Source organism: Lithobates pipiens, unplaced genomic scaffold (assembly GCF_037356315.1).
Source record: "Lithobates pipiens isolate NorthernLeopardFrog02 unplaced genomic scaffold, aLitPip1_a1.2 Scaffold_8, whole genome shotgun sequence".
NCBI lineage: Eukaryota > Metazoa > Chordata > Amphibia > Anura > Ranidae > Lithobates > Lithobates pipiens.
The window spans coordinates 272,410,873-272,482,961 of record NW_027507903.1 but is presented as its reverse complement, the minus strand read 5'-3'; positions in this window follow the sequence as shown (position 1 = coordinate 272,482,961).

Below are 72,089 nucleotides of genomic sequence, written 5' to 3'. Positions count from 1 at the left end.
TGGTCAAAGTTCTTTTACACAGTAAGGCCGCGTACACACGGGCGGACTGTTCGCCCAACTTTGTTCGTCAAACAGTTTGACAAACAGTCCGCTCAAAATTAGCATGAGCGGACTTGACCACACACGACGAATGAACAGTCCGCTGAAAACTTGCGCGATGACGTGAACGGCACGTACGACGGGACGAGAAATTCGGCGTCCGATACACTGCAATGCAACCTTCGCCGTGTAAATTCTTTCTGAGCATGTGCGAGACTTAGTTCGCCGAACAAGCCTACACACGAGCGGACTGTTCGCTCAAACCAAGTTTCAGCGGACAGTCTTACGGAAATTCCGAAAAACTTTGTTCGTCAGACTGTCCGCTGAAACTGTCCGCTGAAGCCCACACACGAGCGGACTGTCCGCTGAAACACTGTTCAGTGGACAAAGTTGGACAAACAGTCCGCCCGTGTGTACGCGGCCTAAGAACAGCCGAAACCGAAGCATGAGTTTGGGCAGAACATTTGCCAGTTCGACATTTTACAGAACACCCAAATTTACAGGTGTTCAGCCCTGACAAACACCCTGCAATGGCTAAGTGAGCCTGGGAGACTGAGAGAGCTGGGACAGTGGGAATAAAGTGGGAAACGTGATTTTCTGCCTCTACAACTCTTCTATTCAGAGAATGCTTTGCATTCACTCAGAAAATGCAAAGCATTCTTTAAATGGCATCCATGGTGAGCAGCTTACCTCCTGTGATCAGTGAGCAGGCGCGCAACTGCTCTTCACCAAACTCAGGAGCAAAGGGGAGATCACTGGAGTAGCAGTGTTTATTCTTTAATTTATAATATATTTTAATTTATACTGTCTATGTCTGCCCATGCCCCCTACCTCCAATCCATAATTAGAGATAAATTGATTTTTTTGTTCTGGGGCCTTTACATTTTTTCATGATGGCTGACAGGAAGGTTGTGCCATGCCAGTATACAGATTGGTGCATCTGTGTGACTATCTATGTGCAGGTGTAAGCTGGCTCATAGTCTTGATTGCGTATATGGAAGCATGCTTGCACGGGCATAAGAATGTGTGTGCACAGCTGTTACTAATCCTGGTGCCAAACAAGCTCTTTAACCACTTAACCACTTCAATACAGGGCACTTTCACCCCCTTCCTTCCCAGCCCAATTTTCAGCTTTCATCGCTCTAGCGCTTTCAGTGACAATTGCGCGGTCATGCTACACTGTACCCAAATGAAATTGTTATCATTTTGTTTGCACAAATAGAGCTTTATTTTGGTGTTATTTATTCACGACTCCGTTTTTTTTTTTGCGATATAAGCGCAAAAAAAGCGGAAATTTGGGAAAAAAACAATATTTTCTTTTTTCTATTTGAAAAGAAATCCAATAAAATCAAATTTTATCATAAATTTAAGCCAAAATGTATTCTGCTACATGTTTTTGGTAAAAAAAATTCCGTTAAGTGTATAATAATTGGTTTGTGTGATCACGGACATATGTACGCAAATGATCATGTACATATGTGTGCAGGTGATCACGTACATATGTGTGCAGATAATCATTGGGACATGTGATTTTAGTGGGACATATGTGGGGGACATGTTTTTATTATTAGGGACATGTGTTTTTATTATTTGGGGACATGTATGTTTTGGGGACATGTGTGTTTTGGGGACATATGTGGGGACTGTGTTTGTACTGTGTGGTGTGTTGTGTGTTTACACTACACTGATGATCAGTGAGTAAAAAGCTGTAAAAAGCAGCCCATACTCACTGATCATCAGCCGGCTGCAGCGTTCTGCTCTCCTCTCCTCAGCGGTGACTTCCGTGTGAGGAGAGGAGAGCCGATTGCCTAGCAACCGGCTGTTTGTTTACATCACATGATGGCCGTGATTGGACACGGCCGTCATGTGATCAGGAGGGCCAATCGCAGAGCCCTCCTGCCGATCTGAGATGTGCCGTGTCCGGGTGACACGAGCACATCGGGACCGCGCCGCTGTGCTCCCGCTACTCCTGAAGGACGTTCCTGAACGTCCTATCAGGAGTAGACGGCTCCCACCCGGCCGTATATATGCATTGGCCGGGTGGGAAGTGGTTAAGGACCGCCGTATTGCCATTATATGTCATCAGAATGGCACAGGCAGCCACAAGCACGTAGATGTACGTGCCTGCCTTCCAGCGGGTGGGGGGTCCGATCGGACCCCCTCCCGCTGGATACGGCGGTCCGTTTCCCTCCAGCAGCGATCCGTGATGAGGGGATGGCCGTTGGTTTCTGGCCACCCCCTCTGGATCGCTCCTGGCCAATGACGAACTTCCTCCCACTGTGTATTGTTTACACAGGAAGGAGGAAGTGATGTCATTCTCCTCGGGGCGGTCTTTTTGACCGGACTACGAGGAGAAGACTAATAGTAAGTGTGCACCAACACTACACTGACATGTAGGTACACACAGGTACACAAACCCCCCCCCCCCCCGATCGCCCCCCGATCCCCCCCAGTCACAGTGTCACTGATTGCATTGATCATTTCTTTACTGATCAATGCATTCAGTGTCAGTTGTAAAAGTAAAAACTGTCAGGGCAGTTAGTGTTAGGTCCAGGGTAGCCCCCTATCACCCCCCAATAAAGATTTAACCCCCTGATTGCCCCTAGAGTTAACCCTTTCACCCCCTTTTGCCAGTGTCACTAAGCGATCATTTTTCTGATCGCTGCATCAGTGTCGCTAGTGTCGCTAGGTAGCTAGTTATTTTTTTAGGTTCACCGCCAGGTTTTTATATCGCTAGGTACCCCGATATACTACCCAATAATGGTTTTAACATCCTGATTGCCCCTAGTTAACCCTTTCACCCCCTTTTGCCACTGTCACTAAGCGATCATTTTTCTGATCGCTGCATGTGTCGCTAGTGTCGCTAGGTAGCTAGTTATTTTTTTAGGTTCACCGCCAGGTTTTTATAGCGCTAGGTACCCCGATATACTACCCAATAATGGTTTTAACATCCTGATTGCCCCTAGTTAACCCTTTCACCCCCTTTTGCCACTGTCACTAAGCGATCATTTTTCTGATCGCTGCATTAGTGTCGCTACTGTCGCTAGGTAGCTAGTTATTTTTTTAGGTTCACAGCCAGGTTTTTATATCACTAGGTACCCTGATATACTACCCAATAATGGTTTTAACATCCTGATTGCCCCTAGTTAACCCTTTCACCCCCTTTTGCCAGTGTCACTAAGCGATCATTTTTCTGATCGCTGCATCAGTGTCGCTACTGTCGCTAGGTAGCTAGTTATTTTTTTAGGTTCACCGCCAGGTTTTTATAGCGCTAGGTACCCCGATATACTACCCAATAAAGGTTTTAACCCCCTGATTGCCCCTAGTTAACCCTTTCACCAGCGATCACAGTATAAGTGTCACTGGCGACGCTGGTTAGCCAGTTAGTTATTTAGGTTCCCCGTCAGGTTTTTATATAGCGCCAGGGACCCCCATATACTACCTAATAAAAATTTGAACCCCCTGATTGCCCCTAGTTAACCCTTTCACCACTTATCACCGTATAAGTGTTACGGGTGACTCTGGTTAGTTTGCTTTTTATAGCATCAGGGCACCCACCATTTATTACCCAATAAAGGTTTAACCCCCTGATCACCCGGCAGGTGATATCAATTAGGTTTTAGGGTCTGCGTCGCCCCAGGCAGCGCTAGGTTAGTGCCAGTACCGCTAACACCCACGCGCAAAGCATACACCTCCCGTAGTGGTATAGAATCTGAACAGATCAATATCTGATCTGATCAGATCTATACTAGCGTCCCCAGCAGTTCAGGGTTCCAAAAAAACGCATTGTTAGCGGGATCAGCCCAGATACCTGCTAGCACCTGCGTTTTGCCCCTCCGCCCAGCCCACCCAAGTGCAGTATCGATCGATCACTGTCACTTACAAAACACTAAACACATAACTGCAGCGATCGCAGAGTCAGGCCTGATCCCTGCGATCGCTAACAGTTTTTTTGGTAGCATTTTATATTTAAATCCGGAAGGCAGTGCTTGGTTTTCGGGGTCCCGTACGTGGCTAGGCTCCCAAAAAGTCCCCCACATGTGGTATCCCCGTACTCGGGAGAAGCAGCAGAATTTTGGGGTGTAATTTGACTTCTGCCCATAGCATGTGTGAGCAATATATCATTTAGTGACAACTTTGTGCAAAAAAAAAAAAGTTTGTAATATTCCCGCAACTTTTGGCAAAATATTAAATATTCCATGGACTCAACATGCCTCTCAGTAAATAGCTTGGGGTGTCTACTTTCCAAAATGGGGCCATTTTGGGGGGTTTTGTGCTATTTTGGCATTTTATGGCCTTCGAAACTGTGATAGGTAGTGAGGAGTTAAATCAAAAATTTGCACCCTTAGAAATCCTGAAGGTGGTGATTGGTTTTCGGGGTGCCGTGCGCGACTAGACTCCCAAAAAGTCCCACACATGTGGTATCCCCGTACTCAGGAGAAGCAGCAGAATGTATTTTGGGGTTATTTTTTGTCATTATTCAATCCCTTGGGACAAAAAAAAAATATTCAATGGTCTCAACATGGCCCTCAGCAAATAGCTTGGGGTGTCTACTTTCCAAAATGGGGTCATTTGGGGGGGGTTTTGTGCCATCTTGGCATTTTATGGCCTTCAAAACTGTGATAGGTAGTGATAGGTAGTGAGGAGTAAAATAAAAAATGTATGCCCTTAGAAATCCTGAAGGCGGTGCTTGGATTTCGGGGTCCCGTACGCGGCTAGGCTCCCAAAAAGTCCCACACATGTGGTATCCCCGTACTCAGGAGAAGCAGCAGAATGTATTTTGGGGTGTCATTTTACATATGCCCATAGCATGTGTGCGCAATATATCATTTAGTGACAACTTTGTGCAAAAAAAAAAAAGTTTGCAATATTCCCGCAACTTGTGGCAAAATATAAAATATTCCATGGACTCAACATGCCTCTCAGTAAATAGCTTGGGGTGTCTTCTTTCCAAAATGGGGTCATTTTGGGGGGTTTTGTGCTATTTTGGCATTTTATGGCCTTCGAAACTGTGATAGATAGTGAGGAGTTAAATCAAAAATTTGCACCCTTAGAAATCCTGAAGGTGGTGATTGGTTTTCGGGGTGCCGTGCGCGACTAGACTCCCAAAAAGTCCCACACATGTGGTATCCCCATACTCGAGAGTAGTAGCGGAATATATTTTGGGGTGCAATTCCACATATAACCATGGCATGTGTGAGCAATATATCATTTAGTGACAACTTTTTGTAAAATTATTATTTATTTTTTTTGTCATTATTCAATCCCTTAGGACAAAAAAAATAAATATTCAATGGGCTCAACATACCCATCAGCAATTTCCTTGGGGTGTCTACTTTCCAAAATGGGGTCATTTGGGGGGGGGGTTGTACTGCCCTGCCATTTTAGCACCTCAAGAAATTAGATAGGCAGTCATAAATTAAAAGCTGTGTAAATTCCAGAAAATGTACTCTAGTTTGTAGACGCTATAACTTTTGTGCAAACCAAAAAATATACGCTTATTGACATTTTATTTACTAAAGACATGTGGCTGAATAAATTTTGCCCTCAATGTATGACTAAAATTTTGTTTATTCGATTTTTCTTATAACAAAAAGAAGAAAATATCTTTTTTTTTCAAAATTTTCGCTCTTTTCCCATTTATATCGCAAAAAATAAAAATCGCAGAGGCAATCAAATACCATCAAAAGAAAGCTATATTTGTGGGAAGAAAAGGACGCAAATTTCGTTTGGGTGCAATATTGCATGACCGCGCAATTACCAGTTAAAGCAGCGCAGTGCGAAATTGGAAAAAGACCTCTGGTCCTTAAGGTGTTTATTGGTCCGGAGCTGAAGTGGTTAAATTAGTCAAATACAAATACCCAGTGCTATCTTGTCTACAGCAGTACCTGTGATTTTGCGATCTATGACTTTGAGCCAGACTTCTTATTACTGACGCAGCTTGCCTTGCCTGCTCCTAATAACTACCTGTACCAACCCAAGCTTGCATTTGGGCTATGCTTCTGCCTGTTCCTTCCGTTCCAGGCCTGCTCATCCATTACTGAATTTGGCCTTAACCCTAACATAGCTTTTGCTTATGCTATTGCAACTGATCTGATTATCAGTTGGTGACCTGGCTTGCCTGACTTCAAAACAGTCCTGAGCTTCTGTGCCATGGTTACCACCAACCTGCAGTCTTTCAGACAACACTCCTTTCTACACACTCACCCATGGCTACAGCCAACACATCAGTTTGTCACCAATTTGCAGATTCTGTGGTTGTTAATTGATACTTTGGTGTTCCTGCTTGATATTCCTGTGTCCAGGCTCCAGTCTGTAATCTCCTGAAGGAATGCTATACAGGGATGACTCGTCCAGACAAGCCTGTCTACCTCTACTAGCATTTGCAAAAACTACAAGGCAACTGTGCCACTCTGTGCCCTTGCACCATCTGTTCACTTTATTAGGAGCCCTAAGCCATGGGAGTAAGTGAAGCTGTTTTCATTTCTTCAAGCTCCACAATCAAGTTTGTGACAGACAGTAACCATAACAATCTGGCCTAGGCCAAGATGATGTGTTCTGCACACAAAGTCTGAACCGTTCATATGTTCGGCCAAATCTCCACAATTAAAACATACATGATTTTAGCTCATTTCTAACCTTTAATATCTATGAGGCAGCAGGAACACATGACTTCAGGTCAGCCTTTCAACTTATCCCACTATAGCCAATCACAACCGAGCTACTTTAAGTTTAACTGCATTATTAGGATCACCTGCACTACTGCACCTTGCTTCCATCCCTTCTACTAGGGCAGGGGTGGCCAACCCGCGGCTCTCGAGCCGCATGCGGCTCTTTGATCGGTGTTCTGCGGCTCTTGCGTTCGGGCTGTTTCATTGCGGTGACAGGCAGCCCGAGTCTCTGCACTCCTCCGCTCCTCCCACACATCAACAGCCAATCAGCATGTAGTGTCCTTAGCCCGCCACATTTGAATACATAGGCGCTGGAGTGAGGCTGAAGGGGGGCAGAGGAAGGAGAAACACGCTGTATCTGAAGCCGATGAGATACAAAAAGGTATGACCACAAGTGTGCAGGTTACTGATCTGTCCTCCCTTCTCCCTCTGTCTTGCTCTGTACTTTTTTTTTTTTTTAATAACGGTTTCACCTGAACACTGATAAGATCTGCTCAGCACATTCTCTGTCTGTTGATAGTGTGACACACTGCTGGCTGTTAACCATTTCAGCTTCTTTTCACTTATTTATCCAGAGCTCTGTGTGTGCTGCATGCTTTCTGTGATGTTTTTTGGAAGAATTTACTGCTAGTTCAGGCTAGAAGACCCATTAACTGTTTATTGTTATCCTGACCAGTTCACTGTTTGTAAGACAATTTGTATTTTGGAAATTAGATGAGCTGCTGTCTTCTGTCACATGGATGTACTTTCAAAGGAAGATTACTGACCTGTGGTCTTTGTAGTGTTAAAACAGTGTGTGACATTTACAATAAATCCAGCTGAGCAAAAGTATGTGTGTATGAGGAAGGGATGGGGTGATGTTCATGTGTGCTCATGCGTATGATGTGGCTCTTTGCGGTAACTCGGTAAAAAATGTGGCTCTTGGTCTTCGTCTGGTTGGCCACCCCTGTACTAGGAGGTCAAGAGGTTTCCATACTTAAAAATATAATCGCTTGAGGTCAGTGTAGAGGAGTTCTATAAGCCACTTAGAATAATTTTTAAAATAATTTGATATTTTGTGTGATTCACGGCTGCAGAAGTACAAGTAGGGTCTCAGCAAACACTAACTTGCCGGAATATGTTTTTATTTAATAGTGGAATAAATAAGTCAAGAGTACGGCTCAAAGCCAGAACATTTTGAATACATTGTTTATATCCTTTATTGCACAAAAATGAGTTTTGCCAGATTGAAAGAGTATTCTTGTTTTTGTCTTCTGCATGTTTGGTTCCATTACTTCTAAGAATCCTCCTTATTTATTTGGTTGGTTTAATTAATATTATAAATTCATAAGATTGATTTGTTTGAATGTTTCTGCAGAATAGAATACAATTAGCAGACATCCTTGCTGTTAAACATTGTAGTCTATATAAAGACAGAAAGTACAGTTTACAGCAGTGTAAAGATTAACAACATACCTATTTATAAAAAGTACAGTAAGTGAATTGTGGCATATTTGGTAGGTGCCCTGGTATCCATGACTCTACAAAACACCTTTCAGTAATTTTTATCACTATTTCTGTGAGCTATAACAGTTAGCAGCCTCCATAAGCAATTGAAGGTTTCTGAGTTAAATCCTTGATTGCAATGTATTCAAGATGCAGTGGATTTGGAAAAAGATGACTGAGCAGGACTGAGCAGAATCGTTGAGCAGAATCAATCATAAGTCAATGGTAAAATCAATGGTTCACTTTGAAAACAGTGAATGTTTAAAAGTGATTAGCGCCAGCAACTGTAAAACTGAAAACCTATAAATGGTACTAAGATCTGGATTATTTGTTGAGAAATGAACAATTCAAATGTAGGGTAAATGGGGTAGGAATACTTGATCAATTTCACTAAATCTGGATAGCAGCTATGCTTTAAAAAAAGCAACAAACATTTTGACAGTGGAAAAGTTCTAAATGAACAGATGTATCTATCATTTGGTGCTCAAAAATGCCTCAAAAGGTTAAAAAAAGGGAATTACAAACCCCAAATATAATGTTAAATTATAGTGTAGCGCTATATAAAAGAAAAAAATATATTAAAACCACTTAGTGATGTGACAATAATGTATAAGTGTCAAGAATAAATAACATTCCGTAGTGCTTCCCAGACTGCACCACGCTTACATGAAATAATGAATAAATGATAAACCAAAGAAATCAAATATTGTGAAAAAAAGTCCAAAGAATTTATAATATGAGAAGATCCAAAAAATTTATAATATGAAAAAAGTCTATTATTTGATTCAAATTAAATCCAATCCACACGTGAGAGGGAAAGAGCCATCCACCTTCTTCCTATGAAAACCACATGCAGGCACCCTGTGGTATATCCATCACCAAATAGGATGTAGGCTTACCAGATAGAATGGATCCAAACGAATATACATTCGAAGGATCAATCAGACTTCAGAATACTTTTATATAGAGTTTATCCAACATAAAAGACTCTCCAAGGAATTTTCAACCAAGTACTCAAGCGATGGGAAAATCTTCCGCTTTAAACTTCAACGCACATTGTAGAACTCATATAGAAAGGAAATGAGGGCCACAATAGTGTAAATCCGTTTAAAAAAACTTTTAATAAAATAAGTAATGAACTTACATGTATCCAATGAATTAAGCGCTTATATCATATAAAAATAGAGCTGCAGTAGGAGTCCCGACGCGTTTCGTCCTAAAAGGACATCATCTGGGGTGATGATGTCCTTTTAGGACGAAACGCGTCGGGACTCCTACTGCAGCTCTATTTTTATATGATATAAGCGCTTAATTCATTGGATACATGTAAGTTCATTACTTATTTTATTAAAAGTTTTTTTAAACGGATTTACACTATTGTGGCCCTCATTTCCTTTCTATATGAGTTCTACAATGTGCGTTGAAGTTTAAAGCGGAAGATTTTCCCATCGCTTGAGTACTTGGTTGAAAATTCCTTGGAGAGTCTTTTATGTTGGATAAACTCTATATAAAAGTATTCTGAAGTCTGATTGATCCTTCGAATGTATATTCGTTTGGATCCATTCTATCTGGTAAGCCTACATCCTATTTGGTGATGGATATACCACAGGGTGCCTGCATGTGGTTTTCATAGGAAGAAGGTGGATGGCTCTTTCCCTCTCACGTGTGGATTGGATTTAATTTGAATCAAATAATAGACTTTTTTCATATTATAAATTTTTTGGATCTTCTCATATTATAAATTCTTTGGACTTTTTTTCACAATATTTGATTTCTTTGGTTTATCATTTATTCATTATTTCATGTAAGCGTGGTGCAGTCTGGGAAGCACTACGGAATGTTATTTAATCTTGACACTTATACATTATTGTCACATCACTAAGTGGTTTTAATATATTTTTTTCTTTTATATAGCGCTACACTATAATTTAACATTTAGAATTTATTCACTATTGTATATCCTTGTGATCGTGTTAGCAGCTCTTTTTTTGTATACAACTTCTGGGGACAGCGCAGTGTTGATTGTCATTGACAGTTTTTTTGGAAACCCCAAATATAATGCCTGAACCCTATTGAAGTTCATGGGAGCTAAATCTTGTAATTTTTTTTCTGGCTTTTTCAAAGCTAATTTAAAAGCTTTATTTAAAAACAAAGGCATAAATTTCTGGATATTGCCATGGGGGATGTGAACCAATGCAACAACATTTTTGAAAATTGTGTTCAGCAGGTCTTTTTATAGGGCTTAACCACTTCCCTACCCGCATATTATCATATGACGTCTGCAGCTGGGATCTCCCATCCTGGGTGGGTGTCAGAAACCATGAAATCAGGCCGAGACAGAAGTACTGTTAAATCACATCTCATCAAAGTTCAGTAACCGGAACGGAGAGTCAGCCAAGCCAGAAGTCAGGGATCAATGTAGTGGAACAGCAAGCAGGATCTGGAGCCAGAAGGAATGTCAGCAAAGCAAGTCTTGAACAGGATAGCAAGAGATAGTTTCTGTGATGTTGACCAAAGTGAAGGAAGAGATCCTCTGGACTGGGCAGCTTAAGTAGGCATTACTGATGAGCAGGATATCATCAACAGCTGAGTAACTGTGGAGAGATAGGAGCTGGCAATTATCTGACAGCTGAGCAGCCAGTTCAGAGAAAGGGCTGAGCCCAGCCCTGACAGCGGGAGTCATATGATGTCCTTGGGGGTTTACACACACTGATCCATGGTCCTGCTCTGTAACAAGTGATTGCTATTGCCTGGCGGACATTGAGGCCCTCAGACACGCACATCGCTCTTTACAGAGCAGGACCGTGGATCAGTGTGTGTAATCACACAGATCCATGTCCTGTCAGGGGAGAGTAGACAGATTGTGTGTTCCTAGTATATAGGAACACTGATCGGTCTCCTCACCAAGTCAGTCCCCTCCCCCTACAGTTAGAATCACTCCATGGGTAACACATTTAACCCCTTGATCGCCCCCTAGTGTTATACAGTAATCAGTGCATTTTTAAAGCACTGATCGCTGTAGAAATGTGAATGGTCCCAAAATAGTGTCAAAAGTGTCCGATATGTCTGCTGCAATGTCATAGTCCCAATAAAAATCATAGATCACTGCCATTACTAATAAAAAAAAATAATAATAAAAATGCCATTAATCTATCCCCTATTTTGTAGGCGCTATAACTTTTGCGCAAACCTATCAATATACGCTGATTGCGATTTTTTTTTACCAACAATATGTAGAAGAATACATATCAGCCTAAACTGAGGAAAAAATTTGTTTGTTTTTTCTAAAAAATTGGGATATTTATTATAGCAAAAAGTAAAAAATATTGTGTTTTTTCAAACTTGTCGCTATTCTTTTGTTTATAGCGCAAAAAATAAAAACTGCAGAGGTAATCAAATACAATCAAAAGAAAGCTCTATTTGTGGGGAAACAAATGATAACAATTTAATTTGGGTACAGTGTTGTGTGCCCGCGCAATTGCCATTAAAATTGTTACAGCGCTGAAAACTGAAAATTGGGCAGGAAGGGGGTGAAAATGCCCTGTATTGAAGTGGTTAAAGAGCAACACCAAAAATATAAAAAAAAATTTCCATAATATATTTTAATATATTCAGCAGGAACAATAAGCATACATTGAAAATTGTACAACAAGGTAAGACAGAAGAAGACAATACTTTAACCATGCATAGACCAACATAAGTGGGAATAAGTCCATCTCAACAAGGACAAGGGTGAACCTAAGAAGCGTGTCAATAAGCGGGTAAAGCTAAAAAGATCATTATAAACTTTGATATAGTGGCGGATGTTTGCGTGACTTATCAGATCATTAATGAAATGGTATAGGTAAAAATGTAGCAGTAGGGGAATATGGACCATCTATAGGTGTTCCCATGTTAGGTTCAGGGTTAGAGTTATCGGAGGTGGCTGTTGAGGGTGTATTAGAGTTAGGTAGGGTGGGTAAAGAGGCAGAGCAAATCCAGCAGTTGGGAGGTTTTCTTTTAAAGTCTAGGAAAGGGTAGGTATCTGGTCTATTTGGTAAATGCATAATTAACCTCTTCCTAAGTAGTAGGTGTGGGGGAGGGGAAGAGTGGGGGGGAAAGAGAGAGACACAAAAAAAGGGAGGAAGGGGGGATGGGTGAGATTAAGAGGGGAATGATTGCGTGTGTATGTGTGTGTGTGTGTGGGGGGGGTTGCCATCTCTTACTTCCCTCCAGTTTAGTGTTGTAAAGGTTTGTATTTCCTTAGGAGTATAGATAAATTGTGGAGGGGGGTGGCCTTTGTGGGGGAAAGGAGGAAAGGACAACAGGCCACATGCCATTATTTTGAGCGTATGCTTTCATATTTGAATCTTAGGCCATCGTGTTTCCAGAGTTAGTTGGGAGAGCTATTTAGTTTGGAGAATTCCAGGGTCGATTAGAAGTGTTAAAATTTTTATTAATAACATGCTGAGACAGAGCATCAAACCTGTACATGAAGTGGTAAACCAAAAACATGTACTACAGCAAAAGTGACATTTGGAAAAAAATTGTTGTATGGCTATTCCTTTCCTTGCCTGTTTCTGTTTGTAGACAAAGTGGCCAAGGGAATATGTGATATCCTTGACCACATATAGTAATGGTGATTTTTGGTCAATAACATCAGCAAGCCTCACTTGTCGGTTCATTGACATTCAGCATTTATGGTGAGAGGATATTGGGATAGGATTGTCAGCACATGTCATTTTTGTTTCTCTTAGAGAGTTTTCAGTGTGTCAATCATTGTGACTGGTGATGGATCTGCCTTCATGGATGCTGTATTTGATAAGGGATTTATACCTTGGGATACTTTGTCAATGGTGTCTTTGTGTTTGTTTACATTATACATATATATATATATATATATATATATATATATATATATATATATATACAAGTGCCTCATCCCCACATCCCTGAACCAGAGGATCTGAGGGGTCTGCAGGAGGAAGCTTATCATTGTCTGGAAGCCCCCTTTAGAATAAGGTTCCTCTACAGCAGCCCCTCTCCAACAGCATTTATGGAACCCTAGGATTCCTCTGGAGCCGTGGTCTCCAAACTGCAGACCATTGCATGCTTTTATCTATTCCACCCACTGACACCAACAAGGGGGCACCATTCCTTCCACTGATACCAACTGTGGAGCCATTCCTCTCATGGATACCAACTTTCTCAGCACAATAGCCAGTCCACCCAGGCAGCATCATTCCTTCTGCAGCCATTGTCCAGGCCAGCTTCAGTTCTCCCTCAGTGCAGCAGCTGCCTGCCACAGCAGGTTAGTTCAGGTTGCTGCTTGCTAGTGATGGACCAACTTCCGCGAACGCAATTCGCAAACGTGCCCAAATGTTCGCGAACCTTGCGGTTCGCGGCGGACCCCATTCACTTTAATGGCAGGCGAACCTTAAAAACCTCCAGGTCATATTTTCAGTCACAAAATACTTACTATCTGTGCACACATAATCCCACAACATGGACACTGACATACCAGAAGTATTAAAGAGGAAGTAAACCCTGATGGGTTTACTTCCTCTTTGATTCCCTGTAAAGGTAAAGCATAATGGACTACTATGCATCGCATAGTAGTCCATTATGTGTCACTTACCTGACACAGGAGCCAGCGAAGTCACTGCTGTCCCCTGTAGTCCGGAGCCTCCATCTTCTTGGTGGGTCTCGCTGCTCCAGCACTGTCATTCGTCGGAGCCACGATGACGTCACTCCCGCACATGCGCACGGGAGCCGCCACTCGTGGCATATCGCCGTTAACTGCGGCACACTCAGTGCGCCTGCGTGCCGCTGTCTATGGCGCATGCGCCGTAGACAGCGGTGCCTGTCTTTCGGCAAATATCTCCTAAACCGTGTAGGTTTAGGAGATATTTCTTGGACCTACAGGTAAGCCTTAATCTGGTTTAAAGGGTTTAAAACCACTTTAAGTGAATCTGGGATCAACAAGGACAAGCATTCTTTTTTTATCTTTGAAATTTTGTCAATTCAGGAGCACATGAAGGCCAAGGAGGAGAGGCAAGGTCAGGCCAGGCTATAAAGGGGGTGCAGGAGATTATCAGTGCCACAGTCAGGGAAGTGCAGTCCTGTGCCAGTGTGCCAACCTGTGCTTGAGCCCCTGACTTCTCCCTCTGCCCTTACCCCCACATATGAAGGGCTCCACTGTGGTGGTCTGGAGGTGCCAGTCCAGTGCTGATCCTCAGCCATGGTACTGGCACTGCCTGCTGATTGGCTTCTCTGCTGCTATCTCCCTCACTGACACCAGCACTGAGATAGAACACTGACACCAGCTCCGCGATAGAGACTGAGCACTGACACCAGCACCGAGATAGAGAGCACTGATGCCAGCACCGAGATAGAGAGCACTGACACCAGCACCGTGATAGAGCGCACTGACACCAGCATCGAGATAGAGAGCACTGACGCCAGCACCGTGATAGAGAGCACTGACAGCAGCACCATGATAGAGAGCACTGACACCAGCACCGAGATAGAGAGCACTGACAACAGCACCGAGATAGAGAGCACTGACACTACACCAGCACTGTGATAGAGAGCACTGACACCAGCACCAAGATAGAGAGCACTGACACCACAACAGCACTGAGACAGAGAGCACTGACACCAGCACCGTGATAGAGAGCACTGACACCAGCACCGAGACAGAGAGCACTGAAATCAGCACCGAGATAGAGAGCACTGACACTACACCAGCACCGTGATAGAGAGCACTGACACTAGCACCGTGATAGAGAGCACTGACACCACACCAGCACCGAGATAGAGAGCACTGACACCAGCACTGAGATAGAGAGCACTGATACCACATCAGCACCGTGATAGAGAGCACTGACACCAGCACTGATACCAGCACCTCGCCGCGGGACCCAAAAATATGACACCGCTCAACCTCTTCAAAAAGGAGGGTACGGGCATATAGTACGGTGTGCTTTTTTTGTACAAGTGAGCCAAAGGTAGAAAAAAGGTCTGTGTGCTAGATTATATATATATATATATATATATATATATATATATATATATATATATATATATATGGTCTACTGGTCACTTGTGTTGAATTCCTCCGAGATCCATGCCTCATAAATTTTTATAAATGTGAGGTAGTCAACACTGTCTACGCCAGGGGTGTCCAAACTACGGCCCTCCAGCTGTTGCAGAACTACACATCCCATGAGGCATTGTAAAACTCTGACATTCAAAGACATGACTAGGCATGATGGGGATTGTAGTTCCTGAACAACTGGAGGGCCGTAGTTTGGACACCCCTGGTCTACGCTGTCAACACTGTCGTGAGCTAGGCGAGTACGCTTATCGGTCACGATTCCCCCTGTTGCGCTGAACGTCCTTTCGGACAGGACACTGGACGAGGGGCAAGCCAACAGTTCCATTGCAAATTGTGCATGCTCTGGCCAGAGGTCAAGCCTGCCCACCCAGTAGTCCAGGGGTTCATCACTCCTCAGAGCGTCCACATTGGCTGTTAAAGAGGGATTCCACCAAAAAAAAAAATATATTAAAAGCCAGCAGCTATAAATACTACAGCTGCTGACTTTTAATAAATGGACACTCACCTGTCCCGGGTTCCAGCGATGCCGGCAGCCGAGGCCGATTGATCGCTCGGCTCTCGGCTGCTGTCGCCACCATTCTAGGTGAGGGAATCAGGAAGTGAAGCGAATCGGCTTCACTTCCCAGTTCCCTACTGCGCATGCGCGAGCCGCGCCGCGCAGTAGGAAATCTCTGCGCTGTCACTGGGACCCGTGTGCGTCCCAGCAGACAGCGCGGCAGGGCAGGAAATGGCGTAGACTCCCATGGGAGTCTATGCCCGGAAGTGGGTGAAAATACCTGTCTTTGACAGGTATCTCCACCCCCCTCCCCCCTGAAAGGTGTCAATTGTGACACCGGAGGGGGGGAGGGATCCGATCAGCGGAGGTTCCACTATAGGGTGGAATTCCACTTTAACCTGATGTAGTCGGACACCTGTCGGTCTAGGTGTTCCCTGATGCTGGATCCGGATGACACTTGTCGATGGGTCAGCTGAAAGAATGATCTCATATCAGAAGTGACCAACACATCTTCAAACCGCCCTCTTCTTGCAGGCGCTGTTGGATTGGTACCCGCAACTCTTTCTCTGGGAGTGGGAATTCCTCTGCCAGAAGCAAAAGCAGAATGCAGCATTTCTCTAAGCAAGGCCTGGAGGTGCTCCATTCTGACAGCCCTCTGTGATGGTGGTAACATTTCCGCCATTTTGTGTTTGTACCGGGGGTCTAAGTATATTGCCACCCAGTACTGGTCCTTGACCTTTATGCTTTTTATACGGGGTCCCTGTTAAAACACTGGAGCATGAAGACCCCCATTTGCACTAATCTGGAAGCGGTGTGGTGGCCTGGCTCCTGCTTATCATCCAGGATTAGGGATGAGCCGAACACCCCCCTGTTCGGTTCGCACCAGAACCTGCGAACAGACCTAAACTTCGTGTGAACTTTAGAACCCTATTAAAGTCTATGGGACTCGAACGTTCACAATCTAAAGTGCTCATTTTAAAGGGTAATATGCAAGTTACTGTCTTAAAAAGTGTTTGGGGACCTGGGTCCTGCCCCAGGGGACATGGATCAATGCAAAAAAAGTTTTAAAAACGGACGTTTCTTCAGGAGCAGTGATTTTAATAATGATTAAAGTGAAACAAAAAAAGTGTAATATTCCTTAAAATTTCGTAGCTGGGAGGTATTTATAGTATGCCTGTGAAGGGGTGCATGTTTCTGGTGCTTAGAACTGTCCCTGCACAAAGTGTCATTTGTGCAGGAAAAAAAAGTCTTTTAAAATCACTTGCGGCTAAATTGTCGGCTCCCGTAATACAGAGAACACTCAATGAGTGTTCTCTGTATTAGCCGGCAATTCATTCATTCATTGATAAAAAAAAAAAAGCGTGGGGGTTCCCCTAAATTCAATTACCAGGCCCCGCCCTCCTAATATAAGAAACGTCAGCGCTGGAATCTCCGCAGTCTCCGCAGGGGAGACAGAAGAAGGATGTATGGACAGTGCTGGACTGAGAGATCCCCCGTCGCTGGATATGATCATCCATCGCTGGACCCCGGAGATCCGTCGCTGGATAGCAAGAGTGGATTAACACCGCTGGAATCTTTTTTTTATTTTTTTTATTTTTAATAAAGGAATTTTTCAAAAGTGTGTTTGTCTTATTTAACCATTTTGACACTTTCTTTGTGAAATGGTAGGGGTACTTTTGTACCCCCTTACCATTTCAAACAGGGGGGGGGCCGGGATCTGGGGGTCCCCTTGTTAAAGGGGGCTTCCAGATTCTGATAAGCCCCCGCCCGCAGACCCTCACAACCACCAGCCAGGGTTGTGAGGATGAGGCCCTTGTCCTCATCAACATGGGGACAAGGTGCTTTGAGGGGTCACAGACCCCCAAAGCATCCTCCCAATGCTGAGGGTATGTGGCCTGGTACGGTTCAGGAGGGAGGGGGGGCCGCTCTCTCGTCCCCCCTCTTTTCCTGCGGCCTGCCAGGTTGCGTGCTCGGATAAAGGGTCTGGTATGGATTTTTAGGGGGACCCCACGTCAATTTTTTTTAAAATTTGATGCGGGGTTCCCCTTAATATCCATATCAGACCTGAAGGGTCTGGTATGGATATTTAGGGGGACCCCCACGTCAATTTTTTTTAAATTTGACACGGGGTTCCCCTTAATATCCATGTCAGACCTGAAGGGCCTGGTAATTGAATTTAGGGGAACCCCCGCGCTTTTTTTTTTTTTTTTTTTTAATCAATGAATGAATGAATTGTCGGCTAATACAGAGAACACTCATTGAGTCTTCTCTGTATTACGGGGAGCCGACAATTTAGCCGCAAGTGATTTTAAAAGACTTTTTTTCCTGCACAAATGACACTTTGTGCAGGGACAGTTCTAAGCACCAGAAACATGCGCCCCTTCACAGGCATACTATAGATACCCCCCAGCTACGAAATTTAAAGGAATATTACACTTTTATTGTTTCACTTTAATCATTATTAAAATCACTGCTCCTGAAAAAACGGCCGTTTTTAAAACTTTTTTTTGCATTGATCCATGTCCCCTGGGGCAGGACCCGGGTCCTCAAACACTTTTTAGGACAGTAACCTGCATATTACCCTTTAAAAGGAGCACTTTAGATTTCTCCCATAGACTTGTATAGGGTGTTCCGGCTTTTCGAATTTGCTGCGAACAGCCCAAATTGTTCACTGTTCGCTGAACAGGCGAACAGGCAATGTTCGAGTCGAACATGAGTTCGACTCGAACTCGAAGCTCATCCCTATCCAGGATAATGTCATCCTCCTCATTCTCCTCCCCCATCCATGGACAACAACAGGGATCCCAGAAAGGTTTAAAGTATGCTGTTCTTGCTCCTCCTCATCCGCCCCGGCACCATCCTCCTCTGACTCCTTTTCAGACTCCTGTTGTTGACTTGTCTCAGATAGAGTAGCCCCCCTGGGAATTCATCCAGCATTGCGACTTCCTCATCTTCCTGCTCCTGCTCCTCCATGGCTTGATCCATGGCTTGATCAATGACACAACGCAATGCACGCTCCATAAAGAAGGCATAAGGTACGATGTCACTGATGGCGCCATGGCTGCGACTGACCAGTTTGGGGATCTCATAAAATGGCCGCAGAAGTCTGCATGCGTCGCGCATGAGCAGCCACTGGTGCGGTGAAAAAAAACCAAGCTCCCCAGAACCTGTTCTGCCACAGAGTTCGTACAGGTAGTTGTTAACTGCACGTTTCTGCTGGAGCAGCTTATCAAGCATATAGAAGGTTGAGTTCCATCGCGTCGGGCAATCGCAAATAAGATGTCTGACCGGCAGATTGTGTTGCCGATGAATGTCAGCAAGGCGAGCCATGGCCGTGTAAGATCTTCTGAAATGGGTCGAGATTTTCCTTGCCTGCCACAAGATGTCCTGGACCCCAGGGTATTTGACAACGAATCGCTGCACGACCAAGTTTAAGACGTGTGCCATGCATGGCACATGTGTAATTTTGCCCTGTTTCACTGCACTAAGCAGATTGGCACCGTTGTCATACACCACTTTACCAACTGTCAAATTGAGCGGTGTTAGCCACTGATCTGCCTGTGAACGCAAAGTTGAAAGGAGTGCAGGGCCAGTGTGGCTCTTGGCTTCCAGGCACAACTGAGGCAGAACAGCATGGCAATCGTCTCACCTGGCATGTCAAATAGGTTCTGGGGATCTTGGGCGGCGCAGCGGAAGAGACGCTAGCAGCGGAAAAGGAGGAGTCAGCTGAGGAGGAGAGGGAGGATGGAGTAGGAGGAGGAGAAGAAGAGGCAGGCCTGCATGCAATCCTTGGCGGTAAAACCAAATCTACACGGGTGCCACGGGTTACATGCTTGACGGCCGTCAGAAGGTTCACCCAGTGGCCAGTAAACGTTATATACCTTCCCTGCCCGTGTTTGCTAGACCACGTGTCTGTGGTCAGATGTATCTTGGCACCGACACTGTGTGCCAGAGATACATTCACTTGCTGCTGAACATGGCCATATAGCTCTGGGATGCCCTTCTGTGAGAAATACTTCCTTCCTGGGACCTTCCATTGTGGTGTTCCAATGGCCACATATTTTCGAAAGCCCTCCGAGTCCACCAGTTTATATGGCAGTAGTTGGCGGGCTAACAGTTCTGACAAGCCAGTGGTCAACTGTTGGGCAAGATGGTTATCCGGCGTCATCATTTTTTTACGCTCAAACATTTGGCCCACGGAAGCCTGCCTTTTTCCAGAAAAAAGTGAGGATGGCATGATGGAAAGTGAAGTGGAGGACAATTCTGAGGAGAGAGGAGAAGGAGAAGTAGAAGAGGCTGGACAGTGAGAGCCAGGAGTGTAGCTTTGTGGGTTCCGTTACTCCCACTGGGCTCGGTGATGGCAGCTCATGTGCCTTCTTAAGGCGGTCGTCTCTAGGTGAGTGTTGGACTTATGCGTTGACTGCAAAGGCTGCAGATTGCAACACTATTGTCAGCAGCGGACACGTTAAAAAAGCCCACACTGCGGAGCCATGTGTCGGCGTCCTGGGAGCGCCAGATGTGACCGTACATGGTTGATGCCTCACTCCTGATACATTAGCAGTCTGGTTTGTCACTCCTGTGCAATGTAAGTTCCGCCTGATTCTCCTCCCTATCTGCTGGTCCATATCTCCTTCTGAACTCCCCTCCTCTTCCTCTCTTATGGGCACTCACGTGACATCACTAGACACGTCATCATCAGGTCACCTTCCCCACCGCTTTAATTAGAGATTTCGGAGTAGGCAACAACACCGATGACCAACCTCCCTGAGCTGATCTGGGTACTGCCAACAAGTGGCGGTTGTTGCTACCTCCTCTTCCTGATCCAATGCCAAGAATGGCTGCACATCGGCAATGTCTTGTGATGGATCGGAAAATAATTCCTGTGACTCAAGCGGAGGGTATATGGTGGTGGTGGTGTTGGTGGTAGTGTCTTTGGGGGTGCACACAGCAGAGAGTGAAGAAGAGGGTGCAGATCGAGAGGATGAGGAGGGTGCAGAAGAGTAAGGCTGAGTGAGCCACTCAACCAAGTCTGGTGCGTCCTTTGATGTAATCGAACGCACCTTCTGCAATTTCCCACTTTGTCTCAAGCCTATAGCTCCTGCCCTACCCCTACCACCCCCGTGGAAGGGCCTGCCTCTTCCTCTGCCTGTCATTTTTTAAATTACCCTGTGACAAAAGTCTCTAGAGAAGTGCAGTATATGTGGAAGAAGGTATATAACAGCCCGCTTCAATCTGTCATTTTGGGGGGCCACTGGTCTATCACACCAGATATAATACTTTTTTCTAATTGCGTTTATCACTCTTTGTAGTATCGCTGCAGAACCGCTCAGCAGTCACAATGCTGCACAGTGGAAATGCACTATGCTATGCTTTCTATATTTGAAAGTATTTTATACGTGTATTACACCCTATATACTGCACACCAAATAGTACACCTATACCAGTCCTTAAAAGGACCTTTGTGGACCTAATAGTAGCTAGCTAGTAGCTAGTGAATTGCAAACTGTCCCTGCTCCAAACACCAAACTGTCCCTACACTGAGAAACGGCAGCTGCAGAATCGGTCAGCAGCACTGCAGTGCACTATAATATGCTTTCTATATGTGAAAGAAAGTATATTATACGTGTATTACAACCCTATATACTGTACACCTATACCAGTCCTAAAAAGGACTGTTGTGGACCTAAAAGGAATAGCTAGTGAATTACAGACTAACTGTCCCTGCTCCACACAGCGTCCTTTCCCTACACTGACAAAAGACAGAATGAAAAATGGCCGCCAGATCAGGTCTATTTAAAAGGTAGGGGGTATGTCCATGTGCTGAAATGTCTCAATTGGCTGTCCTGTACCCCATGATGGAAGTGTCATGGGTCAAAGTTCTTCACAATGTAAACTAATATGTCCGCCGCGAACAGCGCTGAATCACAAATGAGCAAAGTTTGCCGCAAACCGACCGCCGGGCGAACCGCAAGGCCATCTCTACTGCTTGCTTGCTAAGTTGTGGGGAGCCGGCGCCAGGATATCTTGGTGGCAGGCAGTGGCACTGGTTGTGCAGCTCTTCTGCACTGCTCTCGTTTCACTATTCAGCTATGGCAGTAGGCATCAGCTGCCTGCCTCTGAGATATCCCAACTCCCTTCCTGTTATAAATAAAAATTTGACTCTCTGGGGGTCTCTCACTCCTACGCTCTCAGTATATCCCATAATAGTTCCTCCAACTCCCTATAACAAGATAAATACTGAAACCCCCTATTATGGATATACTGAGAGACCCCCTGTTTTATTATAGGGGTTTTCTAAGGATATCTCATAATAGGGGCCTCTCGGTATATATCCCATATAAAGGGTTTCTCTCACTCTCAGCCAGTATATCCCATAATAGGGGGTCTCTCAGTATATTTTATATTTTACAAGTTATCCCTTGTGCCCCACAATCTTAAAATGTCACCAGCCGCCACTGTAGTGTTGGTAATAAAATGTGCCACTAAATGAATCAGGTTCTGTAAGACAAAAGTGAAAATCTAGCCATTTAGTTTGCCCATTTGTTGAGCCTCAAACAGTTAAGGTTTTGGTTTATTTATTTTTTTACTACTAAAAGCATTTTAACTGCTAAAAAGCAATAAGACATAAGTAAAATATTAACATTCAAAGCTGTATTTAGGTTCCACAATGATACTTGATTGTGATTTTTACAGACTCATACTTCCTCCACTCACATAGTAAAGTTAAGTCTTGTATATACTGTACATGTAAGTTTATGCTTTGTATAATAGTGTTGCTTGTTATCCTAAGAGCAAACATTGCATTTGAGGAATATTCATCATCTCTTTACAGACCAAACACACACCAAACATTATTTGTGGTTACATATGAATTGAATTAAACATTGGACATACCGAGTATATTCAGCACAGTGATGATATCAAGGGAATTTAACGCACACAAATAAAATGTATATCTTTTGTTAAGGTCGAGAAATTCATAAAAAAAAAAAATTTGTGATCAGAATTTAGTGCTATTAGATCGCTATATTTTTTCTCCACCCCATGATTGTCACATGTTTGTGTGCCCTTAATTCATAAGTCCTTTTAATAAACCCAGTGTACCCTTCTTATATGAACGTACAACTTTTTTGTTTAACCTTTGTTCCAACATTTCAGGTTACAGAATTAAATTATTTTTGAGTAATTTGATAGTTGCTTCAACAATAAGGTCTCATGCACACTGGTTGTTAAAATAATGTTATAAAAAGTAGCTTTGCAGTGAGTTTTTCACCTATTTTCAATATTTTTGCAATAGTGGGTGTTTTTTTTAGCATTTATTAGTGTTTTTTTGTGTTTTTCCGCATTAGCGTTTTTGTTTTGTTTTTTGAAGAAATTTTTTTTTTTTCCAATGGATCAAAACGTTAAAAAACACTGGTGAGCGACAGTGTTTATCAATGTTTATCAGCATTAGAGCATTTTTAAAGCTGTAAAAACGTCACTCAGAACACACTAGTTTTGGGGGTTTTTTACTGCTCAAAAACACCACTGCCCAAAACTGCTGATAACAGCCTATGTGTGCATGGACACATAGGATAACATGATGGAGAGTTGAATGACTATAGAAAAAAATGTCTACTGCCAAAAACAGCTGCTGTAAAAATGTCCAAAAACATCCAGTGTGCATGAGGCCTAAAGCATTGCATACAAATATGTTTATGTATTGAAAATAAAAAGAAGGTGGTATTAGCTGAGTAGGGGCTATCTGTTCTACATTGCAGTGATGGCAGGAATATTGTAATGCTCAAGAAATATATATATATATATATATATATATATATATATATATATATATATATATACAGTATATATATATATATTGGTTATTTACTTCTGTTATACAGTATAGGCAGTATAGGACCCCAGATCTCACCCACCTTCATTCCTTTGTGACACACAGGTCTCTTCTGCCAGCTGACCTTCATGAGTCTTCTCTCTGAATTGTATTCTCTAAACACTATATTACATTGCAAAGGCTATTAGGAAACCGGTGTGACAAAATAAAGCTGTGTATAAGCCTGCATAAAAACTATGACCTCTGTAAGGACAGTAAAAATATGGAGTAACAGTTCTTTACAGACCACACAGTCGCATCAACCTGAATAGCTATAGTTGCATCCCACAGTAATCTGTTAGCCAATAGATAAAGAAATAATTTCATCCACTTAGGAAGTAAGATTGTCAACGAGCAAACATATTGGGCACAGGTTTACTTCACCTCAAGGTAAAGTCAATTTCTACACTAAATGTTTACATCTGCTGTCTAAGAATCTCTAGTGAACTGTGATTTAAAACAAAAAGCAATAAAAAAAGGCTACAATAGCCTCTACGCAAAGGTATTTTTTGGTGGGATAACAAAAGAAATAGCAAGGATTACTTCAAGTGCCGACATTAGGAGTCAGGTTAATAGATGGGTTTAGGTTAAGGCAACGAAACCCGAAGACAAAAATGTGATAAACTGCAGCTTACCAGCCCTTAGATCAGTTGGCTGCGTTAATATTATTTTTTAGAGGTTTTTCCTTTTATTATTATCTAATAATACTGCAAATAACAAATTTATAGAGGGAACCAGAGTTTTCACAGTGGCTGGATTTAAAACATATCTACCTTTATTCATATCCATTAACTTTTAGGCCCCTTTCACACTGTTGGACCGTTCAGGTCCGCCTGTCAGTTTTGTCGGCGGACCTGAACAGGCGCTCCATGTTAGTCTATGGAGCGACAGATGTCAGCGGTGACATGTCCATTTTCGTCCGATCTCTCCATTATAAGCAGCACCACTCGACAAGCCCCCCCCCCCGCTCAGTGAGTAAAGAGGGACCTGTTATCCGCCGGCTCAGTGGAGATCAATGGAGAGATCTCCTGCTGAGCTGGCAGACTCTGGCGGACTCCGTGGCAGCGGATCTACCTGGTGGGAATGAGGCCTAAAGTTTACATGAGAAGGTTAACCCCTCCCTGCCGACAGTAAGCATATATGTGGTCTCATAGAAGTGGGTCTTTATCCATGGGGCTGCATATATGCATATCTGTCTTTGTGCTGGGAGCATGCCCCACAGCACAGTCCCAGCACAGAAACCAAGCTCTCACCTGGAGCCTGAGGTCAAGTGGAAAAAATTTATCTGGATCTCACCTGGAGCCTGGGGTCCCATACTAATGTTTGAACCTCCCAGTTCTGGATCACCTGATCCCTATGATAGCCTCTGAATGCCTATCACAGTGATAAGTCACTGTGCAGCCTTCCCCTGTGTTTTCTTTCTCTCTGAATGGAGGGAATACACTGTATTTCTTTATCTCCTTGCAGAGAAAAATAAGTAAATAAACAAAAGTGTGTAGCTAGATCAATGTTTGATCTAGGCTAGTGCCAGGCTTAGTGTTTGGGTTACGTAGTAAGGGTCAAAGTCAAGGGCAGGGTCAAAGGTCAGGTTCAGTATAATTTGGGCAGGGTTATTTTTTTCATTTTTTTTAATACTGATGTCAGTTAGCGTCAGTGTATTTTAGAATTTTAAAAAATGTGCACCACTGCTGCTAGGCTGGACTACGGTACATGCAACAACTAACATACACATATGTGGTATGGCTGCAATCGCCAGGAGCAGGAGAATTTATTTTGGGTTGTTCTTTCCTAGTAGGTTATGGTACTAGCAAGATATCTGGTCCTCCAATGTATGCTTTGGTTTTACTCGCTGGCTATTAATCTCACTTCTGTGTCTTGTAATGATGTAACAGCCATTGGGTGGAACTTAAATACACAGAAGGGAACCAGACATCCAACACAACTAAAAGTTTGTTAGATGCTGAAGAACCGTCAAATGTCGACAAATATAACAAGTTACCATCCCCTTAAAAGGTGAGTAAAGGTAAACTATCTTCTTTAATCTTTTTTTGCCTTTAAAAAGATAAGTTAAAAGTTATAAGCTAAAAGTTGTGTGTTGAGTAGATTAAGAAATAAAAGTTTCATATTTTACTGGTTAGCACATCAAAGATTTTTTTCTGAAACTGAAAAATTCAGGTCATCAAATAACATTAGAGAGCTCACAGATCTCACAAACTTGGCAACCTCTTCTTCCAGAGCTTAGATCACTCATAGCTTAAATCATCTGCATCTCCTACTGCCAGCAGAAATGGTGAAAGGTGTCAATGTATTTCTTATAAAATGCAACTTTATTTTTTGGGAATTTGCTTCTATGACAGAAATCAGAAAGCATCCACTTTCTCTTTCAAGATAAGCTTTATGCCTATCCTTTCTATTTACGTACAGTAAATAGATATATACGCTGTCTTGCATATATGATCCACTCTCACATAAACAGACCCACCTTGCTCTGATCAGTGGACAGTTCAGTGGACTGAAACCTTAAAGCTCCAGAATCCTACTGTAAATTTCACCTTTGCCTTCCTGTTGATAGCTAGGACAGCCCTTGTGCTTTGCATAATTTGTACATCATATAACTTTCCATGAAAACCCACATGTTATGTCCTATTTTTTTACCTTCTAACCTCTAACCACAATGTTTACTAGATTGTTAAAAAATAATTTTCACTATATTCCATTTACCCTAATGGAATTATATATGTCTATTATGTATTCACATTTATATTTGCTTAACAGCACAGGTCTTTGTCAGTGATTTGAGGGCAGAGAGAGATACTGTAGAATATTCACTTTATGGAATGATGGAATGATGCTGAATCTTCCCAGTGAGCTATGGTGAAGCTGTAGGGTTTTCTATGAGCCATCTACGCATCACAGCCCCTCTGTTTCCAGTGTAAAATGCAACATTTTCTTAAATAGACAGAAATACCTTCCTTACAGATGATAATGCAAAGCATCAGGGGACAGGATGTGTACACATTCATGCTTGTGTTTAGGTGTAAGGACAGATTGTCAGATTATACTGTCCCACCAGTCTGTAGACTCTATAATCCAAAAATATATGTAGCATTGGCCAATTAATCACTTGCCTACTGGGCACTTATACCTCCTTCCAAACCAAGCCAACTTTCAGCTTTCAGTGCTCTCACACTTTGAATGACTTTTACTCAGTCAATCAACACTGTACCCATGTGAAATGTTGTGTATTTTCACACAAATAGAGCTTTCTGTTATAAATTTTTGCAATTTTCTTACATTTTATGCAATTTTTGCAATTTTGCAATTTTTCTTCATACATTTTGGCCATAAGTTATACAGCTACATATCTCTGGTAAAAATAACCCAAGCAGTGTATATTATTTGGCCTTTGTGAAGGTTAAGAAGTCTATAAGCTATGGTGCCAATCACTGAAAATAGAGAACACCTGATTTACTGATGAACTACCTCATTTCTTGAGACACTAACAAGTCAGGAAAGTACAAAAATAGAGAGGCCCAACATGCAGAGAGCACCATCAGGTGTTTTAGGAACATCAATTACACATCGACAGTTATTTCCTGACAACCTATCACACTTTTCAAGGCCCTGGAGCACCAGCACAATGGAAATGCCCAAATAATTACCCCATTTTGGAAAGCCCCAAGGTATAATCTATTTAGTATTTTGAACATGTCATTTTTTTCTACAAGTTTTTGGAAAATGTGTAAAGAAAATGAAAACATTTATTTTTTTATCCAAAGTTGTCCATTTATATGATATATCTAACACATAGCATGTACATACCAAAAATTGCACCCCAAAATATATCTTTTACTCCTCCTGAGTATAGCAATAACAAATGTGTGAGACCTTTACACAGCCTGGCCACACAGAGAGGCCCAACAAGTAGCACCTTCAGGCGTTCTAGGGACATAGATTACACATTTAATTTTCTGACTGCCTATTACATTTTTGAAGGTTCTTCATATTTCTAACACATAGTGTGCACGTATCAAAAAGAATTACACCTCAAAATACATTCTGCTGAGCAAAGGGTAAACAAAGGATTACCTTTGGTTTTAGTAGTGCAGTTGTCCACAGAGTAGAGCATTGGTCAAGGCAGCAGACAGGGATGTGGCCAGTGATAGCCAACAGAATTGTCCAGGCAGCAGGCAGGAATATTGCTCATAGTCAGTACAGGGAGCAGGCAGGGATACTGTTCATATAAAGTCCAGGGTCAGTGCAGGCAAAGATATTGTCAGCACAGCCAATATTTGCCCTGGTAGCAGGCAGGAACATGGTCCATAGTATAGGTAGCAGGCAAAGGTGTGGTCAGTTCATGTGGCAGGCAGAGTCATGATGGCAGTAAGTCAGCAGCAGGCAGAAATATCAGGCTTAAGGTCTCGGTCAGGAAAGAATGAGGACAGGTGTAGAGGTTTCTCCCACCCAAATCTCTTTGAAGCCTCCAGTCTTGAGACCCTAATCTGAGAATCAGAAAAATCAAAAATGTGTTTTCTTCATCCAGAAAAACAATTCTGTAGCTCCTCGCATATGTGACACCCCTTTGTTATTATGAATCCCACTACTGCAGTAGCAGAGTAAAAGATCAGTCAAAGAGGCAGGCAAATAACCTGGTCTAAAAATAGTCCAGGGTCAGTTCCAGAGCAGGCAGAGGTTTAAGTGGTAGGCAGAAGCATGGTAGAATAGCAGTCCAGGGTCAGTTCCGGACCAATTTTTCAGCCCCTGTTCAACAGTCCGTTCTAAACATGGGAAACACGTGCCACATCACAGGCATACTATAGACACCCCCCAGGCACGATATTTAAAGGAATATTTCACCTTTTTTCACTTTAAGCGTCATTAAAATCAGTGCTCCCGAAAAAATTGCAGTTTTTAAAACTTTTTTTGCATTGATACATGTCCCCTGGGGCAGGAGCTGGGTCCTCAAACCCTTTTTAAGACAATAAATTCCATATTAGCCTTTAAAATTAGCACTTTTGCTTTTGAACATTTGAGTCCCATAGACTTTAATGGGGTTCTAAAGTTCACGCAAATTTTCGGTCCGTTTGCAGGTTCTGGTGCGAACCAAACCAGGGGGTGTTTGGCTCATCCCTACTCTACACTCAGAGTCACAATGACACGCTAACTCACTAGTAGCAAACAGAGCCCTGCTCTATCTTTCTCCACTCCCACAACACATTGCAAAAGGTTCCAGTGGCAAGGAACCCTCTATAATATGAGGTGGGACTATGAACAGTGAGTCATGATTGGACAAAGTCATCATGACTTTGTCCAATTATGGCTCAAACTATGCTCTGTGCCCTGATTGAGTAAAGTAGTGGTCAGGTGCCTTGTTTCATCCAATGAGAGCCGCACACAGTGCTCGGCTCGAACTGTTTGCTAAACTCTATTGAACACGCTAACTGAAATTAATTAATCACTTCGTACAAAATCCTTTGTTGGTAATGACAGCTTCAAGATTCCTCCTGTATGGATAAACTAGTCGTATGCATTGCTTAGGTGTGATTTTTGGCCCATTCTTCCACACAAACACTCTTCAAATCTTGAAGGTTCCGTGGGCCTCTTCTATGAACCCTGATCTTTAGTTCTTTCCATTGATTTTCTATTGGATTCAAGTCAGGTGATTGGCTGGGCCCTTCTAGCAGCTATATTTGCTTTCTTTACAACCAACTGAAAGTTTCTTTGGCTTTGTGTTTGCGATCATTGTCTTGCTGAAATGTCCACCCATGATACATCTTAGGATCCTGGTAGATGGCAGAAGATTTTTATCAAGAATGTCTTTGTACATTTTTACATTCATCTTTTCTTCAATAATATAAAATTTGCCAGTATGGTATGCTGAAAAACAGCCCTACACCATGACGTACATTCCCACCTCCAAATTTCACTGCTGGTATAGTGTTTTTGGGGTGAAGTGCAGTGCTATTTGACCTCCAAACATGATGTGTTTTATGGCATCCAAAATGTTCAATTTTGGTCTCATCTGACCAGACTATATTATCCCAGCATTTCACAGGCTTGTCTAAATGTTGTGCAGCAAACTTTAAACAAGCTTCAACATGCTTTTTCTTTAGCAATGGAGTCTTGTATGGGGAGTGTGCATACAGTCCATGGTGGTTGAGTGCATTACTTATTGTTTTCTTTGAATTTCTGAAGCTCTCCGCGAGTTGTCCTTGGCTCTTGGACAACTCTTATGATAATTATTTTCACTCCTCTGTCAGATATCGTGTGAGGAGCATCTGGTCATGGCCGGTTTATGGTGAAATTATGTTCTTTCCACTTACAGATTATTTTTTATTACGTTTAGAAATCCTTCTGTAACCAATGCAATTGTTATGTTTTGCAACAATAAGTTTGCAAAGCTCTTGAGAGAGCTCTTTGCTTTTACCCATCATGAGATGTTTTGTGTGTGACACCTTGGTAATGAGACACCTTTTTATAGGCCATCAGTTGAGACTGAACCAGCTGATATTAATTTTCACTGAAAAGGGACAGAATTGTTTTCTAATTACTAATAGATTTCAGCTGGTGTCTTGGCTTTCTATGCCTTTTTGGCACCTCCCTTTCTATATGTGCTTAAAGCGGGAGTTCGCCGGGAGTTCCGCCGTTTTTTTTTTCAAAAGCCAGCAACTACAAATACTGCAGCTGCTGACTTTTAAAATAATGACACTTACCCGCCCAGCGCGCCCGCGATGTCAGAACCCGAAGCCGATCTCTCGATCGTCTCTCGGGTGCTGCCGCCGCCATCTTGGGTATGGGAATCAGGAAGTGGAGCCTTTCAGCTTCATTTCCCGGTTCCCTACTGCGCATGCGCGAGTCGCGCTGCGCAATAAGGATGGTCCCCGCTGTCTCTGGGATCCGTGTGTTTCCCAGCAGGCAGCGGGGGACTTGGAAAGTGGCGTAGATTCTGCGGAAAGGGGCGTACCTTCTGCAGAATCTACGCCGGAAGTGGGTGCAGATACCTGTACTGTACAGGTATCTGCACCCCCCTCCCCCCTGAAAGGTGCCAATTGTGGCGCCGGAGGGGGGGAGGATTCCAATGAGCGGAAGGTCCACTTTAGGGTGGACCTCCGCTTTAATACTTTTTCCCTGTGTCATGAACTTGTTTGTTTTGTTTTGGTTTCTTTGTATGTATGGATTGCATGGATTATTATGGACATGTGGTGAAAATCAATAGCACCTTTAGAATTATATTTACGTAGAAAAAAAATTATAACGTTTTCAATACTTATTGTACCTGCTGTATATACAGTGCCTTGCGAGGCACTGTAAAAGTATTATGCTTGAAATAAAACTACAGCTTATTCAGTAAATAAACTAAACTTGCTTTTAAAAAAAAAAAATGTTACAAACTGAATAACAATGACTGTACATGTTAAGAACATTTCAACTATACACACAGTAGAGTATAGGTGCTGGAACCAGTGTCATCTACATTCAACCCATGAGGCGGAGGGGTCATGATGCCTTGCATCTACTGCTACGGTGTGTGAATATTTAAAAAAATAAACATATACTTTTTTGATAACTACATATCTGGCCTCATCTTTTGATACTAATTATTCTATTACTAGACTGGGAATTTGTGCGCTCTATGGTGTGGTGTTCCAATATTCGCCAGGATAGACTTGTTCCTGTGGATCCACATACTCGGTTACATCACTGGTAGGACAGCATGCACCTCTGGTAAGCTTATAATTACACTGTTTTATATATGTGTAAATATTATAATTATCCTCTATTGTCTTCTGTTTATAGAAAACTGTTACTTGCTCTGTAAATATACAATAATCTCCTGAAGAAGCAAAAGTTCATCATGTCAACCGCTAGATATACAAATGACATGTGGGAACATGAAAGTACTAGCCCTTTAATGTCAATGCATCTGTGTGTTTTGACTTTATAGAGCATCTTAGTGTCCCACAGTGACACATATCCCTGTCTTTTATACAGTATCTCACAAAAGTAAGTACACTCTTCACATTTTTGTAAATATTTTATTATATCTTTTCAAGTGACAACACTGAAGAAATGACACTTTGCTACAATGGAAATTAGTGAGTGTACAGCTTGTATAACAGTGTAAATTTGCTGCCCCTCAAAATAACTCAACACACAGCCATTAATGTCTAAACCGCTGACAACAAAAGTGAGTACACCCCAAGTGAAAATGTCCAAATTGGGTCCAAAGTGTCAATATTTTGTGTGGCTACCAGTATTCTAAGATTTTATTATATCTTAACCCTCTTGGGCATGAAGTTCACCAGAGCTTCACAGGTTGCCACTGGAGTCCTCTTCTACTCTTCCATGATGAAATCACGGAGCTGGTGGATGTTGCATTTGAGGATGCCTCACAGATGCTCAATAGGGTTTAGGTCTGGAGACATGCTTGGCCAGTCCATCATCTTTACCCTCAGCTTCTTTAACAAGGCAGTGGTCATTTTGGAGTGTGTTTAGGGTCCTTATCATGTTTGAATACTTCCCTGCGACCCAGTCTCCAAAGGGAGGGCATCATGCTTTGCTTCAGTATGTCACAGTACATGTTGGTATTCATGGTTCCCTCAATGAACTGTAGCTACCCAGTGTCGGCAGCACTCATGCAGCCCCAGACCATGACACTCCCACCACCATGCTTGACTGTAGGCAAGACACACTTGTCTTTGTACTCCTTACCTGGTTGCTGCCACACACGCTTGATCAAATACATTTATCTTGGTCTCATCAGACCACAGGACATGGTTCCAGTAATCCATGTCTTTAGTCTGTTCATCTTCAGGAAACTGTTTGCAGGCTTACTTGTTCATCATCTTTAGAAGAGGCTTTCTTCTGGGACAACAGCAATGCAGACCAATTTGATGCAGTTTGCGGTGTATGGTCTGAGCACTGACAGGTTGATCCCCACCCCTTCAATCTCTGTAGTAATGCTGGCAGCACTCATACGTCTATTTCCCAAAGACAACCTCTGGCTATGACGCTAAGCACGTGCACTAACCTTCTTTGGTCGACCATGGCAAGGCCTAGTTTGAGTGGAACCTGTCCTGTTAAACCACTGTACGGTCTTGGCACCATTCTGTAGCTCAGTATTGCCTAATAAAGGAAATGGTCTCATCAGGAACTTGTTCACTGCAAATTCACAGAAGTTTTTGAATCAATTACTCCCTCAGCACCGGAGGTTCAGCAGCAGGAGGAGAACTGGGCATTGCTGCACATATTTCTGCAGGATCCAACTGACTGCATAACGTGACTAAACTTCAGTTTACTTCTTTACTTCAGTTCAATTTTTAATCTAGGCTGGGACCAATAACTTTTAACATAAAAAAAAACTGTCAAACTGGCCACACTAGTACCTACGTGTATTCCATTTACATATACCCCTGTTTTCGAGTTAAAAATTAATGTATCATTGGTTTGATTTGGTTTAGTTCTCTAATTTTTATTTTTTGTAGTTGAGGATGTATCATCTTTTTATCAGTGTCTTATAGTCATTAAAAAATTGCACCTTACACCTGTATTTTTGGCATGGGACATTTAAATATGTGGACATGTAATTACATCCTTCCTGTGAACTTGTGTTCTGCTCCTGCACAGCAACACAACAGGTACACTTACTTCCATCTTCCCAGCAGGAAAATGTTTACCTTCCATTGCTTCCCATGTCACTTTGTTCATTAGCTAGTACACAAATACTGAAAGTCCTGTGTAAAGATGGAAATACATTATGCAACTTTCTTTCCTTTTTGGATTAAAAGAAAGAAAATTGCTGACCATGTTGACGGTGGAATTTCTCTGGCTACACTACTATATTCTGACTGCAGGAGGTTTTCCCACCGTCAGAATAAAATGATCACTGCAGGCAGCTATATCCATAGATCAACCTCAGTACAACCAACATTCTGCTGAATTGGCTGAATTTAATCAGTCTATAGCCAGCGTTATTTTCAAATGGTAGGAATAGAGATGTGGTGAAGTACAGAGAGTTAAGTGCACCTGAGGAGGGGGAAGTTAAACGCTTGCTGACTGCATCACGTGGATGTACGGTGGCAAAGTGCCCTCCCTGTGCTGGTTCATGTACCAAGTATGTGATCCGTGCACGCCTGCCAGGTCCGACTCCCAACCATTGAATGACCACTGGCACCCAATGATCAACTCTGAGCTTCACCGAACACTTTCTGCTAAGCAGGGAATGAAAGAAATTCGATTCCCAGTAAAAGCAGCATACAGTACACACATAAATACTTGTCAGGCACACATTTAACCCCTTGATTGCCCTAGATGTTAACCCCCTCCCGCCCAATGTCATTAGTACAGTGACAGTGCATATTATTAGCACTGATCACTGTAATAATGGCACTGGTGATGCCAGTGGCAGTTAGTCAGTTCCCTCCCAGTGTCAGATTGTCTGTTAGAAGTCACTGACCGCCGCCATTACTAGTATAAAAAAAAATTCAGTATATATCCCATAGTTTGTAGACACTATACCTTTCACACAAAACAATCAAGATACACTTTTTTTTTTAACCAAAGACATGTAGCAGAATACATTTTGTCCAAAATTTTTTATTTTTTTTATTTTTTTCAAGATTCCAAAGTCACATGGCTAAGTGATCACTACGAATCACCGCTGCTGGAACCATCAAACCTCTGCGACAATGAGAGTACATCCCTCTCTTCCAGTTTTAAGAAAGGAAGCACAATAGACAGAGATGGAGAAAGAAAAAAAGAAAGGAAAAAAAAAAGGGGGCAGGAAATAAAGAACATAGAAAAGGGTGGGGAATTTAGGGGTGGGGAGGTGGGAAGGGGGGGGGGGGGTCAGCTCCGCCTCTGATACCAGCTCCAAAATTACAGTAAGAACCTTAAGTGCTAGGATTACAATCATAGTGGTTGAGACATTATATCTGCATAGCTGGAAGAATATTTAAAGGCAACCCAACAGGCCCACATTTTTTTTGCTAGCTCAGATTTGCCACGGAGAGAGAGGGTCAGGTCCTCCATGTAATAAGTGTTATCCACATTGAGTAACCAACGTCGGAGCGTAGGGATCTTCCTCAGTTTCCAAAATTGTGGAATGAGGGTTTTTGCGGCATTAAGAAGGTGGGGTGTAATTGATCTTTTATAAGGGCCTGTTGGCTTCCCTGTACAGTGGAACAAAACATACCAAGGATCATTAGGGACCTCCCATCCCTGAATCTCTTTGATCCAATATAAAACCGTTAGCCAGAATGGACAGATCCTCGGGCAATACAACCAAATATGAGCGTGGGTAGCTCTCTCAATGCATTCCCGCCAACACAGTGGTGATGTCAGGGGGAAAAACCTATGTAATACCACAGGTGTGTAATGCCATCTGGTTAAAAGCTTATACGCCATTTCCAATGTTTTAGAGGATCCGGAGGATGTATGTGCCAAGGCAAGAATATGCGATTTTTGGGTCAGCGAGAGTTCCATTTGTAGATCCTGTTCCCAGTTACGTAGGAAGGTAGGGGTGCTGGTAGAGGTGAGGGACAGCAGTGCGTGATAGAAGTACGAGATTGGCTTCTCAGTTGGGTGAGTATCAGAAAATGCGGTTTCCAAAGGTGTAAGCAAAATTTTTTATTTTTTGAAGGTTTTTATGGTATATTGACAGTAATTTAGGGGCGCTCTAAATAAATATTCTAAACGTGAAAAAGTAAATCAAACCATATCACTAACCAAAATTACATTGATACAAAGTATTAGAACCGTGATCTAATCACCATACAAATAAAGCATGTTATAAATTGTGGTATAGCAGCAGATCCAAAGGGTTTGCGACTCCCTCCACCAAGAAAACAGCAATACACCACTCGTGAAGATAAAGTCCAAACTGCTTACCAGATTTGTTTGACCACTTTAATTAAAAAGTAAGTCAAACAGCGCCTGTACAGGTAATGCCTGCTCATATGGATGCTGGTGGAAATAACAATGGGTAATAAGTCCCCATTCACAGACTCAGGCGGAATATATGAAAAAATACAAAAGGATCCATAGCGTAATACTGATTTTAATAAAAAATGTAAAAACAGACAGCCAAATGGCTCCTTACGTGGTCGTGTGCCTGACCCGGCACTGAGGCTGCTCGCCTTGAAAGAAAAACTCGCGTTCCAAATGATCAGCGTGTTCCTTCCGCAATCGCTGGTATAGCGTGCGTTCCAGGCAGTCAGACCGACAACCAGGGGGCCGGAAGTGGCATCAGAAACGTGACCAGGTACCGCTCCGACGTAAGTTTCGTTGTTAACGTCCTCTGTTAGAAGTCACAGACCGCCGCCATTACTAGTATAAAAAAAAAATCTGTATATATCCCATAGTTTGTAGACGCTATACCTTTCACACAAAACAATCAATATACACTTTTTTTTTTTACCAAAGTCATGTAGCAGAATACATTTTGTCCAAAATTTTTTATTTTTTTAAGGTTTTTATGGTATATGTTTTATAGCAGAAAGTAAAAAAAAAAAAAAAATATATATATATATATATATATATATATATATATATATATATATATATATATATATATATATATATATTTTTTTTTTTTTTTTTTTAATTGTTGGTCTTTTTTCATTTATATACTAAAAAGCAAAAAACTCAGAGGTAATCAAATATCACCAAAAAATTATATAAATTGTGTTTGGGTACAGCATTGCATGACTGCACAGTTGTCAGTTAACCACTTCAGCCCCGGACTATTTTGCTGGCCAAAGACCAGACCACTTTTTGCGATTCGGCACTGCGTCGCTTTAACTGACAATTGCGCGGTCATGCGACATGGCTCCCAAACAAAATTGATGTCCTTTTTTTCCCACAAATAGAGCTTTCTTTTTGTGGTATTTGATCACCCCTGGGGTTTTTATTTTTTGCGCTATAAATAAAAAAAATGCATTATTTTTTACTTTTTGTTATAATAAATATCTCCCAAAAATATATAAAAATATTTTTTTTCCCTCAGTTTAGGCTGATACATATTCTTCTACGTATTTTTGGTAAAAAAATTGCAATAACTGATTATTGATTGGTTTGCGCAAAAGTTATAGTGTTTTCAAAATAGGGGACAGTTTTATGGCATTTTTATTAATATTTTTTTTTTACTAGTAATGGCGGCGATCAGCGATTTTTATTGTGACTGCGACATTATGGCGGACACATCAGACATTTTTGACACATTTTTGGGACCATTGTCATTTATACAGCAATCACTGCTATATAAATGCAGTAATTCCTGTGTAAATGACACTGGCAGTGAAGGGGTTGTTACTAACTGTTGGGGGCTGGGCTTTCATTTAGTGAACACTGATCTCTGCTCCAATCACATGGAGCAGAGATTAGCGTCACTAGTTGCTAGGCAGAACGGGGAGATGCTGTTTACAACAGCATCTCTCCGTTCAGCTGCCCCGCGAGATGATCGCGGGTATGCCTGCGGCGATCGAGTCCGCGGGACCCACGTCCGGACTCACGGGGGTCCCGACCAGCACGCAAGCGCACCGCCGGCTCGCGATGGCAGGGCGGCATGACGTACATCAGCGTGCGCTGGTCGGGAACTGGTTAAAGTACAGCAGTGCCAAATAACAAAAAATGGTCTGGTCATGAAGGGAGTAAAATCTTATGGAACTGATGTGGTTAAGTGAACCTGTTACTTTTCTCTGTATGGACAAAGCATACATACAATTTAAGCACCAGTATTAAGTACATTAGCAATATTTATAAACATACACAATTTTTCAATTACCTGTTTATATTTTATGGTAAAATTTACAAAGTAAGAATTTATTTCTGGCAAGATTTTAGAACACATTTTTCACATCAACTCATGATATTCAATTTGTCATACTAATAATACTGCAAGATGAATGAACTAGTAAATACCATCTGTAAAAAAATAAATGTGTGAGATTACTCCAGAATTTATTGTGTACCTCAATACAGAATTTCATATGTTTCTCAAATTACCAGTACTCTCTGTGACAAAATAAATTCATCATCTGCATCTGTTTGGACATGTGTCAGGAGTACTTTGTGGCAAGAGGGCTTCAAAGAAATTCTTTGATGTCTAAAGCTAATTTTCATAAAATAACTCACTTTGCCATCAATAAGTCATTATTAATAATACACATTTGTTTACAGTGCTTCAAGCTCATGACAATTAAGTACCTTTAAGAAAGGGAATGGCACCAGGTCAGTACTGGAATATTGATTGTATAGCAGGCCACTGTCTTTTAGATGCATAACATCGAATGTCATAAGATCTTTCTGCCAAGTAACAACATATCTTGGCTAATCTTTTCCATCAATCAACTATTATTAGACAGAAGGGTACATGTATTAAAAAAAAATCTGGCACATTGGTTGGCATGGCATGAATGCACAGCCTATAGTAGCTGAACATGGCCAATTCCCAGCTCAAGTTAATGTTGTGATACAACAGAAAAATCAAGTCATGCTGGGCTTCCCTAGGGGGTGAAAACAGGTGCTTTCCAATGCAAGTAGCCTAATAGGCACATTGCCACTAACATTGTAAATATCATCCATCACTTAAGGTAGACTGCTAAGAACACAAATGAATATTGTAAACATACTTGAGTTTTTTTTTTTAAATAAACTTTGAGTGTAGTCTTTTGCTTTTTGCATTGTTCATAAAAACACACACACTTAAGCCCCATACACACTATCAGATTTCCTGCTGATTTTTTTCCTTTAGATTTACCAAAACCATATAATATGAGGTCAAACTTTAGGAGATTCAGATTCAACCTTTTTTAAAATGTAAAGATCAGAGTAGCCGTTAAAACAAGTATAAAGTAGAATCCAGACCTTCGCAATGAATTGGCAATAAAGTCAAATGTATATACCGTATTTATCGGCGTATAACACGCACCCCAAGTTTAGGAGGGAATTTTAAAGAAAAAACTTTTAGGAGGGAAGTTTAAGGAAAAAAAACTTACATTTAAATGCCCATCAGTGCAGCCTTGTCAGTGTCATTTGCAGCCTTGCATTGCAGCCTTGTCGGTAATTTGCAGCCTTGTCAGTCATTTGCAGCCTTACATTGCAGCCTTGCATGTCATTTGCTGCCTTCCATTGCAGTGTTTCATGTCATTTGCAGCCTTCCATTGCAGCCTTACATGTCATTTGCAGCCTTCCATTGCAGCCTTACATGTCATTTGCAGCCTTCCATTGCAGCCTTACATGTCATTTGCAGCCTTCCATTGCAGCTTTGTCAGTCATTTGCAGCATTGTAAGTTTCTTTTGCAGGCTTTCCTTTTACAAAAGGCGCCGCCGAGATACAGAGCGGATGTCCTTTGTATCTCGGCGGCGCTCGGTAGCTCTCAGCCATTCTCGGCTATTTTGAGACGCACTCGGCTATTCTCTGCGAAAGTCGCAGAGAACAGCCAAAAATAGCTGAAAGCTGCCGAGAATGGCAGAAAAGGCAGAGGAGCTAGTAATCGGTGGGGGATCGGCGTATAACACGCACCCACGATTTTCCCCTGATTTTAAAAATACAAGTTTGCTTTGATTTAGCAATGCAAATCCACAGCAGAAATAGGTCACTACTGTGGTTAACAGGAATATATAAAGTAATGCACTATTCAAAGTGGAGGGCTTGCTTATTTTAACTTACCAGAAATGCCTGTTGCTAGGCAGATCGTCCTAATCTGCCTCTTCCTATTCGGCAGTGATCTTCAGTCTTCTCCTCTTCACGTCATCTTCTAGTGAATGGGGTGTTCTGGGAACTGTGTGTGTCCCAGAACACAGTGCGCCCCAATCACAAAGCGCTGCGCAACTCACGCATGAGCAGTAGGAAATGGGCAGTGAAGCCGCAAGGGTCCACTGCCTGTTTCCCTTAGTTGGAATGGTGGCGCCGGGACCCAAGAGCCGAGGGATGGTCGGGCCTCGGGCAGCCGACATTGCAGGCACCCAGGACAGGTAAGTGTCCTTATTAAAAGTCAGCAGCTACAGTGTTTGCTGCTGACTTTTAATATTTTTTTTTCCTGGCTGGCCCTCCCCTTTAAGAGAAGATGACTACAGAATAAAGAGAAGGAGAAAGGAGAAAAAAAGACAAAAATCAGAGGTGGGGGAAAAGGAAGATTGAAGAACAATAATAGAGTGTAAAAGATAGTAGTTTAGTGGAGAGCAATGATCACTCCTACTTCTATAAAGAGAAAAAAAAGGAAGGACTGCTGAAACCCCGCATGATAGCATATTCCATTCAGATATTACATTTTTCAAACGTATTAAGTATTGTCTTCAACAAAAAAGCTAAACTTCTCAGTAGACATAGTAAAAGTTATGCTGTTGCCCCAAAATCCCAGAAAGGGTATTTTCTAGACACTAATGGCTACTTTAGCAGCAGCGAAAATGTGAAATTGAAGGTGATGTGTTCCTTTTCACTTTCCTTTTCAATTTATATTATTCACTTTATGCCTTATAAAAATCTCCTGTGGAATGTTTCTCTGTTTATTGAACTGAAAAGACAAGATTTAAAATGCTAACTCAGACTCCAGAGATGCTGGAATTTCAAACAGTTCTAATAAATGTAATGTACTGAGTCTTTATTCTAGTAGACATGATAATAGCAGAATAAACATATATATGTTGCAATTTGTGGCCTACATGGATTTGAGAGCTCAAATATTTAATAAGCATTTTGCTGATTTTACCCATATAATCTCCCACTCACTCTCCAGTTTGAGTAGTTGAGGCTGCAGTGGATTCAGCAAGTGGGATGTACCAGAACCATGGAACCCACTAAAAGGGTTATTTAAGAATAGAATAGATTCAGATCAATCCAGAAAAGAATGCTCAACAGCATAGGAAGCTAGCCAGCGGTGCACAAATGTTAGGATGAATACATAAGCCCACTTAGCAGGCAAGCCAGTTAATGTTACAATGTTTGTACCGTGCTAGCATTTAAATAACAGATTTGGTAGGAAAATTTTGTTATGACTCATTCACGACAGATATGTCATGATGTACTTTGCTGCATTTGTCAGTACAGGCAAAATGCATACCCGTGAGAACATCCTTGAGCCCCGGTTCACACATATGTGATGCGGGAACCAACGTGATTCCAGTGCCGGTACTTGCATGGGTGTTCACACCCGATTCCTGTCTGAATTCACAGTTCACACTGTTATCTGCCAACCGCTGCTGGTGTCAATACAAAGTTATTGACACCCCCAGATTGGTTTGCAGATCGCAGTGTGAACTGTGCATTTGGACAGGAAACGGGTGTGAACACCCATGCAATTCTATTCCAGTGCATGGAAAAAAAAGGTTCCTGCACCTTTTTTGTGTGAATCCAATGCGAGTTCAGCCATACAACTGTATGGCTGAATTTGCATTGCACAAACATTGCATGTGATCGGCACAGCAATGCGGTGCAAATCACATGCAATGTCTGTGTTCACATAAGTGTGAACCCAGGCTTACTGTATATTAGTATGTAGGAAAAAAGCCCTGCTGCATTTTAGCATATTAATCTGCATTTTGCAATTCATGACAGCTAAAGTGTAGTCCTTCAAAATTGCAATGCAATGCATCTTGTAAGGTAGGTACTCCTGCGCTAAAAGGAATCTATAAGTGTAGTATATTGAGTAAATAGGTGCTGCATACACCGTAAGGGCCAAACTCGTGCCCAAATATATGGGTATTCAGAAAAGTAGGTGGTGTTGCGCTCCTTACGAAGGGTTATTTTTATATACAATTTGTTATTAAAATTAACGAGATTTGTTCATAAGTAATAAACATTCATCAGTTTAAATCTCCAAATAAAGTGCTAGTGTGCAGAAAGAGTATACTAAGAAATTCCAAATGTTACCATTCATATTATAAATAAATTAGCATACACGTTAGAAGGGACATGAGCATTCACTATAAAAAAGTGCTATTGTGCAATAAAATTAAAGCTATTAAAAAGCATACATCCGACATGTGCAATATTACGCAAAAAGGTAAGTAGTATTACTATGTGTAATCTAAAAAATGTGCAAAATACTCAGGAAGTGTGGATAATTAGGAACGTGACTAATTCAACATAGAGGAAAGAAATATATATATATATATATATATATATATATATAAAGAAATATATATAAATAAATAAAATTAAAATAAACAAGCTGGGTGTATAGAGTCTCTAATGCAGTATTGGACGTTCTTTCCGGTCCAGTGTGCAACAGTAGTGCAAATGTGCAAGTGTTTCACAGGAACACTGTGTGCTGATATATTGACATCCAGTGTCACTGTGCCTTTAAGTGCAAAGGAATGTGTCTTCAGTGTCACTGACACCCGTGGTTATAATAAATGATTACCTTACTGCTGTAAGGTAAACAGCATGTAGCGAAGTTTAGGGGGAGGGGTGAATCCCTTCGGATCGGTCTGTTCCTGGGCGTTCACACTGTGTATGGGGTGAACCAGGGGGGTCTTTTCCTTTCCTCTCCTTCCACTGGGCGATTGTTTTATGATCACTTGGATCACTTAGATCGCTTAGATACTCAATATATCAGGGTATAAGAAAGATAAAAGAGGCCTACAATGGTGCAGTATATTTGGAAAAAGGTTGAAAATCCCAGTCAAAGTCACGTGTGTTGTGACGTAACACGTAGGATATGAGAGGCAAATTGACACCAGAAAAGACGCCCAGGTACGAGCTCGGCGCTTGTTTTTACATTGCTCAGCTTACACATGGAAATGTGAGTTTTTATTGTCTTACTTAAATAAACTTCAACCTTTTCCCAAATATACTGCACCATGGTAGGCCTCTTTTATCTTTCTTATACCCTGATATATTGAGTATCTAAGCGATCTAAGTGATCCAAGTGATCAGAAAACAATCGCCCAGTGGAAGGAGAGGAAAGGAAAGGAGCCCCCTGGTTCACCCCATACACAGTGTGAATGCCCAGGAACAGACCAATCCGAAGGGATTCACCCCTCCCCCTAAACTTCGCTACATGCTGTTTACCTTACAGCAGTAAGGTAATCATTTATTATAACCACGGGTGTCAGTGACACTGAAGACACATTCCTTTGCACTTAAAGGCACAGTGACACTGGATGCCAATATATCAGCACACAGTGTTCCTGTGAAACACTTGCACATTTGCACTACTGTTGCACACTGGACCAGAAAGAACATCCAATACTGCACTAGAGACTCTATACACCCAGCTTGTTTATTTAAATTTTATTTATTTATATATATTTCTTTATATATATATATTTTTTTTTTCTTTCCTCTATGTTGAATTAGTCACGTTCCTAATTATCCATACTCCCTGCGTATTTTGCACATTTTTTAGATTACACGTAGTAATACTACTTACCTTTTTGTGTAATATTGCACATGTCGGATGTATGCTTTTTAATAGCTTTAATTTTATTGCACAATAGCACTTTTTTATGGTGAATGCTCATGTCCCTTTTAACGTGTATGCTAATTTATTTATAATATGAATGGTAACATTTGGAATTTCTTAGTATACTCTTTCTGCACACTAGCACTTTATTTGGAGAGTTAAACTGATGAATGCTTATTACTTATGAACAAATCTCGTTAATTTTAATAACAAATTGTATATAAAAATAACCCTTCGTAAGGAGCGCAACACCACCTACTTTTCTGAATGCAATGCATCTTACTATCAAAATTGCATGCATTCAGGTGTGAACAAGTCCCTATAATTTAAATTCTAATAACATCAAGTATGTAACAATTACAGATAAAGCTTTCATTTTTACTAACAAAAGAATAACTGTCCAGCGTTTCCACTTTCTTCAAATCATTAATATGGGAATAACATTAAATGTTTCATGCTGATTTGCTGAAACAAATGTTGATTGCTTGTAGCTGATATAGTAATTTATAAATCAGTATTACAGAGTATTTCCTAAGCTTTATACACATATGGCTTTCTCATTACCATTCATTTGCCTATGGATATTTTTCATTTCTTTGACTTTAGGATTAGTAAGATCATTTACGCAAGCAGATTCCATTACAAAAATGTAAAATAGTCAATGTGCTGATGTCAGTAAAATTATCTGAAAAAAATTAAGAAATTCATGATAAGCAAAAATAGAATTTAACTCACTGAACCAGATGACTTTTCTTTAAAAAATGTGCTTTTTGCTAAAATGCAACTGCCATTAATCAGCAAATTTTCTTTGACTAAGATTCCAGATGTTTATATAATTTTGCCATGAGGCAAAAATAGATTGAAAACACATGATCAAAATTCAGTACTGTGTAAATAAATACTGTAAATCTCTTCAGATTAATGATCCCAATCACATTAAACCATTGTCAGTTATCAAGGGTCAAAGTAATTCATATACTTCTTTTTATTTTAATATGCTTTCCAAACATCATGATGATATGAGCTCTGTGAGTGCATTTTTTTTATCAGAACAAGGTATATTAACACTCCTTTAGATGGACAAGATTCTAAAGGGTTATGTCTTGCTGACTAAGGTCGTAAAAGAAAGGCGTAATGAAAGAAAGCCAGGGATGCTTATCTTCTGCAGCTATTTGCCTCAATATTTTCGTTTATAATTAAATGATTTTGGCCCTGGAGATGGGCCTCTTACGTTTCTTACCCAATGTTACTTGCCTTAAATAAATTGTTGATGCATCTAAATTCTCTGTTAAAATATGGGGGAAGGGGGTATTCTGTTTAACCACTATATGGGAAAGCAATAACCTGTCAGAAATTAAGAAATTGAAAAACTTTGAACTTTGAAAATCCTGAGGTATTATACACCTACAGTATTACATACATACCCTGTCTCAACCTTTAAAACATTACAGGCCTTCCCTCCTCATTGGCATAACTAAAAAAAGTGAGTTGTGGTCATATTGGTCCACTGACCCAATTTACCATATGCCCTTGTTCTTTGCCTCCATGACCAGGACATGATAGGAGCAGATCTTGTGGTTCATGCTTTTCAATGACAATGAACTCTGTTGTCCTTGGGGTGACCCTGAATATGATTGCCTCTACAAAATTCGGCCCCTTGTAAACCACTTCAACCAGCAGTTTGCAGCCTTTGTTTACTCCCAATCAAGTAGTATGCGTTGATGAGTCCCTGATTAAGTTCTGGCCAATTGTCATTCAAACAGTATCTTCCCAGCAAGTGTGCCAGATACAGGGTCAAGATATATAAGCTCTGTTACAGGGAGACAGGCTATACATATAGTTTGTTTACAAGGGAAGAGATAGTTATGTAGAGCTGGAGAACTGCCCAGACTACATGGGGGTCACTGGTAAGATTGTGTGGGACTGGGTGTCACCCTTATTCAGAAAGGGGAACCACTTGTATGTGAACAATTATTACACAAGTGTGCTCCTTTTTAGTCACTTGTTTGATCATGGAATTGGCGCATGTGGCACCATTGTGATCTAATTGCTGGGACATACCACAGCGGCTTGTAGATTCCCATCTTAGGCTGGGGGAGAGAGCCTGCTTGAGATGCAATAATTTGCTCACTGTGAAGTGGAGGGATAAGAAGAATGTTTTCGTTCTGTCCTCCCATCACGCAGACATGATGGTCCAAATTTAAATGGCAAATGGTGTGGAGAAACCCCTCTGAGTCCATGAATACAACCTTAACATAGGGGGGTGGACCACAACGACCAGTTGTTGGCACCATACCTAACTGCCCATAAGGACAGATGCTGGTATAAAAAAGTTCCTGTATATTTATTTCAATTGGCTCTGCAGAATGCTTATGTGCTATACAAAGCTTCAGGATAAAATTGATCCTTCCTTAAATTCCAGGAAGAGATCATCACAGCCCTTCTGTTTCTAGACGTTGCTGTGGCCCAACTTCCCAATGCAAATGCAGAGAGCTGACTGCATGAGAGGTAATTTCCATATGTCCTCCCTGGTACCCCTACCCAAAGAAATTCCCAAAGAAGATTTTGTGTATGCAGAAAATTAGGATATAGCATGACACCCACTTTTATTGTCCCTCCTGTCCTGGCCAACCTGGTCTTTGCATTGGTGAATGTTTCAAACGCTACCACAAATTAGTGGAGTATTAGCATAGGGTACAGCATTGCACAGTCCAAGGACAAACTTACACAGGGTCTCGAAAGATGAGATGACCATCACATTTTAAGAGACCCTAATCTGGAACGTTTCCAATTTACAGTTTATATAAAAATACAAAAAAATTCACAAAAACCCCAAAAAATTTAAATGAAAAAAGATTAAAATAGTTGGTTTTATTTTTCTTCTCTCTCTATTGGTCTCTCTTTTGTTTGCTATCTATTGTCTGCTCTATTGTTCACTCTCTATTGTTCTATTGTTCTCTCTCTATTGTTACTGTGTGTTTTAGAACTGTAATGTTTTATTTTTACTATGTTTTGTTGTATTTGCTTTGCAGGTATGGTATGTCTTACTCTTATACTGTAATGCTACTTTGTTTTATTGTTAACCATCATTTGCTTAGCAGGTACGCCATTCAGCTGCAACACGGGTTTATTTATTCTAACAGCAACAGCGTTTGCTCCTGCTATACGTAAAGCCTTGACCCCAGCGCTATAGGAGGTGATTTCACCAACACAGTTAAAAAAAAGAGCATATATACCGTAGCATGGAGGCAGGGGTGGAGGAATGATTTGCTCCTAACATTAGGGACGCATTACCTCCATGCTTTGGCATATATTTTTTAGGCAAAGATTGCTTTAAAAAATCAAGTTGTTTTATTGATTTAATGTTTTATCAGTACCATTGTTTGCTTTTCAGGTATGCCATTTAGCTGCAGCATTGATTTATTTATCTTGACAGTAGCAGTGACTCCAGCGCTGTAGGAGGTGATTTCACCACCACAGTTAAAAAGTGGTGCATGTATGACCATCATTAGAAGTGGGTGGATGAAGGGTGATATTCTAATGGTGGGCATACCCACCATAAGTCTCTTTTTTTCCTTCAGCCCACAGGCTGCATGGAAAAATAACATTACAATATATGCCCAACAAGGACCAGCAATGTACTGGTATGTTGCTGGTAGGGATGAGCTTCGAGTTCGAGTCAAACTCGGGGGTCTGTGACCCCTCAAAGCACCTTGTCCCCATGTTGATGAGGACAAGGGACTCATCCCCACAACCCCGTCTGGTGGTTGTGGGGGTCTGCGGGTGGGGGGGCTTAACAGAATCTGGAAGCCCCCTTTAACAAGGGGACCCCCAGATCCCTGCCCCCCTGTTTGAAATGGTAAGGGGGTACAAAAGTACCCCTACCATTTCACAAAGAAAGTGTAAAAGAATAAAAATAAATAAAAAAAGATTCCAGCGGTGGTAATCCACTCTTGCTATCCAGCGATGGATGATCATCTCTGCGGGGTCCAGCGTTGGCTGATCTGATCCAGCGATGGGTGATCTCTCCCTCCAGTCCAGCGCAGAGCAGTCCGTTCATCCTCTGTCTCCACTGATGTAGACACTGCGGGGATCCCAGCAGCCTAACATCTCTTATATGAGGAGAGTGGGGCCACTGGTCACCTGACCCCACAGGTCAGTCCTGTAACGCAGGTTTCCGTTATATATCAGAGGGGGGCGGGGTCACCCACACGTCATTGGGGAAGCCAGGCATTCCCCCCTGCTTTAGAGGGGGCGGGGTCAGTTGACGGGTGGCCCCACCCTCCTCATATAAGAAATGTCAGGCTGCCGGGATCCCCGCAGTGTCTCCGCCAGTGGAGACAGAGGATGGATGGACTGCGCTGCGCTGGACTGGAGGGAGAGATCACCCGTCGCTGGATCAGATCAGCCATCGCTGGACCCCGGAGAGTTGATCATCCGTCGCTGGATAGTAAGAGTGGATTAACACCGCTGGAATCTTTTTTTTTTTTTTTTAATTTTTAATAAAGGACTTTTTCAAAAGTGTGTCTTTTTTAACATTCTTTTACACTTTCTTTGTGAAATGGTAGGGGTACTTTTGTACTCCCTTACCATTTCAAACAGGAGGGGGGTGGGATCTGGGGGTCCCCTTGTTAAAGGGGGCTTCCAGATTCTGATAAGCTTCCCACCTGCAGACCCCCACCGGCCAGGGTTGTGATGATGAGGCCCTTGTCCTCATCAACATGGGAACAAGGTGCTTTGAGGGGTCACAGACCCCCAAAGCATCCTCCCAATGTTGAGGGCATGTGGCTTGGTATGGTTCAGGAGGGGGGCTGCTCTCTCATCCCCCCTCTTTTCATGTGGCCTGCCAGGTTACATGCTCGGATAAAGGGTCTGGTATGGATATTTAGGGGGAACCCCACGTTATTTTTTTTTTTTTATTTGACGCAGGGTTCCCCTTAATATCCATATCAGACCTGAAGGGCCTGGTAATTGAATTTGAGGGAACCCCACACTTTTTTTTATTATCAATGACTTTCAATGACTGTTCTCTGTATTACGGGGAGCCGACAATTCATTATAGCTGCGAATGATTTTAAATAACTTTTTTTGCTGCAGAAATTATACTTTGTGCAGATCCAGTTCTAAGCACAGGAAACATGCGCCCCTTTACAGGCATACTATAGACACCCCCCAGGTACGAAATTTAAAGGAATATTACACTTTTATTGTTTCACTTTAAGTATTATTAAAATCAGTGCTCCCGAAAAAACTGACGTTTTTAAAACTTTTTTTTTGCATTGATACATGTCCCCTGGGGCAGGACCCAGGTCCCCAAACACTTTTTAGGACAATAACTTGCATATTACCCTTTAAAATTAGCACTTTAGATTTTGAACGTTCGAGTCCCATAGACTTTAACAGGGTTCTAAAGTTCACACGAAGTTTAGGTCTGTTCGCAAGTTCTGGTGCAAACCGAACCGGGGGGGTGTTCGGCTCATCCTTAGTTGCTGGACTTTGAGTGGTTATACCAGAATGATGCTTGCAGGTGCATCTTGGTATCATTCTTTTCAGCCAGCGGTTGGCTTTCATGTAAAAGCAATTCTAGTTGCTAATTAGCCTCTAGACTGCTTTTACAAGTAGTGACAGAGAAAATTGAGTACTGTAAGTGAAACTTTTTTATTATTTGCACTAACATACAAATTTTAAGGACAAGCTTGCGGGGTATGTCCCCTTCTTCAAGGTCCAAGCAGTACCGATTTACAAATTTTTAAGCAGAATGTTAAAAAAACACACATCTCTGATGGAAAGGGGAGAGAAAAAAAAACTGAGAGAAAAATAAACACATACAAATCAATGGTAATAAAGATAGCAGCAGAGTTAGTGGCATAAGACAGAGGGAAAGCTATAGAATAAAGGGGGAATGCTAGTCACAGAGGGGGTCGTAAAACTTTAGTATAATGGGTAAGGAAACCTATATCTAAATTCAGGCCATTATTTTTTGTGTCAAAAAGAATTATCATTCTTAGTTTAAAGGTTTTCCTTTCCTGGATAGTCCTGAAATTCCCTTTAAGAACTAAAACATTGAGGTTTTCTATAGTGTGGTCCGGTTGTGAGAAGTGATGTCCCACAGGTGTGCATACACTGTCTTCTTTATGTTCCTTAATGGTATGTCTGTGCAAATTCATCCTCGCTTGCAACTTCTGTCCTGTTTCACCAACATACGATTCTTTGCTGCACCTTTTGCATTGGATGAGGTACACAACATTACTGGAGGTACAGTTGTAAGATCCGATGATATTGAAGGTCCCATTTGTGTGTGACACTTTTGGATAGATTGATCTGGTTGCATAGTTTGCAACATTTTTTATTGCAGGGTTTGCTTCCATTATTTGTGACTTCATAATCAGAGTGAAGTTTCTTGCTGATTAGTTTGTGTCTGAGGTTGGGTGGTTGTCTGAAAGCCAATAATGGGGGTTGTTGGAAAATTCCTTTCAGAGTTTCATCCTCTGTTATAATGGGTTGTGAATCTTTGATTATCTTTTTGATCCCTTCTAGTGCTGGGTTGTATGTGGTGACTAGAAGTACTTGGTTATTTGTTTTTTTCTCTGTGTATTGGAGGAGATCTTCTCTTCGGATTTTCGAAGGCTGTGTTTATGCTGTTGTTGATGGTTTTGTCTTTGTAACCTTTTCTTATGGAAGGAGTCTGCCAGTGTTCTGAGATGTTTATCTCTGTCTTCTGGGTCTGAACAAATTTGGTGGTATCTGATGGCCTGGCTGTGTATGATGGCCCATTTAGTGTGTTGGGGTGAAAACTGGAACTGTGAAGATAGCTGCATCGGTCAGTCGGTTTTCTGTATATTGATGTGTGAAGCTTGTGATCCCTGATGAATACTGTAGTGTCTAGGAAGTTGACATGTGTGTTCGAATAATCCATTTTTAGTTTGATAGATGTGTGAAAAGTGTTGATCAATGAGAAGAATTGGTTTAGATTTTCTTCACCTTCAGTCCATATCATGAAGATATCATCAATATAGCGATAATATCTGTATGGCTTTTGTTGTATGCTGTTCAGGAATTTGTCCTCCAGGTCAGCCATAAATAATTGTGCATATTGGGGTGCCATTTTGCTTCCCATAGCAGTATCCATACACTGGAGATAGATGTAATTGAAAGTGAAGTAGTTGTGTGTAAGAATGTATTTGATGAGCTGTGCCACATCCTCAGCAGTGTATTTGTGTTTTGTTGAGGATGATAAGAATCTGTGACCTGCCGCTAACCCATCCTTGTAAGGGATGTTACTGTACAGAGATTCTACATTCATAGTGACTAGAAGTGTATTTGGTGGTAATTGTTGTATACTGTTAAGCTTGTTCAGAAAATCAGTGGTGTCTTGCAGGAAATTGTTCATGACTAAAGGTTTTAACATGTTTTCTACAAGACCTGAGAGATGTTCGGTAAGTGTATTCATACCTGTTATAATGGGTCTGCCTGGATTTCGTAGGGTTGTGAATCTGGGGCAGCATGTAGAAGTCTCCAATTTCTGGATTATCCGAAATTTGCATTGATGAGTTGTGAATGTAGGTGGCTTGGTATTGTCGCAATGAGACCTTTTAATTGCTTAGTAAAATCCTGGGTCGGATCATAATCCAGTTTTTTGTAGTAAGTAGCATTTTCCAGCTGCCTCTGGCCCTTTTGTATATATTTGTCTGTATCCATCACAACGACTGCTCCCCCTTTATCTGCTGGTTTGATGCTTATGGTCTGATTATTTTTACAAGCAGTGGGAAGGAACATCCCCCCACCATCTTCCATAGTTTTCTCAGGCTCTCCTGTCCCAACAGGGAACCCGAGAATGCAGCCGGTGGTCTTGCCAGCTGACCATAGAGCTGTTTGGTGACCAGAATGGATCCAATCATCTCTATGACCTAAGAAACTGGAAGCTACAAGCATTTCATGGTTTTGTTGGATATAAACAGCGCCATTGGGAAATTCAGAAAGCGTTTTATCACACCAATCTTGGTGTGGTCAGATGCTTTGAGGGCAGAGGAGAGATATAGTGTCTAATAGACCCCAATTTTTTCAAAACAGAGTACATGTCACTACTTATTGTTAGCATAGGGGATATTTGCATTCCCTGAGATAACAATAACAATGATAAAAAAAAAATGAAAGGAACAGTTTAAAAATAAAATAAAAAAGCAAAATAAGTAATTAAAAAAAAAAGCACCCCCCCTGTGCTCACACGCAAAGGCTATTCCAAGCATCGGTCTGTTGTCATATGTAAACAGCAATTGCACCATGCATGTGAGGTATCACTGCAAAGGTCAGATTGAGGGCAGTCATTTTAGCAGTAGACCCCCTCTGTAAATCTAAAGTGGTAACCAGTAAAGGATTTTAAAGGCTTTTAAAATTATGTAGTTTGTCGCCGTTGCATGTTGTGTTTGGTATCCATGTACTCAGCATAAGATCATCTTTTTTATTTCATCAAACATTTGCTTTAAAATTAAAAACAGTGTTTTTTTCCCAAAAAATTGCTTTTGAAAAATCGCTGCGTAAATACTGCATGAAAAAAAATTGCAACACCCACTATTTTAATCTGTAGGGCCTTTGCTTTAAAAATATATATCATTTTTTGGGGTTCAAAGTAACTTTTTAGCCAAAAAATTATTTTTTTCATGTAAACAAAAAGTGTCAGAAAGAGCTTTGTCTTCAAGTGGTTACAAAAGTGAGTGATGTGTGACATAAGCTTCTAATGTTGTGCATAAAATGTCAGGACAGTTCAAACCCCCCCCCCCAAATGACCCCTTTTTGGAAAGTAGACACCCCAAGCTATTTGCTGATAGGCATGTTGAGTCCATGGAATATTTAATACTTTTTTGGAGCCTAGCCATGTAAACAACCCCGAAAACCAATCACTTCAGGCTTCTAAGGGCATAAAATAGTGATTTTACTCCTCACTACCTATCATAGTTACGGAGGCCCTGAAATGTCCAGATAGCACAACCCCCCCCCCCCCAAATTATCCCAATTACCCCATTTTGGAAAGTAGACACCCCTAGGTATTTGCTAAGAGGCATTATGAGTATTTTGCAGCTCTCATTTGTTTTTGAAAATTAAGAAAAATTTTTTTTTTTTTTTTTTTAAATTTTCAAAACTTTGTGACAAAAAGCGAGATCTGCAAAATACTCAACATGCCTCTCAGAAAATAGCTTGGGTTGTCTACTTTCCAAAATGGGGTCATTTGGGGGGGTGGGGGGTGTGCTATCTGGGCATTTCCTGTCCTCTGAAACTGTGATAGGCAGTGAGGAGTGTAATCGAAAATGTACGCCCTTAGAAAGACTGAAGGCAATGATTGGTTTTTGGGGTCCTGTACGCGGTTAGACTGCCAAAAAGTCCCACACATGGGGTATCCCCATACTCAGGAGAAGCATCAGAATGTATTTTGGGGTGTAATTCCACATATAACAATGCTATGTTTGAACAATATATCATTAAGTGACAACTTTGTGTAAAAAGAAAAAAAAATTTAATTTTCAGAAACAAAATATAAAATATTCCATGGACTCAACATGCCTCTCAGCAAATAGCTTGAAGTGTCTTCTTTGCAAAATGAGGTCATTTTGGGGGGGGGGGGGTGCTATCTGGGCATTTCATGGCCTCCGAAACTGTGATAAGCAGTGAGGCGTGAAATCAAAAATTTACTCACTTAGAAAGCCTGAAGGCGGTGATTGGTTTTTGGAGTCCTGTACAGGGCTAGGCTCCCAAAAAGTCTCACAAATGTGGTATCTCCATACTCAGGAGAAGCAGCAGAATGTATTTTGGGGTGTAATTTCACATATAACCATGGCGTGTGTGAGAAATATATCATTTAGTGACAACTTTGTGTATTTTTTTATTTTTTTGTAATTTTTCAATTGTGAAAAAAATAAAATATTCAATTGGCTCAACATGCCTCTCAATCTCCTTGGGGTGTCTACTTTAAAAAAAGGGGTCATTTTGGGGGCTTTGCACTGCACTGCCATTTTAGCACCTCAAGAAATGAGATAATTCGTAAAATAAAAGCTGCGTAAATTCCAGAAAATTTACCCTAATTTGTAGACGCTATAACTTTTGTGAAAACCAATAAATATACGCTTATTGACTTTTTTTATAATATATATATATTTATAATATATATCCAATATATTGGATTTTTTTTTATAATAAAAATGATAAAATATCTTTTTTTTTTTACATTTTCGATCTTTTTCCGTTTATATAGCAAAAAATAAAAATTGCAGAAGCAATCAAATACTATCAAAAGAAATCTCTATTTGTGGGAAAAAAAGGATGCAAACTTTGTTTGGGTACAGCATTGCATGACCACGCAATTACCAGTAAAAAGTGCTCTAGTCATTGAGAAGTCAAATCTTCCGGGGCTGAAGTGGTTAATCTACCTGCAGTTATAATAATAATACCCACACTGCTAGAAAAGTAGGTGTGAACTGACTGATACTGGGTTTGAAAACTTCCACGTCCCAGCTGAGGTATAGAAGCTTTAGTGAGGTGTGTCTCCTGAAGGCAAAGCAATTCCACCCCATACATATTTACTGTAGTAAATATACTGTAGACTTTTCTTTTAGCTGGATTTCCAAATCCCCTGACGTTCCAGGAGCATATAGTTAACTTTTTAGCCTGCATAGAAAATCGACTATTTAAGTGTGCCAAATTGCATGAGATTCAGTCTACAAAAAAAATGTGTGCTGGTTCTATTACTCTAATGCCACGTACACACGATCAGACTTTTCGACGGACTAGGTCCGACGGTCTTCTCGACGGACTTTCGGCAGAGTTCCGACTGACTTTCTGAACGAACGGACTTGGCCACACACAAGTACATCAAAGTCCGATGGATTCTAACGTGATGACGTACGACCAGACTAGAATAAGGAAGTTCATAGCCAGTAGCCAATAGCTGCCCTAGGCTCAGTTTTCATCCGTCGGACTAGCATACAGATAAACTGATTTTTTGACCAGACTCAAGGCCGTCAGAAAGATTTAAAACATGTTTTATTTCCAGGTCCGTCTGACTTTTGGGGAAAAAAAGTCCGCTGGAGCCCATACACGATCGTAATATCCGACGGATTCATTCCATTGGACCTAGTCCGTTGAAAAGACCGGTCGTATGTACGTGGAATAAATTGTCCATTTCTCCACACCCTTCTGTTTCCCTTCTTTTGGACTTGTTTACTATACAAGTAACACCCTGCAAAAAATATGTGATATTTCTTTCTTATCTAACACCTATTTTTCTTATTACTCTCTCTATTGCAAAAAAAGATAAAAAAGTGTCCTTTCCAAATAGTTCCTTAAACCACTTTTCTAAAAATGTTATAGGGTCTGGACCCTCACTTCGTTCAAGGAGGCCCACAATCCTCACATTTGTTCTGCACATTCTGTTTTCCATGTCATCCATTTTAATCTCACAATTAGCCATTTGCTCTCTTACAGTTCTTACTCCCGTTTCAAGGGATTCAAATCATCCTTTACTAGACTAACTCTCCCCTCCAAGGTTGTTGTCCTTTCACATACATTTTTCAGGTCGTGCCTTACAAACAATAGCTCTTCCCTGATATTTTTAAGCTGATCAGACAGTTCACATAAATAAAACTTACAGGAGGTTATTGCGTGCAAGACCTCTTTCAGTGTTAGTTCTCCTTCTGTTGGGGTTCCAGCCTTAAGTGGGGGCTCCAAAACATCCTTCCCTGCAGGTTCCTCTCCTGTATGATCAGTCTACGGTGCTGCTTGGCCTTGGCTTTTTCTCATAGCTGGGGCCTCTAACTGAATTTTAGGTTGCGCCTGCAAATTCTGTTGCCCTCTTTTTGTAGGTGTCTGACCCGTGGTATGCACAAATTGCTCTAATTTAGTTCCCCTTTGCGTGCTGCCGCTATCCTGCTGTGCTGGGTCTTCCTCTTTCTTCCTCATCATGGTGGGATACTATAATAGCCCAGCACCTCCTTCAACAGCCTCCCCTGCTTGGGACCAGCTAACATCTGCTTCTCAATGAAAAAAGACAGGGGCACTCAGTGATACAACCACAGCAGTCCCAGGGATCTCCTTTTCTGATATCCCAATGTCCACCAGCTGCTGCTATAAAGAAGGCTAAATCCCCCTCTGTTTAATGGGGGTTCATGGCTATACAGGGTACACTCACAGTTGGCCTGGGATCTCTCTCCTCTCTCCATTCTGACAGCCGGTGTTACCCAGCCTGTATAGGATCACCCCTTTTCAGCTGTGGGTTGAGAGACGCTGGCTATTCATGCTCAGTGCACCTGGGGAGCTGACAGTTCTCTTCTCCTCTCTGACTCCCTAGTAATAGTCTGCTCTCCCTGGGCTTAAGATGGCTCATTCAACGCAACTGTGATCAGTCCTAACATGGCTATCACTGTGCTTACTGACAGGATCTTTCTGAAGCTGTGGTGGGAGCTAGGTCACACACGTCCTCTCACTGGAACATCTGGTCATGCCCCCCCATCTCTGTAGGAATGTTTGTGGATGTATTTTAAATATCCTGTTATTGATTTTATTGCCTCTGCCTTTTTCTAACATATATGACTCATCCAGTCCCTGAAACAGAGAACAGGCCTTTATTGTTTGATCTGAGACTGGGGTATAGGGTGGGATGAGAAAGGGTTTAGGGAATGGAAATGTTTGCTTTTTTGTTATGAAGAAATGCATTTTCAAAATGTATGACGTTGGCATTGAAATATTAGCTTTTTTATATGAGAACAAATCTTGAAATCCTGCCAGCCTTCCAATGTAAATAAACAGTAGATGCATCCAAGCTTTTAGAAACCTGATCTGAGAGCCTTTGTTGCAAGCTATTTTACCATTTGTTAAGAATACGTAAATAAAAATGTATAAATATATTAACCGGTTTACGACCACCCACTCACCTGCATTGCGGTGGAAGGGCGGCTTCTACAGGCACAGTGACTTAACTGTATGTTGTTGCAGGATTCTGGGTTCAGGGCACACGCTACAAGGTACTTTTGATGAAGGCAAGAATTGGCCTTTCTGTAAAAAAATTAATGTATGTGCACCTATCAAAAAGGTGCAGACAAAATTGGGCTATGGGTGTTAATGGTGCCTTCACACCGTAAGCCTATAGAGGTACTATTGATGAAAGCAAGAATTGGCCTTGTTGTAAAAAATGTAAATGATATGCACCTTTCAAATGCAGGATTTTTTCCTTGGGTGTTAATTGTTCCCAAGAAAGCTATACCAGAAAAATGACCTCAAGATAAAATCAACACACACAAAGCTAGGCAGCCAAGACAGTCTTGCAGAGATTCCAGATCCCAAAAATATTTAATCAGTGACATCGGCATTAAGGGCTTGATAGCTGCTACTATTCCAGGACTGATTCATTTTGACAAATCTCAGCTGCCCAATGGAGTCTGCGGACAGACACGCTCGTTTATCTGTCACAAAATCTCCAGAAGCACTAAATGCCCCTTGGATGCAGGGCAGCACAATTATATGCTGAGCAAGGTCTGGCCAGTGGTCTATTCTCAATGCCCAGTAAATGCAGCAACTGGGATAAATTTGCCTGCTATGTTCTACAGCTGGTGGTGTGCTACTGGCAGATGTGTTTCAAGGACCTGTGACATGCTTTGCTATACCATCCGACCTGTCAGTGGAGGCTGTTAAGAGGTCATGATATATAGTGGGGGCAGACATGAAAGGTGAGAAATGAGGAGGGGAAGAATTGTGTCTCTTTTATGTGGCTTTCAGGTGCTCTTGCAATGGGCTGAGTAGTGGGAGGTTAAATGCCTTTGCAAGCATGTGGTACCTGAATGGCTGGTGTTTTTTCTGCACTTGATCTGCTTGCGGCAGAGATTGCAAATTGCAACAGTGTGATCAGCTGCATATATGCTAAAAAAAGGCCCACACAGCTGAGCTGTGGGAAGTGAGCAGAGAGATAACAGCTCCACAATCTGATGGAATAGGGTGGCTGCTCTCTACTGTTCCATGATGGCTGCCTCTGGAGGGCATCCTGCCTCATTGGGGTTGTGCCTCACCCTCGCTTTTCTCCTCTGCTCTATCCAGCACCCAAGTTGCATCAGTGACCTCATGATCATCATCCCCTTCATCCTCATCATCACTGGAGCCAACTTGACAATACCATGTGGTCAGGGGAAAATGACTGCCATTTTTTTGTTGATCAGTGATCTCCCCTCTCTGTAGACTAATGTTACTCCCTTCTTCAACCTCAGAACCAACATCAGAATCAAGTAATACCTGTGCATCATCAAGAAGGCAGTGTCTGATGCTGTGTTCAAATAACTCAGCTGACTCATCCATGTGCTTTGCAGGTGCTTCGGCAGCACTGCCCATTCATTACAATGGGCAGGGCATTTTGGGAGTGGTATATACATTGCTCCCAAACCACCCCAAAGATGCTGCTTGCAGGACTTTTCAGAACATCCTGCAAGTGCACCGCCCCAGTGTAAAAAGTCACACTGAAGTGAATAGGGGGGCTGTTTTCAGGCATTACAGGCTATTTCCAGCGATAAAATGCCTGAAAACTGCTTCAGTGTGAAAGCAGCCTAAGGGCATTTCCCAATCTTTGGAGAGACTTCCTACTGTGTCTACAGGACAGAAAGTAAGAAGAAATCTACAAATTAGCAAACAAACATCAGACAGTTAACTGAAAGTAATTTTAATCCTTCTCTACTCTAAACAAAAGAGGTTTTGGCTTTAGACCCCTTTCACACTTCACACACGCGTTTTAGAGCCTGAAAACTGACAACCATTCATTTGAATGAATGTTTTCACACTGGGCAGTGCACTTGCAGGATGGTAGAAAAAGTCCTTCAAGCAGCATCTTTGTGGCATGTTTGGAGCACTGTAAAAAATGCTCCAAAAATGCCCCTGCCAATTGTAATGAATGGGCAGTGCCTCAAAGCACCTTAAAAGTGCTTTGAAAGCACTGCAAAATGAGTCTTTTGCTGGGTTTCTTAAGGTCATGTTGTCACGTAACCTTAAAAAAAGTGACCCACTAGCGCCCGAAATGCACTGTTAAAATACTGCAAAACGACCATCGCTTTAGTAGTTGTTGTTAGCAGCGCTTCAGTGTGAAAGGGGTCTTAGATTCACTTTAAGTACAAAAGGCATAACTCATATGCCCAGCACTTTCCTCACTAGAATTGTAGACAGTTTTGCAGTATACTAATAGAAGAAATTGAATTTTGACTCGAACATCGTGTGTTCATCCTTTCACCGAACAGCAAACAATATGGGGCATTCATGGAAAATTTGAGCGGGATGCCCCATAATGCACTATAATGCACTCTGCATTTAGCGTAGACTATATATTCAGTGTATACTCTATATTCAGGCAGCGCAGGCAGTGTATTTGATATATGTATATATATATATATATATATATATATATATATATATATATATATATATATATATATATATATATATATAGTATTTATACACAGTATATATACACGCTGCATTTAGCGTAGCCTACATATTCAGTGTATATATTCAGGTAGTGTATTTATATATATATATACATATATATATATATATATATATATATATATATATATAGATAGATAGATAGATAGATAGATAGATAGATATACAGTTCATTTGGTGGTGTACATTATATAATACACTTCGGGCGGTATATATATATATATATACACACAGTCTAGTATATAGATACCGTATATACTCGAGTATAGGCCGACCCGAATATAAGCCGAGGCCCCCAATTTACCCCCAAAAAAACTGGCAAACTTATTGACTCGTGTATAAGCCGAGGGTGAGACATGCCTGTCCATCCCTGTGTGTGTGTCCGTCCATCCCTGTGTGTCCGTCCGTCCCTGTGTGTCCGTCCATCCCTGTGTGTCCGTCCATCCATCCCTGTGTGTGTCCATCCATCCATCCATCCCTGTGTGTGTGTGTCTCCATCCATCCATCCATCCATCCCTGTGTGTGTGTGTCTCCATCCATCCATCCATCCATCCCTGTGTGTGTGTGTCTCCATCCATCCATCCATCCCTGTGTGTGTGTGTATCCATCCATCCGTGTGTGTGTGTGTGTGTGTGTGTGTGTGTGTGTGTGTGTGTGTGTCCAGCCTACCTGTGTCCCGAGCCTTTGTCCCGAGCCTCCGTCCCGTGTCGTGCCGTGCCTTGCCTTCGTCCCGTCCCGTCCCGTCCCGTGCCGTGCCGTGCCTTGCCTTGCCTCCGTCCCGTGCCCTCTTCGTCGGCGGCCATTGTAAAATTCAAAAGCCGCGCCTCCTCCTTCGCCTGTGATAGGCGGAACACTGAATTTCCCAGCAGCCTGTGTTCCGCCTATCACAGACGTCGTATCATCCTCGTCCGTAGTACGAGGATGATACGACGTCCGTGATAGGCGGAACACAGGCTGCTGGGAAATTCAGTGTTCCGCCTATCACAGGCGAAGGCGGAGCCGGAGGCGCGGCTTTTGAATCAGAATGGCCGCTGTCTGTCTGCTCGACACGCTGATCGAGCGGGCAGACAGCGATGACTCGAGTATAAGCCGAGGGGGGCACTTTCAGCCTCAAAAAAGAGGCTGAAAATCTCGGCTTATACTCGAGTATACACGGTACTCTGCATTCAGTGTAGCATAGATATACAGTTCATTCGGTGGTGCACAATATATAATACACTTTAGGCGGCATATCTATATATATATATATATATATATATATATATATATATATATATATATATATATATATATATATATATATAGCAAAAATGGTGGGTGAGATGCACAGATGGTCAATCAGGCAAATGTGCCAGCAATCAAGTCCTTCCCAGGGACTCAATATAAAAAAAACAAAAAGGGATTGCTACAAAAACAAATGAAAATGTATTGATAAAAATGACATTACATCAGGCATAATTCAGGTACCTGACTTATACCTGATGTAATGTAATTTTTATCAATACATTTTCATTTGTTTGTCCAGCAATCCCTTTTTGTTTTTATTATATATATATATATATATATATATATATATATATATATATATATGATAGTGTTTTATTCCTGCGCTACCACTGGTGATCTATCAAATGTCAGGGGCTGCTGCTACTACCGGAATGGATCACACCGTATCCACTTAATATGAAACTAAAGATATGTTGGTATTGCGCTGCCCCTATATAGGGGCAGCGCAATACCAACATATCTTTAGTTATATATATATATATGTGCTCTGCATTCAGTGTAGTTTATATATACAATGCATTCGGCGGTGTACAGTATCTAATACACTTCAGGTGGTGTACACAGTATATAAAACAGTGTGTACAGTTTCTAATACACTTTAGGTGGTGTACACAGTATATAATACAGTGCAGCTGGTGTACAGTTTCTAATACACTTCAGGCAGTGTACACAGTATATAAAACAGTGTGTATACAGTTTATAATACAGTGTAGGCTGTGTACCATTTCTAATACAGTGCAGGTGGTGCACACAGTCTATAATACAGTGTAATGGGATGGAAAAAGAAAAAATCCCCATCATGTCTGGAATGCCACCAAGGAGAGGTAGACACTCACAGGCCACTAAAAGAGCGCAATCGGCCTCTGTGTCTACAGTCAACAGTGGTGGTCATGGACATGGTGCATCCTCTGCAGGGGGTCATAGGGAATTCTTGCCCTTTTTTTCTGCTGGTGGCCATGTTATTGAGCCACAACATGCAGATGAGTTGTTGAAGTGGATAATGAAGCTGTACTTATCCTCATCTTCCTCTGTCACCCAGGCTAAAAGTAGTTTGCCTTCCAATGCAGCTGCCACTGCCTCCTTGTCCACAGTTACTCCTTCCGTAGCACCACCATCATGCATGGAGGAGTCTCCAGAATTATTCGACCACAGTGTTGGTTACATGCTGCTGTAGGATGCGCAGAAATTTGAAGGCTCCGATGTTGGTTCCCAGGTGGAGGAAGGGAGCAACATGAGCCTAGAGAGAGGGGGTGCCACAGAAGGACAATAAACTGGGAGTCATGTTCCCCAAGCTGCAGCATACTGCCAAGTTTGCTCCAGTGATGAGGAGGGAGGGGATGATGAGGTCATTGACTGTACTTGGGTGCCTGAGAGAAGAGAGGAGGAAAGTAAGGAGGAGGAGGCACAACTCCAATGAGGCAGGATGTCCTCCAGGGGTCAGCTTAAGAGCAGCCACCATATTGCACCACAATGCAGAGCTCCACAGCTGCAGAGTGCTGCTGACTCCCTGCTGACTTTTACAACTTCCTTGGTGTGGGCCTTTTTTGACACGTGTGCAGCAGATCGCATTGCTGTTTGCAACCTATGTCTGAAGGGAATCAAGCATGGTCAGAACAGAAGCTACTTGGGCACCACATGTTTGATGAAACATAAGATGACCTGCCATGCAGTTCATTGGCAGCAGCACCTAAAAGACCCACATCATAGAAAAAGGCAGACTTCTCCTTGCTCCTCATCTGGGATCTCAAACCCTACTACACCTCCAGTCCTCTCAAAAACCTGCACTGAGAGGAATGAAGGTATAGCAATAGGTGTCACAATTACTTGCAACCAATCTGCTAGCAGTACACCACCAGTTGATTTCAGCAGGTAAATTCCCTATCCCAGATGCTGAACTGTAAAAAGAAATTTGGTACCAGCCATCCACATGCTCAGCGTCTAAATGATAGCTTGGCCAAGTTGTTAGTACTGCAACTGCTGCCTTTTCAGCTGGTAGACTCAGCCCCCTTTCGTGAATTTGTAGAATGTGCTGTACCACAGTGTCAGGTTCCATAACGCCATTTCTTTTCGCGTAAGCTGATTCTGGCTCTCTACTGCCATGTGGTAGACAATGTTTTGGCCTCTTTGAACAGGACGGTCAGCAGTAAAGTTCATAATACCACTGACTTATGGTCCAGCAGGCATGGGCAGGGACGTTACCTTTCCTTCACCACTCACTGGGTAACTCTGCTGGCAGTTGGGAAGGACATAGGACAGGGTTCAGTGTTGGAGCTTGTTTCGCCACCACACCTCCAAAAAGCTAGTAATGATTCTGCCACAACATCTGTATGCTCCCCTCCCTCCTCTTATTCTTCCTCTATGGCTTCTTCTGCAGAATTGTCCTCTGAACTAGCAGTGCTCCCTAAATGCTCAAGGGGCTATGCAAACAGTCAGGCAAAAAGATGTCATGCAGTGCTTGAGTTGGTCTGCTTAGGGGACAGGAGCCACACTGGGGCAGAGATTCTGTCAGTTCTGCAGGGGCAGGCTCAGAGGTGGTTGATACCATGCCAGCTTCAGCCAGGAATGGTTGTATGTGACAATGGCACCAACCTTCTCTCTTCCCTCCGACAGGGACACTTGTTGCATGTTTGGCATACCCTCAATTTGTGCAGCATTTTTTGACCAGGTATTCAGGCTTACAAGATCTCCTTAGGCAGGCCAGAAAAGTCTGTGGTCATTTCCACCGGTTATACAATGCCAGTGCTCGGCTGGCTGACATGTAACCTACCCATCAACCGCCTTATTTGTGACATGCCCACCAGGTGGAACTCAATTTTGGCAATGCTGCAGTGGCTGCACATACAGCAGAGGGCCATTAATGAGTAACCGTGTCAGTATGGCACCAGAGCAGGGTCGACGGGAGCTTGGCTTCTTTTTTCTATGCCACTGGCTACTGATCAAGGATGCATGCACAGTCCTGTCACCATTTGAGGAGTCCACAAGGATGATTAGCAGCAACAATGAATGCATCAGTGACACTGTCTGTCTAGCCTTCCTGCTGGAGCACAAGCTTTGTGGAATCATGGACAGGGCACTTGAGACAGAACAGCGGGAGGAAGAGGAGGACTTCCTTACCTCTCAAGGCCCCCTTTATCCAGATAGCATTCCTTCTGGCCTTCCAAACACACAGGAAGAAGAGGAGGAGGAGGAGGAGGAGAAGGAGGATTGTGTTAGCATGGATGCCAAGGATAATACGCAACAGCCTTCAAGGGATGGTTTTCAGTCCCCAGAAACCCAGTCCCCAGAAACCCAAGGAGTTGTAGGCCTTGAAGGATAGTTTGTGTAATGCCGTATACACATGATCGGACTATCCGGCGGACTTAGTACAGCGGACCAGAGTCCGCCCAACAATTTGACCATGTGCGGGCTCCAGCTGACTTTTTCTTCCCAAAATTCCGGCGGACTTTGAAAGAAGTTTGTTTGACACGACGCTCTCTTTCACTGTAATGCCAGGAATGCATTGCGCGGCGACTTATATAGGCATAAGGGGTGGGGTAACCAGGAGATGTAACCAGGTGATGTCACATGATGACCCCACCCCTTATGATGTCACAGTCCAACATCCCCCGGGACTCCCTGGCATTACAGCGAGAGAGAGCGTCGTGTCAACATCAGAAGAAGAGAAGAAGAAGAAGGCGCGACATCGATGAACGAGAAGACTGGACTAATGCTAGTAAAAGAGCTGGAAGAAGATAGCGGAGGAACCCGGCGGAAGAAGCGAAGAGCTGGAGAAGTTGGAAGAAGACCCCCAAAGTCGGAAGAAGACCCCCGGACGGTGGCGAAGAAGGAGAAAGCCGGGCTCCTCCGCTATTAACAGAGCGGTAAAAGAGCAGAAGATAGCGGAGGAGCCTGGCGAGAAGACCCCCGAAGTCGGAAGAAGAGCTGTCTAATAAACTACTTTAAAATCTTGTGTTTTTATTGACACTTGGGCAAGTCCGTTCATTTGAAAAGTCCGACGGACCTCTGCCAAAAGTCCGGCAGATTGTCTGCTGGACCTAGTGGGCGTGTGTGGGCATGTGTGGGAAAGTCCGCCAGATAGTCTGATCGTGTGTACGCGGCCTAACGCATTTCCAGACCCTGGGAGGTTACCATTTCCTGGTGCTAGACAACATGTTTCTGAGGCTTCGTTTGTTCAAAGGAAGAGCGGTGGAGAAGGTGACCAGCTGACCAATGCCTTTAAACAATTTTTCTGTACTCTGCACCAAGGTCTTGTTCCAGCAACCATTGCTATCTTCTGCATTATATGGTGCAGGAATATCTAGGGGCAAGAGCAGAATTGGAGACCTTTCCAACAGAGCATCCACTGAGTTACTGGGTCTTGAGGTTGGACCACTGGCCAGAACTTGCTCAATATGCAGTTGAGCTACTGGCCTGTCCTGCATCCAGCGTGCTTTCTGAACGCACATTCAGTGCTGATGGAGGGTTTTTAACGGATCAAAGAGTGTGCCTGTCCACAGACTCTGTTGATAGGCTCACATTTATAAAAATGAATCAGTCCTGGATCAGCAGCTATCAAGCACCTGATACTGATGTAACTGATTGAATTTTCTATGGATCTGGGATCCCTTGAAGACTGCCTATGCTGCCTATCCTATTCCTCCTCCATCATGATGATGCTAGCTTCCAATAACACTTTTGGTTCAGGGCACCCCTAACACCCATGGCCCAATTTTTCTGCCTCTGATTAACAGGGGCATGTAATTACAATTTTTGAATTGATATTTAACAGCAGAGTCTGTTCCTGCGCCCAACAAGAGTAACTGTGAGGAGTTACTGTGTTCTGAGACAACCAACACCTAAGGTCTAATGTTTCTGCCCCTGTTTAAGAGGGGCATGTAATTAGAATTTTTTAAATAATATTTAACAGGAGGGCCAGTTCCTGTACCCAACAAGAGTAATACCGTGTACACACAATTGTATTCTCCGACAGGATGTGAGCTTGTTGTTGGAAAGTCCAACCGTGTGTATGCTCATCAAACATTTTCTGTCAGGCTTTCTGCCAGCAAATGTTTGATAGCAGGTGCTCAAATTTTCTGCCAACGAAACTTTGTTGTCGAAAAGTCTGATCATGTGTACACAAGTCCACGAACAAAAGTTCACGCATGCTCGGAATCAAGTACGAACCAGAAGCGATCGGTCTTGTAAAACTAGCGTTGGTAATGGAGATAGCACATTCGACATGCAGGAAATTTTGAAATCTCTCAATGCAGCACATTCTCTTCTTATTTATAATGCTATAATAATTAAGTTGCTTTGCTGCTGATATTCACAGAGTTCTGACAAACTTATTTTTTTATTTTTTATTGTGATCTCCAGAATAATCCTATTATATATTTTTTTCTAGTGATCTCCATGTTTTTTTTTTGTTTTTTTCTCCTGATCTCCAGAATATTTTTTTTTCTAGTGATCTCCAGAATATTTTTTGTCGTTTTGTGTGTCAAGTTACCACAACACCATTATTATCTTGTATTTTTTAACTTCAAAGAGATACAACTATGTTGGTGTCCCTTGTTTTAATTTGACATTGTATTTTTGAAATGTACTTGCTTACTCACAAACAAATTGTCCTTTTCTAAGTAAAACACATAGCCAAGTATTTGTCCAAACAAAAATTAGGAATTTAATAGGGGTCATAACAAAATAAAGAGGAAGGCTATACTGGAGAAATAGTTGGAATTGGTGAAGCCTTTGTACCCCAGGGCAGACTTAAATTATTTGACTGTCACAATTGGTAACCCGAGGAGTCCATTTAATAAGGAGCACAATACGGCCCAGGAATCTTAAGCCCTTGTACACACGGTCGGAAAATCCGTCGGAATGTGTCCTATCGGACCATGTTGTCGGATAATCCGACTGTGTGTGGTATGCATCGGACAGATTCCGTCAGAATATCCGGCGGACCCAATTTTCCAACTTGTTGGAAATATTTTCCGACAAACTGGTCTGATCGGACATACTCCGATCATGTGTAGAGAATTTTGATCGGACCAAGTGCCACGCATGCTCAGATTAAATTCCTACATCAAAGCTGTTGGCTACTAGCCTGAATGTAGTCCCATCCTAACGAAATTACGTCATCACGTTCTGAAAGATCGGATTTTTCGACAACTTTGTCCAACCGTGTGTATGCAACAGTTTCGGACAAGATCCGACGGACAAAATCCGACTGACAAAATCCGACGGATTTGGTTGTCGAAATCTCCGACCGTGTGTACAGGGGCTTAGAGGTCGGGAGCAGCAGCAGATGACATATATGTCCAGAGGTTGCAGCCTTACAACAGCCTGCGTCTTTTGCCAGACCACACTGAACCCAGGCCATCATTCCTTCCACGCTTCCTTCCATGCTGCTTTGGTGAATTGGGTGGCTGTGGTGTTGGTGGCATTGCTTGAGGTGGTGGAGGGGTATGGTCCAACTCACACAGGTGGGTTTGATTTGTGAGTTGGCCCCTCGTCCCATTGTTTAGGACCTGAAGAATTATTTCCTCACAGATCAGGCATTGGCCCTCCTCCATGTGTTCGAGCTTACTTTCTGTCACACCTCTAAATGACTCAGGGCCACCCGGCGTCGTTGTAAGTACCGCAGTAGCCTGGCGAATTAAAGCATGGACTCCTCCAGGTTCCTGGCCTTCCTGGTCCTTTTGGTTGGAGGGCGGAGGAGAGGAACCTGGGATTCTGTCAGGCTGCTTTCCATGGCCTCCTCCTGGCTGAGACTTTCCTGTGTATGAAAATGGTACATAGTTTTAGTTTTTTGGTCATCAATTACACACAATTATGAGCTCATGACTGTTGCAAATTGAATGTTAACAAATAGAAAAGACTATCAATCTGACCCCAGCATTTTTCATTCTTGTCCCAATCATTTTTGGCTACTATTGTCTATTGTTATGTAAACCACTTTGTTAAATCCGAAATTAGTGATCAATAATAACATCTAGTTAACATCATTCAATTTTTGACAAGAAGTATTTTTAACAATGCTATAACTGGCTCAAGCTGGGCTTATCCACATCTTCTTCCTGGGAGGGAAGCCCAGGTTGGACTTCAGGAGCCTCAGCTGATATGGAAGGAAGTGTGGAAGGAAGTGTAGATAGCAATGGCCTAGGTTCACTGTGGTCTGACAAAAAACAGTCTGTCGTAATACCACAGCCCAGGTACATGTACGTCATCTGCTGCTGCTCTGGATGTCATGGAATCCTGGACCTTCTTGCAAGCCCTATTACATGTGCTATTCAGGCTACCACTTTTGGCATTCAAATAGTTGATTTTTGCCATGGAATACACCAGCTTCACCATTACCAACAGTTTCTCTAGTGTTGCCTTCCTCTTTTGCTTGTTGGAGTGCGTGAAACTCTGCCACTGTCCTTCTTTCTAGTGTATTCCTTGCCTCTTCTCTTTTGGGGCAGAGGGAGAGCACATGGGGGAGACACAGCAGGTGTGTGCTGAGAGCAGCAATGATGAGAAAAGCCCGGAGCATGGCAGTTCCACATCCAGGATGAGATATAAGGCCTCAAATATGTCCTTTGTAGAGATGGTGGAGATGGTTGACATCTTGAAGAGGGCAGACTATGATGGAAAATGCAAACTTGATTCAGTGTAAGGAGAGGACATTCAGCAGCTGTTTACACATCTGGATGCAGGAGCACTAGTGTGGGACACCATAACAACCTTTATATGGTGTCCCACACAGGTGCTCCAGTGGATACCAGGGGTCTCTCCATGTGTGAAACTTTAACAAAACAGGTAAGTAATCCAGCTTTTGAAAGGGAAAAAAATCATATCTTCAGATTGGAACTCTGCCAAAACAGACAATTTGACGATAATTCCAAGCAATGTTTCATATTCCTATTCTTCACCTCAAATATCTGTCTGCTAAGTATACATTTTTTTTTTATTCACATAGGGGAGAAAAGAATCAGGACATCTGAGGACACCAGGAACCCCACATCTCCTGAAAAAGGGGAATAAATCAGCACACAACCTGAGGATGTGGATTCCGAGGTTCAGGAAGTGGTCGAAATGGTGACCACAACCGGTCAGTGTCTGAGACCACAGCTTCAGGTAATAGATGTATGCCTGCATATTTATACTACATGGTGTGTTTTTTTTTATTTTTAGGTGATGTGGATGTTGTACTTCGACAGTGCAAGTGTACAAGTCCTCATTGGCGAAATAATGGTGTGCAATCGGGATTTAGAGAAGGTGAAGCAAAACATCAATGATGTTGAAAAAAGACTGACCAACTTCATTGATGTTTAATCTAAATCTAAAAAACAACAAACAATTTAAATATTGCCGTTATTGTTTATCTTTTTTATAAAAATGTTATAGTAATTGCAAAGCCAAATTTTGAAGATGCACACAGTGTGTCAACAAATTTTGAAGATGCACACAGCGTGTCAACATGTTCTATCTGCCATCATGGGATATCAATGTACACATTTTGTGGGTACAACCCCTTCCTCACAACTAAAGTAGATGAAAGGAAGGGGTTGCACCCCCAAAACACATCCATTGATTCCCCATGATGGGAGCTAGCACATGTTGACACACTGGGGCTTATTTAAAAAAAAGCCAAACCACTTTGCACTACAAGTGCAATACAAGTGCACTTGTAGGGCAAAGTGGATTGTCCTTTCTGAAATAAGGACCAGTGTGTCAACATGTGCTAGCTCACATCATGGGAGATCAATGGACATGTTTTGGGGGTGCAACCCCTTCCTCTCACCTACTATAGTTGCGAGGAAGGGGTTGTACCCACAAAACGCGTACATTGATATCTCATGATGCCAGATAGAACATGTTGACACACTGTGTGCATCTTAAAAATTTGGCTTTGCAATTACTATATAATTTGTAGGTAAGCACTACAATGGAGCTGACAAAATATATTATTAGGTGACTAGGCTAGGTGTGTATGGGCTCAGGATAGCATGCTGGGCAGGTTAGTGAAGGAAAATATGCATAAAGGACAAAAAAGAGCATTAAAAGCTTTCCGCATGCATGAGGACAAATATCACATTCACAGCATATTACAATCATGGTAATTATGGAATGATGAAATAAATACAATACATTAGCAAACATTAAATACATAGAATGTGATGTTAAAGGATAAAACTTACCTTAATATAGTCCCTCTGCAGGACCTCTATGACGGCAGAACAGGTCTCTGGAATAATGATTCCCAGAGCCTGAGGGGAGATCCTAGTTGTAAACATAATATCCTGGAGACTTCTCCCCATTGCCAAGTACCGCAAGGTGGCGACTAGTCTTTGTTCATGTCAGGGCTGGCTTAGCGCTTCCTCCTCTGGGCTGGCCACTCAGCTGTCAGCTAATTGCCAGCTCTCTTCTCTCTCCACTGTTACCAGCTGTTTCCGATGATGCTCGTCTGGCCTGCCTTTTTAAAGTCTTCCAGCTCATTTCTCCATTGCCTTCACGTTTGGTCACATCACTAGGAACCTTCTCCTGCTGTTGTTTCAAGAATGGCTTTCTAACATCCCTTCTGGCTTCCATCCTGCTTGCAGTTGCTCTCCTTGGATCCCTGATGTCTGGACTGGCTGATTACCCAATCTGGTTTATGAACTTTGGACTGGCTGACTACCCAATCTGGCTACTAGACTCTGGCTTGCTTGACTACGCTTTTTCCTATTTACCTTTTTATTTTTATTAATAAACAAGTGTGATTTGATTGTACTTCTGTCTTTGTCTGTTTCATGGTTCCTGACAGTTCAGGAGTGAAGGCTTGCCGCCTGCAGGTGTCCTGCTTGGTAATATAGGGGGTAAGCAAAGCCAACAGATGGTGAAAAACGGGGTCCGTCATCTGGAGATAATTCCTGAAATCATCAGGATTATTCTCCTGTAGCTCCCGCAGCAAAGGCATATGACAGAATTGGTCAAGATTAAGTAACCAATTATTGGTCCATGAACTCCTCCTCCCACTGTTCATGTACTGGACTTGGATCAAAGCAAGAACTCCAATGCCAAGCCTAACAAAAGCACAAACTCTACGACGAGCAGAAAATGGACGGTTGCTCAGAACAAACTGACAGAACGCACTGATAATCCAAAAGGACCTGAGAAGAACGAGCTGAAAATCAGAAATGAGCAGACAAGAATGCACTGAAAAACAGAAGCAAACTATAAATAGAACACACAGAAAGACAGAAACAAACTTACAATACCCACAAGCACAAACTGAAAAACATGAGGCTGAAAAGCGCAAATCGTCTCTCACCAAACTTCTACTAACAAGAGATAAACACGAGATTAGCAGAAGGAGCCCAAAGGGTGGCACACTGGTTATTGAACTTCCTTTTTATCGGCTCATTGTACGTGTTGTACGTCACCGCGTTCACGCGTTCGGAATTGTTGGCCAACATTTGTGTGACCATGTGTATGCGAGACAAGTTTGAGCCAACAAGCTTCAAACAAATATCCACAGTTTTGTTGTCGGAAAATCCAATCATGTGTACACGGCATAACTGTGAGGGGTTACCATGTTCTGACACCACCAATGCCCAGGACGTAATGTTTCTTTCTCTGTTTAACAGGGGCCTGTAGTTACAATTTTAGAAATAATATTTAACAGCAAAGCAATAACTCTGAGAGGTTATCGTGTTCTGCCACCACCAACACCCAAGGCCCAATTTTTCAGCAGAGTATATAGTGCAGGCCGTATAGTATATACACTGCAGTTCAGAGTATATAGTGCAGTCAGTGTAGTATAGATAATACAGTACAGTGTACAATATATAATATAGTGTATTGAAGTGGTTAAGGGGAGCCCTATGACAGAAGCAATAAAAAAATGCATGGGTTCCCCCGTCCATACCAGGCCCTTTGGGTCTGGTATGGCTCTTGAGGGGGACCCCCAAGCCATTTTTTTTACATTTTGGTGTGGAGTTCCCCTTAATAACCATATCAGACCCAAAGGTATGGACTGGGGGGGGGGGGACCCACACTGTTTTTGTAATTATTTTTTATGTATATTGCTGGGATCTGGCAATACATTACAGCAGTGAGCAATTTTAAATAAAAATGTTTCCTTTACAAATGTCATTTTGCTGCGGTACTGTTCTAAACATGGAAAAGGTGCTCTACTTTACAGGCAGACTAAGGTGACCCCTCAGGCACAATATTTAAAGGAATATTTCATTTTTATTGTTTCACTTTAAGCATTATTAAAATCACTACTCCTGAAAAAACGCCTGTTTTAAAAACTTTTTTTTGCATTGATACATGTCCCCTGGAGCAGGACCTAGGTCCTCAACACTTTTTATGGCATTAACTTGCATATAAGCCTTTAAAATTAGCACTTTTGATTTCTCACATTCGTATCCCATAGGCCTGTTCGCAATATTTTTTTGCCTGTGCGCAAGTTTTGGTGTGAACCGAACTGTGGGGTATTTGGCTCATCCCAATTAGAAAACTGTAGTGAGTGGAGCTTGAAACCGGGAAACACAATGACCTATATTTCTCAAGCTAATACTAAAGAAAATAAAGCCCAGTACACACTGTAACTTTTTTCTCCATTCAACCCAGAAGCGATCTCCCCTGCTGTCTTATTGTACTCTGACAAGGGGACCCCCTTACCCCAGCAGAATGTAAAGGAAAAAGGGAGGAAAGCTGGTTTAAAGGCCCCCTTTTCCTCATGGGATAGTTCCCCAAAGTAGCAGAATGATAGGGAGGTTCTGATAGGCCAGCGAAGTCAGCTGATCCCCTAGAACATTCCAGAATTCAGGGAGTCATTCAGGATAGGTCAGAAAAGGTCACCTGACCCCTTGGAAGGTTCTGGAATTCTTGTGGACCCCTATAAAAAGGGACTCTGGGAATTGGATTTCACCAGTCCCCAGAATGGATTAAGAGGACAGCTCCCATCCACCCCCCTTCCCTTGTCGCGGCTTATTATAGGGTGGGACCCTTTTTTTGTTGAAAGTAATGCATTATTAGGCCTGAGCCATAGTGACTGAGCCATGTTTGAAATATTCTGTACTTTGATATGAGATTATTAAAACTATTTATTAGTTATGTTTTAAATGGTTAATTTGTAATTTGCAAAAAAAACAATAATAAAGCCGTGGCCGTTATTCATCCAATTCAGTGGTCTAGTTTACATTTTTTCTAATATTTTAGTTATGGTTGTCTATCGCTTAAATCCCATACACTGGTCAGCCATTACAAGCACTTATTGGATGCTGATTTTTATCATGTCCCTTTGACAAAAGTCGGTCATTAG